General features: G+C 40.1%; 2 protein-coding genes across 3 annotated transcripts; both read left to right on the forward strand.

Moving 5' to 3' along the window:
- The first annotated feature begins 13,321 nt into the window (after nt 1-13,321).
- Nucleotides 13,322-43,772, forward strand: FZD6 (frizzled class receptor 6). 2 transcript variants are annotated; one of them, XM_080646761.1, is made up of 7 exons: nt 13,322-13,464; nt 14,428-14,734; nt 33,123-33,319; nt 35,277-36,294; nt 39,153-39,301; nt 40,496-40,921; nt 42,259-43,772. In XM_080646761.1, exons 2-7 carry the CDS (start codon nt 14,558-14,560, stop codon nt 42,398-42,400), a joined length of 2,109 nt encoding a protein of 702 aa, XP_080502887.1. In that variant the 5' UTR covers nt 13,322-13,464; nt 14,428-14,557; the 3' UTR covers nt 42,401-43,772. The 2 variants fall into 2 exon arrangements, with proteins under 2 accessions (XP_080502887.1, XP_080502888.1); XM_080646762.1 differs by lacking the exon at nt 13,322-13,464 and adding an exon at nt 13,899-14,273 and having other exon boundaries at nt 33,184-33,319.
- On the forward strand, nt 21,800-23,300 carry LOC308236578 (histone-binding protein RBBP4-like). The gene has a single exon (XM_080646409.1). It carries the CDS (start codon nt 21,896-21,898, stop codon nt 23,174-23,176), a length of 1,281 nt encoding a protein of 426 aa, XP_080502535.1. The 5' UTR covers nt 21,800-21,895; the 3' UTR covers nt 23,177-23,300.
- Nucleotides 43,773-58,468: the final 14,696 nt, after the last annotated feature.

Below are 58,468 nucleotides of genomic sequence, written 5' to 3' on the forward strand. Positions count from 1 at the left end.
CAACCATAACAGATTGCACTGTATGTGTTTGCCTGACTGTTCCTTATCATATTCTTAAAGGTAAGAAAGATTTATAAATGTTTTACAATAGTTCTAATACATTGCAAGGGTTATTGCAAAATTATGAAGTATTTTGTGCACAAACTAGCTCTCTGTCTCACAATCTCTTCTGCTCTTCAGGTGGGTTAGGGGGGCAGACTAGCATCTGGATACTCATTTATTTTACACAAATAACATTGATATGGCCTACATATTGTCAGCTACTTAGAGAATAACATTCCAATTGAGGATGACAGGACTTGCACAAGACAGAACTATCCTTGCAATGGCGTTGAAGGAGCATTATAGCTTGGTTCAAGTCAGAAACTGCTCATGAGACACACCTGGGAGTAACGTAATTCTATCATGAGGGTAAAACTTTTTTTTCATTGCTCCACTACATTGTTAAATACGGTACATTTCTTAGATAACATACAAGGGAGCCTTTTGAGGAAAGGGTAAATATAAAAGGAACTAGAGGCCCGGTGCATGAAATTCATGCATGGAGGCGGGGGGTGTCCCTCAGCCCAGCCTGCACACTCTCCAATCTGGGACCCCTCGAGGGATGTCAGACTGCCCGTTTAGACCCAATCCCAGTGGGTCTAAACTCTTCTGCCTGCCAGCCTGATCACTCCCTAACCACTCCCCTGCCAGCCTGGTCCACGTCTAACTACTCCCCTGCCGACCCAATTGCCCCTAACCACCCTCCCCTGCTGGCCTGGTCACCCCTAACTGCCCTCCCCTGCCAGCCTGGTTGCCCCTAACTGTCCTCCCCTGCAGGCCTGGTCATCCCCAACTGCCCTCCCCTGCTGGCCCGGTCACCCCTAACTGCCCTCCCTTGCCAGCCTGGTCACCCCTAACTGCCCTCCCCTGCCGGCCTGGTTGCCCCAACTGCCCTCCCCTGCAGGCCTGGTTACCCCTAACTTCCCTCCCCCGCTGGCCCAGTCACCCCTAACTTCCCTCCCTTGCCAGCCTGGTTGCCCCTAACTGTCCTCCCCGGCAGGCCTGGTCGCCCCCAATGCCCTCCTCTGCTGGCTAGGTCTCCCCTAACTGTCCTCCCCTGCAGGCCTGGTCCCTCCCAACTGCCCTTCCCTGCTGGCCTGATTGCCCACAACTGCCGCCACCTGCTGGCCATCTTGTGGCGGCCATCTTGTGTCCACATGGGAGCTGCCATCTTTGACCACATGGGGCAGCCATCTTGTGTGTTGGAGTGATGGTCAATTTGCATATTACCTCTTTATTATATAGGATGTTGAGCCCTTCATGGAACCTCACCCGACAATGACTAAGTTAACCTGCACGCTGCTGCAGTGGCTACTGTTAGCATTACATGATGGCATAGCCACAGGCACATCAGGCCTTTCACCTAATGAGACAAAGTCATGCGCTGCCGTGAATTTTTCCTGTGGGTGTGCTATTAACACTAGTGGGAGCTCTTTACATTAACTTAAAAAAAATCACAGGCCCACTGTTGTTCTGCCATCCTCTCCCTTTCATGTTAGATCTAGACCTTGTGTCTTGGGAGGGTAATCTTGAAGGACATCATTTGCCAAGACTAAGATTAATATTTTTAATGCATTCGAAGGTACTAGTCAATGGAAGTAAGTAATGTGTTACAGTCTTCTTTCTACCTCTGCACTATATTTAAGCCAGGGACTGGTCATTAGTGCTGTCTTTCAACTTTAAGTGATTTCACACTGGCTATCCTACGAGACTGGAACAAAGGAAATCACAAGAAAGCCCATGAGAAGATGCAGATGAAGAGGTTGTCAAACTGTTTTCCTGAGGACACAGAAAGGGAAATGGAAGAAAAGCAGGGAAGCTTGTTACGCATTTCCCTGTAACATTCGACAGTACTATTACTGCTTTCCAAAACAGTCTCTACCTGGTTGCCGGCCCCCTGAGTTACAGCTGCTGTGACGCCCTTATTCTAAGCACCATAAGGAACTGCTGGCATGATGCCTGGACAAAAGAGGGCAGTTTCTCTCTAACTTTGGCTTTCTATGCCATCATCCTTGATTGTCAGGGAGAGGGTGGCCTGGCACATCCTTGGGGACCTGAGACTCTCACAATATAGGATCATTTAATCTTGGAAGGGCTTTGAATTTCCTTTTTCTTGCACTCTCTACAGTCACTCCAATACTCCTACAAAATTCTACTTCTGGTAAAAGGAGTAAGAGAATCATGGGCTATGGAGCTATCCGGGGGAACATAGAATCCACCCCCTCTTTCACACTGATTGAAGACTGGAAGAACTGGAGTGACTTGACCCAAGTTTTCTTCCGATTCTTTCCATGACGCCATGCTACATATCATGAAAGGTGTTAAATAATATTCGCAGCTTCCGTTTGGTTGAGAGTGGGCAGCGGAGGGACTTACTAAGCATCAGGCCCCACACTTAGGGTTTTGTGTACATTCTCTCATATAATCCTCATACCAAACCTATGAATTATTATTATTCTCATGTTGCAGATTTCTGAACTGAGACTTTAAGTCACAGAGTTAGTAAATGGCTGAGCCAGGATTCAAACCCAGCTATGTCTGACTACGAAGGCCAGTAATTCAAACTGATACACTACACTTTATAGTCTACACTGAGTGGCCAGATTATTATGATCTCTGAATGCATAATAATCTGGCCACTCAGTGTATATCCTATATAATAGAAGGATAATATGCAAATTGTCCCCTCGACCAGGAGTTTGACCAACAGGCAGGCTGGCCAACCGCCCATGTCCCCTCCCCTGGCCAGGCTGGCCGGACCCCACCCATGCATGAATTCATGCACCAGGCCTCTAATATATATATATATATATATATATATATATATATATATATATACACACACACACACACTGAGTAGCCAGATTATTATGCGTTCAGAGATCATAATAATCTGGCCACTCAGTGTATGTAGAATATTACTCATTCTAAAGAAGGAAGCATTAAAAAACCAAGATGGCAGCATAAGGTATACACCTGTATGTGCTGCCTCTCACAACCACACCAAAACTACAACTAAAAGACAAAACATCTATCACCCAGAACCACGGGAAAGCTGGCTGAATAGAAGTTCTACAACTAGAAGGAAAGAGAAAAGAGCATTGAGACGTGCACAAACGCTGAAAAGCTGAGGTACGCAGGCGCCCAAATTGGGCTGGCGGATGGCAGCCGGGTGCGCTGTTTTTTTTCAACCTGAAGGGAGACAAACTCCCGATTACTCTGAACTCCAGTTTCTGGTGAGACTCTGGGGACCAAGACTCCTATGGGGAGAAGCTGGACAGTCTGCAATCGGGTTGGAAAGTGAGGGTGGCTTTCTTGCAGAGGTGCGCGCAGCAATCATTGTTTACTGCGCTGGGGCACGGGATACGGGGACACGTAAACTCGGGGATGTGGAAACTCGGAGACGCAGAGACGGCTAACTGGCAGCCTTCGCTGTTTGCCACTCCCTAGCCTAGTGACTCCCTGAGACCCTGCCCCGCACAATCTACAAACCCACCCAAGATCCACGCAGCGGCTTTAGCATACGAATGGCCTGCCCTATTGCAGCTTAACCTAACAAACTACAGCTCTGGTCAGACAGCTCCAAAACCTCCAAACCCCAAGCAAAGAGGAGAAATCTGCAGTTCTCGCTGTAGCTCCTGCTGGGTGGCCTCAGACAGTAGCTGACCTGCACCCCATTGGAGATCCAGAAGCCAGTGTACCTAGTGGTCAGTGTGAGACGACACCAGATTTCAACTCCTTACATCCATAAGTGACACATTCAAGAGGCAGACTCAATGAGCACCAAAGCCCTACTGAAACAAGTCCTGCCCCATAAGGGTGTCTCCAGTGCAGCAGTTCTTCCATTATAGACACAGCGGGTCCTCACAGCCAATTGGCCTGGAGGTCAATTGCTCCCAGTGTACCAACAGCAATCAAGGCTTAACTACACCAAGTCTTTGCACTCAGCCCACAAAAGGGTGCACCAAGAGTATCCACCTCAGGTGATTGGGGAGGCTGAACCACTGGGCCCTATAGGTCACCTACCACAGAAAACCACCCCATCAACACAGGGAAGCAGCAAAATGCGGAGACAAAGAAACATGTCACGAATGAAAGAAATGGAGGAAAGCAAACTACTGGACATAGAGTTCAAAACCACATTTATAAGGTTACTCAAGAATCTTCTAAAAAACTCTGAGGAACTTAGTGAGACCTTTAAGGATCTTAATGAGAATGCCAAAAAAATGGAAAAGGACCAGTCCGAAATTAAGCATACACTGTCTGAAATAAAGAATATACAGAAAGTCAACAGTAGATCAAAGGACCCCAAGAATCAAACCAAAGATCTGAAATATGAGGAAACATAAAACACCCAACCAGAAAAACAAAACGAAAAAAGAATCCAAAAATATGAAGATAGTGTAAGGAGCCTCTGGGACAACTTTAAGCATACCAACATCCAAATTATTGGGGTGCCAGAAGAAGAGAGAGAGCAAAATATTGAAAACCTATTAGAAGAAATAATGACAGAAAACTTTCCCTACCTGGTGAAAGAAATAGACTTACAAGCCCAGGAAGCACAGAGAACCCCAAACAAGAGGAATCCAAAGAGGACCACACCAAGACACATCATAATTAAAATGCCAAGGGCAAAAGACAAAAAGAGAATCTTGAAAGCAGCAAGAGAAAAACAGTTAGTTACCTACAAGGGAGTACCCATACGACTGCCAGCTGATTTCTCAACAGAAACTATGCAGGCCAGAAGGGAGTGGCAAGAAATATTCAAAGTGATGAACAGCAAGAACCTACAACCAAGATTACTCTACCCAGCAAAGCTATCATTTAGAATTGAAGGTCAGATAAAGAGCTTCACAGACAAGAAAAAGCTAAAGGAGTTCATCATCACCAAACCAGGATTATATGAAATGCTGAAGGGTATTCTTTAAGAAGAGGAAGAAGAAGAAAAAGGTAAAGATAAAAATTATGAACAACAAAATGACATCAAATACATACCTACCAACAAGTGAATCTAAAAATCAAGTGAATAAAAAATCTGATGAACAGAATGGACTGATGAATGTAATAGAATCAGGGACATAGAAAGGGAGTGGACTGACAATTCTCGGGGGGAAGGTGGTGTGAGGGGTGCGGGAAGAGATTGTACAAAAATCTTACACCTATGGATGAAGACAGTGGCTGGGGTATGGGCATGGGGTGGGGTGGGGAATCAGGTGGAGGGGAGCTATGGGGGGAAAAAGAGAAACATCTGTAATAATCTGAACAATAAAGATTTATTTAAAAAAATAAAAAAATAAAGAAGAAAGCATTGCCAAGACATGAAGAGTAATTTAAGACCCCAAGGAATTGTGAGATTCCAGGAAACATATCCAGGGCGGGAATTGTCCCTTGATAATATTAATAATAGTCACAGCTACCATGAACTGGGTGACTGCTAAAGGCCAGACACTTTACATTTGTTATTTCATTTAATTATCACAACCACTCTGTGGAGTAATTATATACCCATTTTTGGTCTGGTTATATAATGGGGATAATTTTATACCCATTTTTTCTGATGAGGACACTGAGAAGTTAAATCACTTTCCAAACTCACACAGTTGGCAGATGGTAAAAAAGAAACTTAGAGTTAAATCTAAGTGACTTGAAACACCATGTTCTTACTCATCTTAGATGACTGGCCCATGGAATCTACTTAATGGACATAGAATGCATGAATAAACAAAGGGAAAAATTAATGAATGGGGGCTAGAATGGAGTATGTACCTATTATGTAATGCCCAAGTAGGCCTTGCTTAGAATCTCTTAAAAGCATAACGTGTTGTTTTGCTCCAAAAGGTAGAACTGGGACAAATCGGTGGAAATTGCAGACTTCCTGTGGCTTCCTGTACAGGAATCTGGCTTCAAAAAGTTTATTGGCTGGATGACCTTCAATTCTATGAATCAAAGGTTCTTTGAGAGTCAATGTCTTTTGGAGGCATGACAATAAAGAACACTCCAACCGTGAGCGCTGTCTTATAAAACAGTGACCTGTCCATCTTCAAAGGGGTCCCAGCTCCAGGACCCCCTGCTGGAAATGCTGTCAAAGAAACTATTAAATTGGGTAGTATAGAAGATTGTTTACAAAAATGGCTGCAGTTCTTCTCTTCCCTTCATTTCCCTTTGTAAGATGACCTTGAAGCTCCTCCCATTGAGAGCTGACATTTTCCCTCTCCTTGAATCTGGGTTAGCCTTGTGACTACTTTATCCAAAATAATGCAACAGAAGCAATATTATGCCAGTGCTGAGTCTAGGTCTGAAAATGCCTTGCGTAATTTCACCCTTCTAGAAACACTGATATCCTTGTGAAGAAACCCTAGCTAGACACGCCTGCTGGAGAATGCCAGACAATATGGAGAAGAGAAGCGCCACAGCCCACAGCCAGCCAACCTCTGGAAGCACGGCCACCTGGCTGACCTGCAGCTGAGCACAGAGGCAGAAGAAAACACATAGCTGAGACCAGAAAAACCACCCAGTTAACCTGTAAATTCAGGGGCAATAGTAAATGTTGCTGTGTGAATCTCAAAAACACTGCCTGAATTGAAGGGAAGACACAGGGAGTGTCTGATGTCCAATCAGGTCATGCTACCATGTCCCCAACCCCGTATTCCAGAAGGCCTCCAGGGACTTTCTCAGAGCTTAGTAGCCAACATGAATTTGGCATCTTACTACTTGCCAGGCAATAGTTTTAATGTTTGTGTAAATTAATTCTTAAGCCTCACAGCAACCTGTACGAAATGTATTATTATTATTGAACTGATTTGACAGCCAGAGAAACCCTGGCAGAGAACTGAAGGAACTGACCCAAGGTAAAGAGTTTAATAAATGTCCAGCCCCGATTTTGAACACAGGAAGTCTAAAGCCACAGCCCTTGTTTGTCACACTACACTGCCTCTTGCTGTCTGACATAATGGGGAAGATTGTCTGTAGAGACTATACTTATCTTCACAAAACCTGGTAGTTGTAAGTTTTCCCACAATGCCTTTCACCAGGCTCTCTTTACAAAGGCCCGGTATGTCACCAGATACCCAGATAACGCATTCATTTTCCAGCCTTCTCTCACTTCAGAGAGGGCTTTCCTACGTCCTGTTTCTAAGGAATTTCACTACTGTACTTGAAGCTTAAAGCCATGATCAATAGAAATGTTTTAGAAGGCTCTTTACCAAAAAAACATGGAAGCAATTAAAAAAACACTTCCAAAAGAGAATCCATTTTCCAGGATGAGAGTTTCTATCCTGTCTGGAAAAAAAAAAAAATGTACTTAAATTAGGTTTAGAAAAACAGATGAGATGGGCTTATGCAAAAGGGTTGAGCAGGGAATCAAATGCTGATAAGATTATAAAAGCAGATCCGATCATCACGCCTAACGTCTAGGATGTGTTGGTTTCTTTCCTGCCTGATACAGCTTCCCTGCTGCTTTTCTTGTTGAGGACAATGAACTGCCAACCAGAGTTAAACCAGTCCAACAGGAAAAAAGCCAAGAGATGTATCCATTCCAGCATTTTCTGCAGTCTGGCAGTATACAGGGTGGGGCGAAAAGAAGTTTGCAATTTTAAGTATGTGAACCAGAATGTATTTTTGTATTTTTATTCATTATTGTATTATTTTCCATACCCACCCCTGCAAATCTACTTTTGTCCCACTCTGTACTAGTCTAGTATAGCTCTCTGCTAAAAGAGCTCTTAAATGGGAACTCCAAATGCCAAACTGGGTTAAACATGACCAAGACGTACACGCTTTTCTAGAATTTAGTCTGCCTTGCCTAATTTCTCCACAGAGCAGGCAGCATCATTTATTTCTCTACTATTGTGGTTTTTTCCCCGACACCTCTTGGGGCCCTGGCACAGCACTCCTCACTCCCCTTCCCGCCCCCCTCCCCGCCCCGTGCCCCCTCAGCATAGTAGGAATTAGTGGGTACCCCTATTGCCCAAACCCTATCTCATGGCTCAGGACTTGACTACTGACTCTAGGCAGAGTAGTATAAATACCTGTGTACCTGCTTACAGACTTTCCTTTTATTTCACCCATTTGTCTAATTATTTTACAGCAATCTCAACTCCTTTTTACCTATAGCTTTTCAAGGGTCCTGATAGGGACCCCTAACTTCTCCCACTTCTTTAAGTTTCCCATCAGGCTCTCAAAGGCAAAATGTCAGTCTTGTTCTGGGCAGTTCTGATGGAGCACTTTCTTTTATTTTTTAAGTGGACTTTATATTTCATAGCAGTTTTTGATTCACAGCAAAATTGAGTGAAAGACACACAGCCTTCCTCACTATTGCCATCCCGTTCCAGTGTGGTTTATTTGTTACCACTGATCGACCTAATTGAGTTATTATAAAAAACCACTAAATTTGAGGCCAGAAGCCTTTTTCTAGTTGCTAAAAGCTTTATGGTGCTGGGGGAGCATTAGGGAAAATACATTTCTAATATTTGACTTAATAGGGCTGCTCTGCTAGAAAAAAAGGAAAAGATATTAAATATTAAAGATGACCAGATGGTAGATACTGAAGCCACTAAAAACAAAAACCAAGAAGGGTAAACTCATAAGCACAAAATGTAACTGAAAGCATGAGTAAAGCTGGACCCTGCTGGTTTTTTTAGCATTATGAATCTGCTTGCAGATGACAATACCAGAGCTCCAAAGAGGCCATCTTATACATCAAGCTGTCATTAAAATATGTGGCTCTTTCCTGCAGTGTCATGTTACTAATGAAACTTTTATTTTCCAGTAATACTGGAGGTAGTAATTAGAAGGTGTATTATTTTTGGCCAACCATAATGGATACAACCACAGCCAAAGTTTAATTGCTATGCTACTAACACAGCAGCAATTAGCATTCAGAGCAGGCTTTGGAGCGACAGGTAATGTACTTCCAGTGAAAGTTTTAAAATAAAGGATATCCTCTCTATGTTGCATTCAGAGACTCCCCTAAATTAAGTAAATAAGCCATAAAATTCACACATGTCACTTGGAGGGACTGGAATTATGGGTAGAGCTTTCAAGGGCTAGGCAAAGAAGAGTTTGGGAGAGAATGTCAGGAGGGGAGGAGCCCATACACCCCAAGTTGCTCTCTCTCCCTCGTTCTTTTCTGTGCCTCTGCTGAGCTCAGCTTCCTCCCGCTGTGTGCTTCCACAGCCACTAATGCCTGGCCCTCAGGTCAGTGCTCACAAGGTCTACTACCCACATATATCTGCAGACTCCAGGCAAGCATACGAAGGAGGGCCCCATACCATTTGTCTACATAGTTAAAAGTAATAAATCAAGCTATTAAACTGTTAAGTAAAATACGTTCTGTCCTCCTACCTTTATTCTAAAATGAAATTTTTAAATGCACAAGGTTATATTTTAGTGATTATGGCCCAACGATCAAAGATAAAAAAATAATTATTATTTTAAATTAATTAGCCTGTTGATAAGCTGGAGATTTTTCGATAAGCAATAAAATAAAAACTTACACAATTTAAAAATTATATATTTATAAGATGTTGTTATAAACAAGGTTTTAATGCAATCAGTGCTTTATTGAGAATAATGCCAAATTATATAACTTTCCTTGAGTTATTAAAATTTTTAAACTTAATTTTAGCTTGGAGAAACTTTGCTCTGCTAAGACAGTAGCAACTGCAATTGTCAATCAAATTCTTAAAGTAACATTTATTTTAGAAAATGGAGAACTGGGGTTTCTGGTCTGACAGAGCTTAGAAGCCATCATTCTATCCTAACAAGTAAAAAGTGGAATAAACTAAAAAGTAAAAGTTCTAGATCTGTCAGAGATTTAAGTAGCAAATTACTGCTCACAAAACTGGAGATACAGACAGGAAGATAAAAGAATTACAACTTGCTGGAACAGAAACCCCTGAGTAGAAACCTCCAGAGGAACCAAGAGGGGGTAAGAAAATCTGAATTGCTGGGGCTGTGTGGACAAGTCTGACAGTTAAAAACTCCATGGGAACTCAGTCTTCAGGGACCCCCACACTTTTGAAAGACCAGGAAGGAAGTCCTAGCTAATGCAGTAAGACAAGAAAAGGAAATAAAAGGTATACAGCTTGGGAAGGAAGCAATAAAATTGTTTGTTTGCAGATGACATGATTATCTATGTAGAAAATCTGAAAGAATAAACTAAAAAAACTCCTAGAACTTATGTGATTATAGCAAGGTTGCAGAATACAAGGTTAACATAAAAGTCAATCACTTTCCTATGTACCAGTAATGAACAAGTGGAATTTGAAATTAAAAACATAATACCAATTGGGGGGAAAAAAACACCGAACAACCCCCGCACAGTACCATTTATATTACCACCCTCCAAAATGAAATACTTAAGTATAAATCTAACAAAATGTATATAAGATCTACATGAAGAAAACTAAGAAAGAAATCAAAGAGGAACTAAATAAATGGTGAGATATTCATTTTTTGTGGCTAGGAAGACTCAATATTGTCAGGATGTCAGTGCTTTCCAACTTGATGTATAAACTCAATCAAAATCCCAGTTATTTTGTGGATATCGACAAATTGAGTCTGATGTTTATCTAGAGAAGGAAAAAACCCAGAATATCCAACACACTATTGAAAAACAAAGTTAGAGACTGATACTACCTGATTTCAAACTCACTATAAAACTGCAGTAATTAAGTCACTCTATTATTGGGAAAAGAATAGACAGATCAATGGAACAGAGTAGAGAGCCCAGAAATAGACCCATATAAAAAAGTCAACTCATCTTTGACAAAGGAGGAAAGGGAACATTGTCTTTTCAACAAACAGTGCTGAAGCAACTGGACACCCCACGCAAAAAAGGAATCTGGTTACAAATCTTACTAATTAACTCAAATAAAAATTAACTCAAAATTGATCACAGACATGAATGTAAAACATAAAACTCTTAGGAGGTAAAATAGGAGAAAATCTAGAATTTTGGGACTTGGTGATGGCTTTTTTGATACTGTACCTAAGGTACAATCAACAAAAGAAATAATTGGCCAAAACCGGTTTGGCTCAGTGGATAGAGCGTCGGCCTGCGGACTGAAGGGTCCCGGGTTCAATTCCAGTCAAGGGCATGTAACTTGGTTGCGGGCACATCCCCAGTAGGAGGTGTGCAAGAGGCAGCTGATCGATGTTTCTCTCTCATCGATGTTTCTGACTATCTATCCCTCTTCCTTCCTCTCTGTAAAAAATCAATAAAATATATTAAAAAAAAAAGAAATAATTGATAAGCTGGGCTTCATTAAAATTTAAAACTTCTGCTCTGCAAAAGATAATGTCAAGAAAATTAGGAGATAAGCCACAGACTGAGAGGAAAATATTTGCAAAAGATATATCTGATAAAAGATTCCTATTCAAAATATACAAAGGACTCTTAAAATGCAACCATAAGAAAATAAACAATGTGACTAACAAATAAGCCAAAGACCTTAACAGACACCTCATCAAAGAAGACATACAGATGGTAAATAAGCACATGAAAGGATGCTCACATCATATGTCATCGGGGCAATACAAATTAAAACGAGATACCACTACATGCCTATTAGAATGGCCAAAATCTGGAACACAGCCAACACTAAAAGCTGGTGAGGATATGAAGCAGAACTCTCAAGCATGGCTGGTGGGAATGCAAAATGGCATAGCCACTTCGGATGACAGTTTGGCAGTTTCTTATAGAACTAAACATACGGTTACCATAGGATCCAACCAGTGTACTCCTTGGTATTTACTCCAAACAAGTTGAAAACTTATGCCCACATGAAACCTGCACACAGATGTTTATAGTAGTTTTATTCATAATTGCCAAAACTTGGAATCAACTCAGATGTCCTTCAGTGGGTGAATGGATAAATAAACAGTGGTGCATCCAGACAACGGAATAGTTTTCACCCCTAAAGAGAGATGAGCTATCAAGCCATGAGAAGACGGGGAAGAATATCACTAAGTGGAAAAAGACAAGTCTATGCGATTGGCTACATCTGTATGATTCCAACTATGTGACATTCTGGAAAAGACAAAACTACGGGAATAGTAACAAGTCCTGGTTAGGGAGGACTAGGTTGAGCACATGAGATTGTGTGTCTGATAGTTGGTACTAAAAACTAGGTTAACTTCTAAAGCAGTTCATCTTTCTATTATGATTTTGAATCAATAAAACTGTAGCACCTGCCAGGGTTGGAATCCCATTGCCACCTGTGCCTTAAGTTGATGCCCAGACTCCCTGAACTAATAAAAGCTTTTTTTTTCTTTCTTTTTTTTTTTAAGTATAGTTATCCAGGAAATTACTGATTCCAACTAAACTCACTTGGGCAATTGCCTTTATAGAGCAAATTGGCCCTGTTTAAAAATCTTGGCTCCTGAGATATAGAAGCAACCCAAGTGCCCAAAAATAGAAGAGTGGATAAAAAAAAGTGATGGTATGTATGTTGAATGGAATATTACTCACTATTTGTGACAGCATGGATGGACCTAAAGGGTGTTAGGCTAAGGGATTAATAAGTCAGTCAAAGTCAGATACCACATGGTTTCATTTATATGTGGAATCTAAAGAACAAACTAAACTAACAAACTGAACAGACACAGGCACAGAGAACAAAGAGATGGTTTGCCAGAGGGGAGGAGGGCTGGGGGACTGACTGGGTGAACAAAGTGAAGGGGTTAAGATGTACAAATTAGTAATTACAAAATAGTCATGGGGATGTAAAGTACAGCATAGGGAATACAGTCAATAATATTGTAATAACTATGTATAATGCCAGGTGGATACTGGAAGTATTGGGGGAATGAATCACTTTGTAAAGTATACGATTGCCTACCCACTAGGTTGTACACCTGAAATTAATATAAAATAATATTGAATGTCAACTGTAATTGAAAGATAAAAAATTTTTTTAAAAAGTCTTGGCTCCTGAAATTCAAACGTAGTGGGTTCTTTTTAAAGGAAGCTTTATTTGGGGGATCACCCAGAGTTTCAACAAGCCCTTCTTAGGCAGAACCGCCCGGGACAGGGCAGCGAGATAAGCACAGCCCTGTGATAGCATCATAGACCACAAGGCGGAGGGGACTTCCCTGCCCCTGAGCCCCGCCGGCCTCCGAGCTCCCCGACGCCACCCCGACACCGTTCGCCCCCGCCCAGCCCGGCCCGCCCCGAGCCCGGCCCGGCGGGCGCCTCCAGGGCGGAGCGCGGGCGGAGGGCCAGCCCGCACCCCGCCGCCGCCGCGAGCCCGGACCTGCCCGCGGACCCGGCGGCACAGTCTCGCGGGATCGCTCAGCTCTCGCTCCCCGTGCGGCTCCCGGGCGGCTGGAGTCGCCGACACCCCGGGCCGCCTCAGGTCGCGGCTGCAGGGCGGGCAGCACGGGGACGGGAGGGAGAGCCGCCTTTGATCGTTGCCCGAGGTGAGGCGCCGCGGGCTCCCGACGATCGGGCGGCCTCGAGGGTGCGGGGCGGGCTGGGGCGCGCGGAGCCGCAGGTGCGGGGACGCGCGCGGTGGGGCCGCCCCGGCCGAAGTTCCCGCGGAAGCTGGGCCAGCTCCTGGAAGGCGGTGCGGGGACCCCGCGGGCCGGGACGCTGTGGCCCGCGGCAGGCCCGGGCAGGTGCCGGGTGCGGGGCGGGACCCCGCCCGCGCTGGAAGCCTGGGCCGGGCGTGTGTTCGGGGTGGGGGCGCGGCCACCGGTGATTCAGGGCCCAGAGCCGCCCTCCCACGGAGGCTCGGTCGCCCTCCAGGGACAGATCGGCCCACTTCCCCTGCGGGGGGAACCCTCCTCCCCCCGCTCCCGAAAACTACTTGGGCTGCTCCGCAGGTGGGAACTCTGGAAGTCTCCCCTTTCACAAACAGGAAAGTATCAGATCCCCAGAAGACTGCCCCCAAACGGGCTCTTCGGAGCCTTTGAAGAATTTAAAACCTCCTTAGGTCTTCAAGAATGTCCCTGGGACCCAGTTTTCTTGTAGTCAGATGACCAGCAGGGTCCCTCGGATTTCATTATTCCTCTATTCATCCTTTGTAAAGTATTAGCGTTACTGTTTTCTCCACCGCACTCACCCACCGCCCCCTGTGCACCCCGTGTTCCACGCAGCACAGACCTCCTGCCGTCGCGATTCCCTGGAGAGGCCATTTCCTCCGCAAATGCCGGGGCAGGTGGGAGAGTATCTCTAAAGGGTGGAATTTTCCGTCGTTTTCCCAGTGGTAGCTGCCTTCCTACCCTCGGTGAGAACCTTAGCTCCGCACTTGGACGTCGGCATTTGAGTTTATGACAAATGTCCCTGATACTCCCTCTTAAAAAATTGTTTTTATTATTATTATTATTATTATTATTATTATTATTATTATTTATAGTAATTGCCTCGGAATTCATTTTCAGGAGAAGAGCTGCTTTCAACATGGTCAAATAATGAAGTGAGAAATTTGAACGCTTTCTCTTTGGACGGAAATCTGAGCATGAGAAGAGCGATTCACCCAAGCCATGTGGTAAAAGCAGGAATCTGAAGAGGATGGAAATGTGTACAATGCTGTGGATATGTGTTTTTCTGCCCCTCGTAAGAGGGCACAGTCTTTTCACCTGTGAGCCAATCACTGTCCCCAGATGTACGAAAATGGCCTACAACATGACGTTCTTCCCCAATCTGATGGGTCATTACGATCAGAGTACGGCTGCTGTGAAAATGGAGGTGAGTCGTTCTTTATACCTTTCTAGAAAAGCAGTTTATTGCTCTGTCCTGGAATAAACTATGACGGTGACTCTTTTATTTTTTTTTTTAAAGACACTAAGGGATTCTTTCAGTTGTGTACAAGTCATATTTGGAAGAAATCCTTTTGGAGATTAAATTACGCTACAAATGTATGTTTTGTGTACATTTGTGGCCCTGTTTGGGGGGCTTGCTTAATATGGGGTTCGTTTTATATAAAGAAGAGTTATGAATGATTTAGAAATGTTTTGCGCCCGGCAAATATTTCGCTTTCCTGAATCACTTATGGTAGTTCCTCTAATAATGTGAATTCTGAGTTTTTCCTAATTCATCGAACATACAATCTATATTGTCTGGACTACATGTATTTCCTTTTTTACAAAATTTCTTTGTTATTTTTAATTTATTGATTTTAGAAAGAGAGAGAAACGGGGAGAGAGAGAGGTGGATTTGTTGTTCTACTTCCTTATGCATTCATTGGTTGATTCTTGTATGTGCCCTAACTGCACCCTTGGCGTATCAGGGCTTAGAGTACATATATTTTCATAAGTAGTTGTAATGTTCACTTGGCACCGTTTTCTGAAGCAGATAGATAATTGGAAGATTTTGGGGCTGTAGATAGTGTTTTGCTAAAAAAAAAAAAAAAAAAAGTGGCTTTTTTTAGGCACTGGAATATTCTTTGTAAGATATTTTTTAAAAGAAACCACGTGTCGGGGCGGAGCAGGTGATACTAAAGATTGCCTTAGGTGCCTTAGGTGGCTTAGAGATATGCAGATTGCTACGGAGGTGTGGGAAGAAAGAGTTACCTATCCAGACAGGGACCTACCCTCCTGTACAGATCTGTTAGGTTGATAAGTCTCATGAAGGAAAGACGACAAATGTTCTGTAGTTTTTCTCCAGAAAAAACTTTCCAAGGATGGTAAGCGCTTCTTTTCCCATCACGTTGTTGGTAAGGGATGAAACCCCTGTAATTTTAATGTAGACACTACTTTAAAAACTGACCAAACTTGATTTTACAGCTTCAAACGTCTTTCATTGTTGGTTAGTTGAATAGTTGTTGGACTACCTCATTGTAGACTCGTGTCTAAAATAGGAGGGCTTTTAAATACTAAAGTCGATGTACTTTAAATGGGCATTACACATTGTATTATTGCAACCTTTCAGTGGTCTTTCACACCAGTGTGAGATGTGATTTTAAACACTGAACAAATGATGCAGTGAGACTTTCATTGATTAATCCGAACTATTTTGATGGTTTAATCTGATTAAAGTAAAGTATATAGTGGGGAATAGTTATGTCATTCATTTCTCTGATGATAGTACTAGTATATGTTTTATAACACGTATCTTATAAAGTTCTTAAACTTTTTAAAACTATGGTTCTCTTTCTGTGTAGTAGCTACATATATTTTAAGTTTGAATGCTAACATCAGCCTTATAAATATAGACCACTTAGAATTCCTAGGGGAGAGAAGCATCCTGCCAATAAGTGCCTGTAATCTATAATAATAAAAGCATAATATGCAAATCTACCGAATGGGCTGAACAGCGGGATCGACTGTCCAGATGACCTTCTGGACGACTGCGGCTGTGAGGTCGCGCATCAGGCCTCTAGTTCTAAGATAATAAGAATTAGCTTCTGTTCTACACATCCTTTTAAAATCAATTATTTTTTGCGGTAAGAAAAAGAAAAGTGTTTTGTGGGTTTTTTTACTGACCTAGTTTGTTTTCCAGGTAATTTTGTGTCACGACATTATCAAGAAGGCATTTTTTTGTTACTGACTCCTTCATTTGAGGATATCTTCATTATAAAGTCTTCCTTGTGCACTAAGCTTCCTTATAGTCTTTGCTATTAAATTTTATTACACAAATCATACTTCAGTAGGTTTAGGATATAAAAGAAGAAAACCATACAGCATTAACTTAAGCCTACAAAGAAGAAAGGGAAACGGGAAGGCAAACTATCAGCCTGAGTCTGACTTTAAATCCCTATATATATGATTTTTTCAGTCCATGGTACTGTACCTTTCCTATTGCCCATCCTTATTTGTCCTCAGCCAGTGGCATTCTCTTTTAGTTCCTGTATTGAATTTCCAAAATTCTATAATTTGAGAGTTGTAAGTTACCGTAAATATGCAGAGCTTCTTAACCTCTTTTGTGCCATTGACCCCCTCTCAGAATAAGAGAATGTTTTAAAATTTAAATAAAATGAGTAGGATTACAAAGGGAACCAATTATGTTGAAATATACTTCTAGTTATAGGCCAGGTTAAGAACGCCTGAATTCTTCATTGTATAGGAGAAGAAACTGAAGCCCAAAGGAGTTATAGTGTTCAAGGTCTGAGCACTATATGACACTGTCTTCTCTGTCAACATGGACCATAATAGCATCTTTAACTTTTTTTTTAACCCTTGATCATAATAAAAAAGAAAATATTTTATAAGGTTCAGAATATGATATGTTAATTATTCTTTGCTGCTGCTTTGCAAATTTCATTTAAATAAACGTTAAACTGGGAGGCATTTTTTTTTAAACCTTTGTTTGGCTCTACCTTTTTCCCCCCTCTCATGTGTGTGTTACATACAAAGTCTTATTAGAATTTTTACCGTAAACCAATTTTTAAAAATTGATTTTAGAGAGAGGAAGAGAGAGAGAGAGAGAGAGAGAGAGAGAGAGAAACATCAGTTAGTTGCCTCCTGCATGAGCTCCTACCACGGATCCAACCCACAACCTGGGCGTATGGCCTGATTGGAAACTGAACCCACCACCTCTTGGTGTATGGGGTGATGCTCCAATCAACTGAGTCACACCAATCAGGGCTCGTTAGAATTTTTAGATCAAAAATAAAATCTTTAGCCTTCAGTCACTCCTCTCTGTGGTACTAAGGTTATTTTACTAAAATGTAAATTCATGCAATCTACTTTGGGGTTAAATTCCTCACTGTTTTCCTGAAGCTGGAGAAATACAGACCTGACTCTAGTGTGGCTCGTCTTCTCTCCCATCTCGTCCCTTCCAGTGTATACACTCTACTTCAGCCAAGCCATCCTGTTTATAGAACTCCAATCCATATTGTTCTCGCTCACTTCTGTGCCTTTGTGCATCGTGTTGTATCCACTGCCTCTCCACCTGCTCTGTTTCCGCAGATCTGAATTAAAGCAATAGCTGTGCTTAGTGAAGCCTTCTTTCACCTTTCTCCAAGCTTATTTAATCAGCTCACTCTTCACACTCTAATCGTGTTTAATACAGGTTGGGAGAAGGTAAGGTTGCAGTTGTTCATAGAGAAAATAATACAATAATTAGTAAATAATAATACAAGAATAAACTGTTTTGCATATTCACAACTGTAAAACTAATTTTGCCCTACCCCGTATATACGACTGTTCTCATACTTACCATGCAGTGGTGCTATTATTTAAAGGGCTGTCTCACTAGATTGAAGCTTGTTGAGAGTAGAGATATTTATTCATTTCTATCCCTAATGCCCAATACAGTGCCTCTGAGCATGGTAGGTGCTCAATAAAGCCCGAATAAAGAAAAAGGTGGTGTTTCCTGTCCTAATAAATCAGCAAAGAGAGTTTCCCCCCAAATCTTTACCTTCCACTTTTATCTTCTGCAATGTCTAAGTAAAACACATTCTGATATTTTTTTTTAATATATTTTATTGATTTTTTACAGAGAGGAAGGGAGAGATATAGAGAGCTAGAAACATCGATGAGAGAGAAACATCGATCAGCTGCCTCCTGCACACCTCCCACTGGAGATGTGCCCGCAACCAAGGTACATGCCCTTGACCAGAATCGAACCCGGGACCCTTCAGTCCGCAGGCCGACGCTCTATCCACTGAGCCAAACCGGTTTCGGCACATTCTGATATTTTTAAGTGGTTTATGTATCATCCACTTTCAGCCTGAGCCTAGTTCTAATAAAATATATCAGTTGACATCTTCTGTATTCTTTCCCATATTAGCTTAACACATATGTTATTTATTTTAATTCTATTTTTAACCATTTGCATTTATATGGAGTGAAGAAATTCATCTTTTGATTGGATCATTGTATTATAAACTATATGTGTCATATTTTCCCCCAAACATTGTATTTTAATACTTATTTGTAGTCCAGACAACTACTAAATTATTAACTGCATGTATCTTGACTTTTAAAGTGTTTTGTAGCTTTTCTAAAGAATAGGTGGGTTTTACACCTCCAGCCCAACTGCCTTTGGTTGCTCCTGGTTCCTGCTGCATTTCCAATGTTCACTAGGAATCAATATTAGGATGAGGGGCTGAAGAAATATCTGATGTTGGGCTTTCTTAGCTTTCAAGAATTTCACGTAATTCTAGAGATCTATCTCACTCCTCTTTTATGCCTCAGTTTTCATTTTGTATGATGGCTATCCTGTTTTATAGATCTTATAGTAGTTATGGTCATTGCAAGTCTGTAATTACATTGAGTGGCCAGATTATTATGATCTCTGAATGCATAATAACCTGGCCACTCAGTGTATATACAGTATATATATAGTAGAGGCCCGGTGCATGAATTCATGCATGGGTGGGGTCTGGCCAGCCTGGCCAAGGGGAGGGACATGGGCAGTTGGCCGGCCTGCCTGCTGGTCGAACTCCTGGTCGAGGGGACAATTTACATATTATCCTTTTATTATATAGGATATATACTGAGTGGCCAGATTACTATGCGTTCAGAGATCATAATAATCTGGCCACTCAGTGTATATGAGATGGTTTAGAACAGTGGTTCTCAAAGTTTAGTTCATAGACTAGCAACTTGTGAACTTGTTAGAAATGCAAGTTCATGGACCCCATCCCAACCTACTGAATCATGATCTATGAAGATAGAGCCCAAGAAACTGTATTTTAACAAGCTGTGTAGGTGTTTCTTATGGATGTTAAATTTTGAGATCTATTGGTTTGGAGCAGGGAATGCAAACTTTTTCCATAAAGACGCAAATAATAAATATTTTGGCTTTGCCGAAACCGGTTTGGCTCAGTGGATAGAGCGTCGGCCTGCGGACTGAAAGGTCCCGGGTTCGATTCCGGTCAAGGGCACGTAACTTGGTTGCGGGCACATCCAGGTGTGCAGGAGGCAGCTGATCGGTGTTTCTCTCTCATCGATGTTTCTAACTCTCTATCCCTCTCCTTTCCTCTCTGCAAAAAATCAATAAAATATATTTTAAAAAATATATATTTTGGCTTTGCAAACCATACAGTCTCTGTCACAACTATTCAACTCTGCAACTGTAGTAGAAAGCAGCCATAGACAATATGTAAACAAATGAGTGTAGATGTGTTTCAGTAAAATTTTATTTACAAAAACAGGCATTTTTTTTTTTGGCCCACAGGCTATGGCTTGCTGAACCCTGTTTTAAAGTACTTAAAAGTACTATAAAGTACCATAAGGATTAAAGTACTATAAGGATTATACATGTATAGCATGTATAAATAAACATTATTATGCATTCTTGTTAATATGTTACCTGAGTTATGTGTTATTTACTTTACACAGAAATTTTACGTCAAATTTATCATAAACGAAAGGATCTGACTGGGATATCCTGGTTTTTTAGTTTTATTTCAGAGATTGCTTGAAATCAAGGACTTCGTTTTTTCCTCCTTATTTTGTTTACTGAAGCTAAATTCATTTGTATTACAAAGAGTTAATTTATAATTCTGAATAGTAACTTGGCTTCTTAAAAAGGATGTTGTACAGTCTAATTCTCCCAGGTGGAAAAACAAATGGCTGCTGGTTTCCCATTGTGTTCCTCTTTGTTTCATATCTAGAACATTGTTTCTGAAATTGTTAGGTTGATGTCCCTTGAGAGACTGATTTCATCCGAAGAGAGCTGAGGCTGAGCTAGGGAAAATGGAAACAGGAACATTTATTTTTCTTTTTGAATTGCCTTCATTGAGGTCTAGGCAAAAGCAAAGTCATGTATTATGTTTGGAACAGCATGTGGTCATTCCACTTTTGAAAAGTCTAAAGGGAAGTGAGCCAAAGAGGGTAAAAAAAACAACCCCTTTCCTTGTCACCTGTTAATATGCACTACTAAAATGTCTCTATTCAATCTATGTAATAAAAGCGTAAGCGACCGTTATGGCAGAACAACCAGAATGACCGGTTGCTATGATGTGCACTGACCACCAGGGGGCAGACACTCAACATACCGGACTGCAAGAGGGTGCAGGCTGGGCTGAAGGACCCCCCCTCCCCCTACATGAATTTCATGCACAGGGCCTCTGGTTAAAAATAAAAGGAGAAAAACTGTGTACACAAACTTACGAAAAAAATCTATTTCCATGGGCAGTGGTTTTTAAGCATTTTCATTTTTCTGCTTGTAGAAGAGTCTAGTGGACCCGTTCCTTTCCTCCTTCTCTACTTTTATATCCCTGTACACAGGCAAGAAAATGTGACTAACCTATTTATTTTTCAGGGAAGGCTTTCTGAAAATAGCTGTAACTATTCTGAAAGTAAGCTATTGAGTTCTTTAAAATGAAATAGGTATTGAAAAGTCAGTTGTGTGTGTAGTGGCTACTGTTGTGTTTTAAGTGTAGAAACCACAAGCGTACTTGCCTCTGTGATATTGTGTTGCAGTAGTAGGGAAAGCACAATTGACTATTTCTGAGTCTGCAGAATCAGGGTTGGTCTGCATGTAAAGAGAGGACAGAATTTCTTCTGGGAGGCTCTGCTGATAGGCACCAGGTTCCTACAGAGCCATCCCTGATATTCTGGGTCTAGAGGACATTATTAGTTACACCCTCAGGAGAACCTGGCCACAAAGGGACGTGGTTCTTTCAGACCATGGGGCGGCTGTTGTGTTGTGACTCTTTCCTTTTCTTGAGTGGTGGCATGTACATAATGAAGCCTTATTACTCTAGTTTGTGTATTTTTCATGTATTCATTCATGAATGCTTATTGATTGTGTACCTGACTGTGTAGCTTCCCCAGGATTAGTTTTGCTAGATACAAGTTTTAAATGAAAAAAATTGGCGAAGGTCCGTGAAGCAGCCCTCACACAGGGACAGCAGGAAACAATAGAGTCTGCGCGCGGAGAGCGAGCATTCCGTAGCTTCCCCGACCCTCCCGCAAAACGGTAGACCTCGGGATCCCCCTGGCTTTCCTGCACGCCATGGCCGACAAGGAAGCAGCCTTTGATGACGCAGTAGAAGAACGCGTGATCAACGAAGAGTACAAAATATGGAAAAAGAACACCCCTTTTCTTTATGATTTGGTGATGACCCATGCTCTGGAGTGGTCCAGCTTAACTGCACAGTGGCTTCCAGATGTAACCAGACCAGAAGGGAAAGATTTCAGCATTCATCGACTTGTCCTGGGGACACACACATCGGATGAACAAAACCACCTTGTGATAGCCAGTGTGCAACTCCCTAATGATGATGCTCAGTTTGATGCTTCACACTACGACAGTGAGAAAGGAGAATTTGGAGGTTTTGGCTCTGTTAGTGGAAAAATTGAAATAGAAATCAAGATCAACCATGAAGGGGAAGTAAACAGGGCATGTTATATGCCACAGAACCCATGCATCATTGCAACAAAGACTCCATCCAGTGATGTTCTTGTTTTTGACTATACAAAACATCCTTCTAAACCAGATCCCTCTGGCGAGTGCAACCCAGACTTGCGTCTCCGTGGACATCAGAAGGAAGGCTATGGGCTTTCTTGGAACCCAAATCTGAGTGGGCATTTACTTAGTGCTTCAGATGACCATACCATCTGCCTATGGGACATCAGTGCTGTTCCAAAGGAAGGAAAAGTTGTGGATGTGAAGACTGTCTTTACAGGACATACAGCAGTAGTAGAGGATGTTTCCTGGCATCTGCTCCATGAGTCTCTGTGTGGGTCCGTTGCTGATGATCAGAAACTTATGATCTGGGATACTCGTTCAAACAATACTTCCAAACCAAGCCACTCAGTTGATGCTCACACTGCTGAAGTGAACTGCCTTTCTTTTAATCCTTATAGTGAATTCATTTTTGCCACAGGATCAGCTGATAAGACAGACTGTTGCCTGTGGGATCTGAGAAATCTGAAACTTAAGTTGCATTCCTTTGAATCATATAAGGATGAAATATTCCAGGTTCAGTGGTCACCTCACAACGAGACTATTTTGGCTTCCAGTGGTACTGACCGCAGACTGAATGTCTGGGATTTAAGTAAAATTGGAGAGGAACAATCCCCTGAAGATGCAGAAGATGGGCCACCAGAGTTGTTGTTTATTCATGGTGGTCACACTGCTAAGATAACTGATTTCTCTTGGAATCCCAATGAACCTTGGGTGATCTGTTCGGTGTCAGAAGACAATATCATGCAAGTGTGGCAGATGGCAGAGAATATTTATAATGATGAAGACCCTGAAGGAAGTGTGGATCCGGAAGGACAGGGGTCTTAGATTCATCTGCACTTGTAATTTTAGACTGCCCTTTTTTTCCTCTCAACCCTGATAGTGATTTAACACTGGTTTTGAGACACAGATTTTGTTCAGCTATCCCTCTATAATAGGTACCATCAACAATGCTATTGCCCTAACCGGTTTGGCTCAGTGGATAGAGCGTCGGCCTGCGGACTGAAGGGTCCCAGGTTCGATTCCGGTCAAGGGCATGTACCTGGGTTGCGGGCACATCCCCAGTAGGGGGCGTGCAGGAGGCAGCTGATCGATGTCTCTCTCTCATCGATGTTTCTAGCTCTCTGTCCCTCTCTCTTCCTCTCTGTAAAAAATCAATAAAATATATATGTAAAAAAAAACCAATGCTATTAACCCAAACCAAGGGGTTTTCTAAATATTAACTGAGGGGCTTGATTCAGCAAAGCCACAGACTTATATTTAATTTTTTTTCAGGAATTTTCTAGTATCAAAGATCTAAAGTAGCCACTGAAAGGGGAATATTGTGTGTGGTTATTTTTCTCTGTATGCCATATCCCCACGTTTTTCAGGCTCATTTAAGTAAAGGATAGAAGTAAATAAGGAATAGAGCCAAGAGTGGTAGGTGTGTGAGCCATGAAGTGTAAGTAGTGCAAGATGTTTTTATTCAGGAATTAGGGGAGATTCGAGTCATAAATTCCTACTCTAAAATCTTCACACCTGACTTTTCCAGGATGCACATTTCCTACATAGACTAGTCTTCTCTCAATTTCTTAAGTCAAAAGTACGTGTTCCTGTTTTCCATATATTTTTGCTTGTTAGTGTATTTCTTGAGCTGATTTCATATTATTTCTTTCCTTTCCATGAAATGTTTTTTTAAAAAAACTTGGGACCACCAAGTTGTAAAGATGTATATTTTTACCTGACAGTTATACCACAGGTAGACTGTCCAGCTAAGTTGAGAAGAGTGAATCTATAGCTTGTATTTGTTTTTAAAATTAAATTAATCCTGGATAAGAGTTGCTTTTTTTTTTAGGAGTTAGTCCTTGACCACTAGTTTGATACCATCTCTGTTTTGGGTGACCTGTTTCACTAACAGGCCTGTTACTCTCTATGACTAACTGTGTAAGTGCTTATAATGAAATAAATTGCTTTTCTACATAAAAAAAAATAAAATAAATGAAAAAAATTGACACTTCATTGGACAGATATTTTTTTTGTAGTGCCAACCAGTTACTGTGTATATTTGTCTAATTTCCAAAGAAAATTACAGCTCTTTTGGATAATAATTAAAAATTTGTAATGCTCTCTGCTAAGAAATATTTTAAAAATAGGAACTTTTCCAATATGGAAATAATGCAAATTTTTGTTTTTATTCTCTTGTATTGCAGGCTCCGCTTTGCATTCATTAAAGAAGCTGACTTGCCTGAGATTGGTCACATTCGTGAAAATAAGTGGCAGAGTTTTTACCATTTTATTATACAGTAGCCCATTAATATTCTCAAAGGGTTTACTATCCTTGTAACCACTTCAACAGTATTTGTTCTGTGAGGTGTAAACCTTTAAGGACCCCTTTAGATCCTTAATGAGTCTGTTGTCTAGCTAAGGCAAATCAATTACTTTTTCCCCAGTCACTTTCTCTCTATTTTATTTCCATCACTAGAAATGATCTTTCTTTTTGGTGCCATTTTAAAGTAAGAATTAAGCTTTTAATATTTCTTGCGAGTTACTGTGTATGTCACCATGAGTAGAAAGCATGAAACCTGAAGTGAGAATCAGATGCTTGTAATAGGTTGGCCTTGTTCCCTGGTAAAGTGGCTGCTTCCATGTGCCCGTGAGGTTCTCATTCATGCTTCAGAGAAGGGAGGAATGTTTACATATCTCGTGCCTTTAGCCATAACGGAGGCAAGGCACAGCCAAGACACCACTGCAGAACCACTCTGTTTAGCCTTAGCTTTGTATATTTTTAAAACATCAAAATATCTTCCTTTTTTTTTTTTAAATCTCTATTAGAATTCTAACCCAGATTTTCTTTCAGGATCTTACATTGCCACAAACCCCAGGCCCATATTATGGTTCCTTCGTTACCATGTTATCACAGTATGGGGGAACTAGTTGGTGTGTTTTAAGGAAAAGGTGGTAGTATGGCAGAGGTAGTCATTCTGAGAGCATGAGGAATGTGCTTGCACTGCTCTAATTCCGAGCAGGCCACTTGAAGATGGAATGCTATCAGAGTACACCTGATGTCATGAGTAGGTGAGTTAGGTAACACGCCACTCATGAAAGGTAGTTTGGGTTAAATGCTCTAAGGGTCCCATAGTTGTGTCCAGTCTGTACCAGGAAGAATTAGCAAAAGCAAGGTGGAAGGTCCCTTTTATTTATGTGGGGTTAATCTCCTCATTGGCACATGTCTATGGCCTCATCAGCTTTATGTCTTAAATACAGTGGAATCTCAGTTCTTGAACTTAATTTGTTCCAAATGGCTGTTCGAGAAGCGATATGTTAAAAAACGGGGTAATTTTTCCCCATTAGAAATAATATTGAATTAATCTGCTCCAGACCCCCAAATGATTCCCTGTTTTAACCTTTCTCAATTGCTTGTGGTTATTGTTTCACACCCTTAGCAACATCAACACTCTTGATGACGTCTTTATGTTTTAAAATTGTGCTGATTGTCAGTTTTGCTATACTTGATAGCCAGATCAGACACATGAACAGCTCTGTCATACTTTGCAATTATTTCTTTTTTGAGTTTATCATTGTCCTCACAACTTTTCTTTTAACTTTGCTGCTATCACTAACCTTTGTAGGACCCATAGGGACTTACTGTGCGTATCCTATCTAATAAAAGGGCTATATGCAAACTGACCATCGCTCCATCACACAAGATGGCTGCCCCCATGTGGTCAAAGATGGCCGCCACAAGATGGCCTGCAGGGGAGGGCAGTTGGGAGGGACCCAGGCCTGCAGGGGAGGGCAGTTGGGTGGGACCAGGCCTGCAGGGGAGGGCAACTGGGGGCAACCAGGCCTGCAGGGGAGGGCAGTTGGGAGAGACCAAGCCTGAAGAGGAGGGCAGTGGGGGGGACCAGGCCTGCAGGAGAGGGCAGTTGGGGGGGACCAGGCCTGCAGGGGAGGGCAGTTGGGGGGACCAGGCCTGCAGGGGAGGGCAGTTGGGGGTACCAGGCCAGCAGGGGAGGGCAATTAGGGGCGACCAGGCTGGCAAGGGCGGGCATTTAGGGGTGACCAGGCTGGTAAGGGAGGGCAATTAGGGGCAATCAGGCCGGCAGGGGAGCAGTTAGGTGTCAATCAGGCTGGCAGGGGAGTGGTTAGGGGTGATCAGGCTGGCAGACAGAAGTGGTTAGGGGCAATCAGGCAGGCAGGCAAGTGGTTGAGAGCCAGCAGTCCTGGGTTGTGAGAGGGATGTCCCAGATTGGAGAGGGTGCAGGCTGGGCTGAGGGACACATACCCCCTCCCCCCCCCCCCGTGCACGAATTTCATGCACCAGGCCTCTAGTTTAGTAATAATAAGCAGCAACAAAAGCAAAAAAAAACAATGTGAGGTTTAGCAGTAAACTGATTCATACTTTCCTGAGAGATGTGGGACTGATCTTATATCAACATGAAAGGCTTGTTGGGTAGAGAATTGAAGTGTTGTTTGTCAGCCAAGACATTTTTTCAGTGAACAACTTGATTGAGAACCAAATTATTCAAGATGAGAGATGGTTAAGAATTGAGGTTTGACTGTATAATGGGCCAGTTAAATGTCCTTTCAAACAGTGATATGGTTAGAGCCTCTGACAATGAAATTGAGGCACAGAGCAGGAGAGCTGATGTTCTTCTAAGGCATTGCTTCTCAAGCTCTGATGTGCATCAGAATCATCTGAAGGATTTGTTAAAACAGATCCCTGACCCCACCCCCAGAATCCAGAATCTGGGTGGGATTGTGCATTTGCATTTCTAACAAGTTCCCCGGATATGCTGCTGCTGCTGCTGCTTGTGCTGCTGTCCCTCCTGGATGAAAGGAAATTGCTTTTGGAGAAAATAGCAGTGGTCAGTTTAGAGCCGCATATGAGTTGCCAGGATTGTACTGATATGTTACAGTAAAGAGACCAATCTGGAAAAGCACTTTAGCCATTTGATTAAGGTGGCTTAAGACCATCTATTAATAACGTATCCAGTTGTACTAGAGAATTAAAATGGGCAGGTGCTAAGAACTGCTGCCCCTGAATATGTTGTTGATAGTGTCACCAACCCGTGAAAGTCCCTGGTCTGCAGTATTGCTCTTGATTTTCTGTCGTGATAGCAGGACTCCTCTGATTGTTTTCGCTTGGCCCCTTCTACCATCATAATATTTATCCAGATAGCAGTTGTGCTGTTGCTAAACACAGTATCTGAAGTATACACTCATGTATTTAGGAGATTACAATGGGTTGGTTTTGGGGTCCCAACAAGCCCCTGTCAAAAGCCTATTTATCATCTAACGTCCAAAAAACTCAGTTTCTAAAGCTAGCACATTGGATCTAGAATTAACATACCCTTAGCAGTGTATCTTAGCCCCATCTTAACCCATCACATTCAGAAACAACACAAATGAATAATAGTGTCTTGTTAAGTAATATATAATTCTTTTTTCCAAATTTAATTTTGATTTGACCCTTCCAGGACAATCTGGGGTAGAACTGTACTGTACTTATAAGTTGAGACATTGAAGCGTGGTGGAGATGGGGTATGAGGCTGTTTATTTTCTTATTACAAAGTAAATCTTTCAGATGCCTCAGCAGACATGGGATAAGGGTCTGCTTTGATGGCTTTGGGTTCAGAGCACTGCGAGTATTCTGAACCTTGTCCTGTATCCCCACTTCAGATCTCAGGGCCCTAGTTTCCTTATCACAGTATCACTAGATTTATGTGAAAAGGAAGTACATTTAACTGATACAGTTTGGCAACCTGCAGGATCAAACTCCAATTGTTTTTCAACTTCTTAAGCATTAAGTCCTTTTAATCCTTGTGTTTCACTCCACACCTCCAGTCAAGATTTCAGATTGCAGTTTGTCACTCTCTTCCTCAGCCAAGCAGTGCCGCTAGAGCACTCACCTCAGGCTATAGTCCTTGAGAGCTCATGCTCTTCACTCAGCCTTGCCTTCCCTGGCACAGCATTCTTAGACATTGTTGGAAGCTATAGGATTACAAGGATACCTCAGTCACCTGTTTTTCTACTATATACCATGGGCTGTCAGATTTCCATCTCTAAATACTGACTGAATATTCACTGCTTTTTGTCTCGGTTTAAGTTAGAAAACCACTTCCAGAATTCCTCTTACTGAGGTCACATATATAATTGCTGTACCAGTCTGTCTTGGTTGCAAACAATAAAAACCAACTTTGACTAACATAAGCAGAAAATGAACGAATATTGGATAGCTTGTCAAATCAATGGGGAGGCTGAAGAACCAGGTTCAGAATATAGGGAGGAGCAAAGGGAACCAGGACACAGGTAGGATCATGTCCCAGGACCAGTCTGTCCCAATGTCAATGCCGTTACTTTGACATTGTGGGCATTATTGCCTCCCCACAAATAATCTGTTCTTTTGTACAACCCACTCCCAAAATATCCACAATACCGGGAGCATCCAAATGGCCAAGCTGTTTCTGTTATCAGATTGCTCCCTACATCATCCCTCCTTAAGCTTCTGTAGCATCCCACCTACTTTGGAATTCCCAGAAACAGGATTGCTGGGCAGGCAGAAGTGATAGATGTTCCCTCTAGAGCTCAGTACAAGACAGAGTTACCTACCAAGGAGAAAATTTCTTTGTAGTACAGTTGTTTTGAAATTTAAGTCCAGCCCTGTTACTCAATGTTTTGTTACCCTCTTCGTAAACTTTTTGAGCCACGAAGTGTCCTTAGAGATCATCTAGTAGTTCATCGCTCTCATGTCACTAATGGATGCTCAGAGACTCAAAGAACGAAAATTATCTTCCAAAGATGGCACTGGAAATTAATGGCAGAGCTGTAACCAGAATGACAATGCTGGCATTATTTCCAGTCAAGGGTTATATAAAATGCTCCACTTCTTTTGGTTCTCATTGTCTATCATAGTTTGGCTCTGGCTATTTTTCAGAGTGGAGGTATTAGTGGCCTTCTTAATTGCCCTCTTCTTCTTTGTCCCTGCTGGTACTAATAGTTAACTACCACAGGATTTCTTCCAGGGACTCACCATTTCCTTAAAGGAGCCTATAATTTATTTCTCTAAGCATTAAAACTATAATCAACAGGACTATTTTAGTTATTATTGAATGTAGAATCTCAAGAGCATTGTTGATATTTTACGTTGTTGTAAAAAGGATTGGTATATGAAAAAGCATAGTGCCTAGCTTATGGTAAGTGTTGACTACATCAAAGCTCTGATTTATTATCAGTAGCTATATAGTATTGTTAAAAGTAACCTTAGATCAGGGCACTTAAATTCTAACAGATAAGATTTGAGGATTTCAGTAAGAGATTGGATTACCTTTTTCTCACTGTAATTTGAGGGTTTAGCGAGGTCATTGGTTTCAAACTGTGATTTCTGGAGGTGCTTTGAGGTCACTGGTGGGGGAAGAAGAGCAGTGGGAGGTATCTTAAAGGGAGGGCTTTCTCTTCAGCCAGCAGCTGTGCTTTTATTTATTTAATATATCAGGCTCTTCGTTTTGGACATGGGTTGAGATGCCTGGTGTCAGCAAGTGGGACTGTCCAGGAGGTGGATGGTCTTTCAAGTCTAGGGTTCACAGGAGAGTTGGGGGCCAGAGATAAATGTGGGAATCTTTTATGTATAGTTGGTATTTAATGCCATGGTTCTGGATGAGTTTTTCCTAAGCAGTGAGCATAAATTGGGAAGAGGTCTGAGGATTGACCTCTGGGGCACTTCATTATTTAATATTGGGAAATGGAAAAGGATCAGAAAAGAAACAGCCTGCAAAATAGGTACAAATCCAGGAGAACTGGTGTCCTAGAAGCCAAGTAAAAAAAAAAAGGTATCTCAGAAGGAGGGCAGTCCATTCTGTCAAACGTTGTTAAGATCTGAGTAGGATGAGGACTCAGAATTGACCATTGAATCTGACAATGAGGAGGTTATGGTGACTTTGAAAGTAGTTTTCTCTGGAGTATGGGGAAAAAACCTGATTGGAGAGTGGGCTTACAAAGGAATGGGAAGAGTAGAATTGGAGAAAGTGAGCATACACAACTATTTTGAGGAATTTTCTATAAAGGGAAGCGGGAAAATGGAACAAATGGATAGGGATTGGGATATGGAATCAAGGGAAGATAATGTTTTGTGGTGCTTTTTTATGGTGGGAGATAATAAAGCAAATTTGTCTGATGGAGGAATCCCTGTAGCATAGATGGGAGGAATTATTGCCAGAATAGGAGACAATAGCAGAAACAAAATCCTTGGCTAGTCAAGTGGGGAGAATCCAGTGTACAAATGAAGGTTGTGGTTCAAGTTGTTCATCCATTGCAATACTAAGGGCAGAGAGTGCGGATAAGCTGCAGATATGTTGGTACATTTATTTAGAAGATGAGGAAATTGCCTGGTTGTTTCTGTCTTCTCAGTGAACTAGGAACAAAATCATCAACTGAGAGCATGGGGTGTGGAATTGGGGGTTTGAAAAGAGAGGAGAATGTGAGAGAGATCTTTTAAAAAGAGTTAATTGACTGAAGTTTTAGCCCAGACATGTTTTAGTGTAGGATTGCAAAGTGTGATGCCAGCATTTTCATTTTGAAGACTAGTATCTTTCTATTTTGAGAACTGTTCTTATATTCTTTGATTATCACCCCCATTCCCATTTTTTCTGCCATTTCTTCCTGAAGCCCATTTAGTCAGATGTTAGGCACTTAGACTGATGCTCTGATTGGGAGGATTTTCTTTCTTTTTTAAAAAAAAATATATTTTATTGATTTTTTACAGAGAGGAAGGGAGAGGGATAGAGTCAGAAACATCGATGAGAGAGAGACATCAATCAGCTGCCTCCTGCACAACCCCCACTGGAGATGTGCCCGCAACCAAGGTACATGCCCTTGTCCGGAATCGAACCTGGGACCCTTCAGTCCGCAGGCCTCTGCTCCATCCACTGAGCCAAACCGGTCAGGGAGGATTTTCTAATTGTCCATCTCTTTCCTCAGCTTTGTCTTCTAATCCTTCCATAGAGTTCTTTATTTCAGCTATCTTATTATTTTAATTTTCTGTAGTATCCTATTCTTTTTAATGAATGCAAAAGCTTCCCATTTAACATTAACATTTTTGTTTATTTTGTGATTTATTTTGTTTTGTTTTGTTTTCTTCTGTCCCCCGCATAATCTGTTCCCTCCAAATTTCCCTTTATCTGCTTGCTTGTTTTGGTATCTGTCTCTCATAAGGCTTTATTCAAATGCCTGACGATTCTTGGCTGTCCATTTAAATTTGTGTGCATTGAAACCTCCATGTGCAATAATGGGGCTTGTTACTGGCTTCATACTAAGTGAAGTCAAGCTGTTTCATGGTCAATATCTAGAGGTTTTTACCTCTTGTCCAAGACTGTTGAGTTTTTTTCAAAGATCGGTTGCTTGTCTGCCAGCCTTTTGGAAACAGGGAAGGGAAAGGATGAGGGCTTCGTGTTTCCCTAGTCTTTTAGTCAGTTCAACCTCTTTTCACCCTGTGCTGTATCTCTGCCCAGATCTGTGCCAGGTAGCTCAAGTGTAAGAACATCTGTAGTTCATTTCTCCTGGAAATAACCCTGATAGATTTTAGTGGGCATCTGACTGTTGGGGTGGGTGTAGGGGATAACAGAGAGAGGAACTGATTTGTAAACAGCCCTCAGTTTTTACCTTTTATGCTACTTGGTGCCTGGAAGAACTGAGACCCTCCGTTTCTTAAGGGCAAAATCAGTTCATTCTCATGTGAGTTCTTCCACTCATACTTTGTGATCCACCCCCATGTCTGATTAAGTCACCCCACACTCCTCTAATAGCTTTCTGTCACTCAAAGTTTTGGGGTTTTCTTTTTAGATCTTTCTGTTCTCTGGAAAATTCAAATACATTAATGTAGTATCTCCTGTTCACTTAATAGTGGATTCATATCTTTATTTCCTTTATTGTCATTTTACTGAGGGAACAAGGGAAGAAAGATAAACACGTGGTCAGTGTACCACGTTTATCCAGGACCCATCCCTATGCTCTAAAGTGCAGTCATCACAATAACTAACATTGGTTGAATGCCTGTGTTTATTAATGTAGGAGTCACACAATCTTATGAGTCGGTTACTATTATTATTGCCATTTTACAAATGAAGAAACTAAAACATAGAAGTTAAGTAACTTGCCAAAGATACACAGCCAGTAAGTGTGGACCTAGGATTCACACTCAGCTGTGAGACTCCAGAGTTACTTCCTGCTTCAAATTCTCTAATAATATTTCATCCCTTTACTTTGAAATCCAAACAACTTAGCATGTCATTCGTGCTCCCTATGATAGCATACTTCTCCAGTCTCATCTCTCTCTTTAGTCTGCCCTTGATTCCACCTCTTTGACCTTCTTCTGTTATAGTCACCCTGAACTTCTTGTCCGGAATGTTCTCGTGATCCTCACATCTTTTTCCTGCTGTTCCCTCTGTCCCCAAATTGCTTTATTCTCCAGAATACTCAGTCAGTGTTAGGGTATTTCTGTGTATACTTATAAATTGAACGTTTGTATAATTTATTTCACCTACAAGCTTTTGATTTGCTTTGATTTAGCACATCTTAAAAATGTACTAATTGAACAAAATAATATTGCATTGTGTTTGAAGGTTCCTAAGTCTAACAGATTAAACAAAATGATCTCAAAACTTGATTGTATTGAGAGTGATAATTAAATATTCTTCGGGGGTATAACTGAAAATGTATATACTTTAAACAGTAAATAAACTAATTTCTCCATTTGTTATTAGAAAGTTTTCTAACCTTATCTTGCTGTTTTTCTTAATAGCACTTTCTTCCTCTTGCAAATCTGAATTGTTCACCAAATGTTGAAACTTTCCTTTGCAAAGCTTTTGTACCATCCTGCACAGAGCAAATTCATGTGGATCCACCTTGTCGTAAATTTTGTGAAAAAGTATATTCTGATTGCAAAAACTTAATTGACACTTTTGGGATCCAGTGGCCTGAGGAACTTAAATGTGACAGGTAAATTGTGTTTTCAACCGAAAACTAATGATAGTGATATTTTAATATTGGTGTTAGCTTTCCAGAATGTTAATGACAGGTTTTCGTTATTTGATTCAACAAATGTTTATTACACCTTAACATATCCCGGGCACTGTGGTGATAAGTGTCATGGACACAATGGTGAGAAAAAACAGACTTGGTTCTTATTCTCAGGGAACTTACAATGGGGTGGAAGGAATGGAAGTAATCAAATAATTATACAAGAAATGCAAATTTATAACTGTGCTTAGATATAACAAAGGCGAGGTACATAGTTCTATGAGAACATGTAATAGTGCCTTTGACCTTACCTGGGGGAAATGAACCTTATTATCAAGTCACTGACCTTTTTGCACATTAGTCTTTATTAATTATTTTTGTTTTCTTTTCTCTGGACAATGGTAGCTTGTAATTTGAAATATTGTACTGATACAATGAGAACTCATATAATAAATCTGGGAAGGAAGCTAGCTTCCTTTTTGTTCATCTGTGAACTGAAGAAACTTTATGGAACTCATACATTTCTGCTAAATTCATAATTATTTTCAAGAACAATTGAGTAATACAGTTGCCCTTAAACAACTCAGGGGTTGGATTGCTGATCTCCCATGCAGTCGAAAATCTGTGTATAACTTTTGACTCCCCAAAAACTTAACTACTAATAGCCTACTGTTGACCAGAAGACTTACCAATAACATAAACTGTTAACGGAGGTTTTGTATGTTATATGTATTATATACTATATTCTTAAAATAAAGCAAGCTAGACAAAAGATGTTAAGAAAATCATAAGGAAGAGAAAATATACTTAAACTATTTATTTAAAAAAAACCTGCATGTAAGTGGATCCATGCAGTTCAAATCCGTATTGTTCAAGGGTCAACTGTACATAGTAAAGTTGAAGATGCTCATACCCTACATCTAGGAAATCTCCGTTCACAGAGACTTTTACACCAACAAGAAATCATGTACGAAAATACTCCCTTGTGTCACTCAGGTATGCCTGTACAAGGGAGGCAAACAGCCAGACCAAAAAAAAAGTGGCAACGTGAGTTACGCTGGTCCTCAGCCTGCCTCTTGGGGATCTTCTTGCCCTCCTTTAATAACTTAAAGGTCACTTGAACTTTAACACGGGTCCAGGAAAGGATCTTATTTCAGCGATCACCTTACTTAGGTGGTTTATTTACTTTGCTTGTGAGCATCTACCTGATAAAAGAGTAATATGCTAATTGACCGTACCTTCGCAACGCCCACCCGCCAATCAGGAGTGAGTATGCAAATTAACACAACAAAGATGGCGGGTTAGTTTGCATACACAGGCGTTGAGCGGCTGGGGGCGGGGCGGGATGCTTGCGTTGTCACCATGGTGATGACACAGTTGTTCCAAACCACCCCAGCTGCTCCGAGCCTCTGGGCAGCATGGGAAGGCGGAAAGGTGGCTCTAGCCAGAGCGAAGGCGCTGCCGGCAGCCAGGGGAAGGAAAGCCTATTCTTGCATGAATCTTCGTGCATCGGGCCTCTAGTTAGATAATAAAAAATTCATTTTTCCAAGACTTATATTTTATATGCTTATAAACAGACAAGCCTGTACTTTTTATTTTTTCTGGAGTGTACCAAGCAAGATAATTTTTTCTTAAATATTTAGTCTTGAGAGCAGACATTATTTTTAAATTATTAATTGATTTCCAGGTAAGGGAATTTGTATGTTCATTTGCCTTGTATTTAATATGTGTTAGTTTGTTAGGGCCTCATTAACAACACAAAATTTCAGTCAACTTCAAAACTTTCTACCCAACTAACATGTAATGCTATAGGTTTGTGTGTCTTCCCATCAATTATGAATGCATAAGGAACTATTTTATAATTGGAAAGCATAGCATTAAAATAGTGACTCAATAAAAATTTTGACTATATATTTAATTTTTGTAATTTTTACAGATTACAGTATTGTGATGAGACTTTTCCTGTAACACTTGATCCACACACAGAGTTTCTTGGTCCTCAGAAGAAAACAGAACAAGTCCAAAGAGACATTGGAATATGGTGTCCAAGGCATCTTAAGACTTCTGGGGGACAAGGCTATAAATTCCTGGGAATTGACCAGTGTGCACCTCCATGCCCCAACATGTATTTTAAAAGCGATGAGCTGGAGTTTGCAAAAAGCTTTATCGGAATAGTTTCAATATTTTGTCTGTGTGCAACTCTGTTCACATTCCTTACTTTTTTAATTGATGTTAAAAGATTCAGATACCCAGAGAGACCAATTATATATTACTCTGTCTGTTACAGCATTGTATCTCTTATGTATTTTATTGGATTCTTGTTAGGCAATCGCACAGCCTGCAATAAAGCAGACGAGAAGCTAGAAGTTGGTGAGACGGTAGTTCTAGGCTCTCAAAATAAGGCTTGCACCATTTTGTTTATGTTTTTGTATTTTTTCACAATGGCCGGCACTGTGTGGTGGGTGATTCTTACCATTACTTGGTTCCTAGCTGCAGGAAGAAAATGGAGTTGTGAAGCCATTGAACAAAAAGCAGTGTGGTTTCATGCTGTTGCCTGGGGAACACCAGGTTTTCTCACGATTATGCTTCTTGCAATGAATAAGGTTGAGGGAGACAACATTAGCGGAGTTTGCTTTGTTGGCCTTTATGACCTGGATGCTTCTCGCTACTTTGTACTCTTGCCCCTGTGCCTTTGTGTGTTTGTCGGGCTGTCTCTTCTTTTAGCCGGTATCGTTTCCTTAAATCACGTTCGGCAAGTGATACAGCATGATGGCCGTAACCAAGAAAAACTAAAGAAATTTATGATTCGAATTGGAGTCTTCAGTGGCCTGTATCTCGTGCCATTAGTGACACTTCTTGGATGTTACGTCTATGAGCAAGTGAACAGGATTACCTGGGAGATAACATGGGTCTCTGACCATTGTCGTCAGTACCATATCCCATGTCCTTATCAGGTAAAAGCTATCATTTGTATTGTTTCATGATTTAATTTTAGCATAGAAATGTTTCCTGGAAATATACTTGAATTAATTATGAGCATAAATTAAAATTTCAGGTGAGAAATCCAGCAGACATAGGATAGATTTCCTCTACATCAGTTGAAACTGGGATAAGTGTCTTAAGGTTTTTCAGTTTGTTAGGATAATAAATGTCTCCTTTCACTGTTCTTTTAAAAATTACATAGGGTTGTGAAGGTAGATTAATGAAATGAAGAAAAGACTCAGAAGAACAGGTCTTGGGGGAAAAAAGAGAAGTAACTTCTGAATTGGGAGTTTTAAATTCTTCAGTTAATAGGGGAAAATTTTATTTGGGTATATTTAATTTGATTGGGTTATCCTATAATTTTTTTGCAGACTATTTGCTTATAAAAACAGAACTTGATTTTTGCCTAAACCATACTGTCATTTCTTAACTGAAAAAAAGTACGGTTGAAATAAAATGTGTTTCATATGCTCTTGATGTTTCTCAGTATAAAGGTGGTGTTAAGATTAAAGAAGTAAATTTCTGAAAATAGAAAAAAAAATTAAATTATTTTAATTGAGGTTTTTAATGAAAAACTTTTGTTTTAAATAGATTTTATACATTTTTCTTGAATATTTATATATGGTATTATATGTTATATTGATTATGAGTACTATCATCATAGTGTATTAAATCAAGCAATGTGTGGGCTGATTATTTTACATAATAATTTATATTCTAGAAAGTTACTACATTTTAACATGGTGGAACCTATTTAAATACTGATGGGGAGGAATAATAGTTTTACTTACCTTACATACTGTCCACAGCCTGTTATCAGTAGGCTGTTTTTACTATATATTTAATAAGGGAGCTATGTCTTAAAGTTATCCTGATACAGTAAATGTTTTCTATATTTTCAGAATTTTTGGCAAACTAGGAGGAAAATACAATTATTAAATACTGCCAAAAAAGTTTAAAATCTATAATTTTTAAAAATTACATTTCAGCCGAAACCGGTTTGGCTCAGTGGATAGAGCGTCAGCCTGTGGACTGAAAGGTTCCAGGTTCGATTCCGGTCAGGGGCATGTACCTTGGTTGTGGGCACATCCCCAGTAGGAGGTGTGCAGGAGGCAGCTGATTGATGTTTCTCACTCATCGATGTTTCTAACTCTCTATCTCTCTCCCTTCCTCTCTGTAAAAAATCAATAAAATATATTTTTTTAAAAAAATTACATTTCATGTAAGGAAAGAAACTATAAAGTACTAGAAGATACAATGAGAAAATTCTAAACTTAAAGTGGAGGACTTAATAAATATGATATAAAATTCAGGAACTTTAAAAGAAATAATTGCTAAATTTGACTACATTAAAAAAATGTTTGTGTATGGCAAAAATCCCCACCATAATCAAAGTCAGAAAATCAACTGGGAAAATTTATTCACCACAGTTTAAGGGCTAATTTCCTTAATTTATAAAGAGTTTCTATAGATCAATAAGAAAACAAGAATCTGGTATAAAAATGAAGTAGAGGATTCACAGAAAATGAATCCTCTGACATGTGCAAAATGTTGTAAGAGAATTGCAAATTAAAATTATAATAAACCCTGGCCTGTGTTTCTCAATAGTTAGAGCATTGGCCCAAGGACTGAAGGGATGCTGGTCCAATTCCCAGTCAAGGGCTGTACCTAGGTTACAGGTTCAATCTCTGGCCTGCTGGGGCGCATGCAAAAGACAACCAATTGATCTCTCTCTCTCTCTCTCTCTTTCTCTACTTCCCTCCTTTCCACTCTCTAAAAATCAGTGGGAAAAACCCTTGAGTGAGGATTAACAACAACAAAAAAATTTATAATGACATTATGTGCCTACTTATGACATGGCAAACATCTGAAGGTTTTATAGCCACTATGTTGGTGAAACTGGCAAAATGCACATTCTCAGACTTGGTTATTTAATCAGTTCAACCTTCTATGAAAAGCATTTTGACAGTATCTATCATTTAAAATGAACATATTCTTTGATCATGCCCTTATGGGAATTTATTGACGAATCTGCTCACAAATGTGAGTGATTGCCTCCATACAAAGATAATCACTGCAACAATATTTACAATGGAAATAGGTTGAAAATAACCTAAATATCCATTAATAAGAGTACTTGAATAAATTATGTTCACACAATGGAACAGCCTTTAAAAATGAATGAGAAGCTCTGTTTCTACTGATATAGAATGGTCTCCAAGAAATATTAGTAAGTGAAAAGAGCAAGATATAATATGGGATGTATAGTATTTTGATACTTGTGTAACATTTTAAAAATAATATTAAAGTTTATACTTAGAAAAAAGTATGGATTAATTTTTATGGAATTTTCACTTTAATGATATTTATTTTGCTCTAATTAAGATTTTATAACATAAACACCAACAATGTGTAAAGATTCTAAAATAATATGTTATAAGGAGTTTAAATGTGTGTTTTTTTGTGGTAGATTAAAGTGAAGGAAAAATAAAAATATTTAGAGGCAAATATTTGGCAGTTATACTTCTAAGAGGAAGAAAAAGTTCAGGAAATCAAGCCAAGATTAGGAAGGACATCCTTCCTAAATATATTTAAGTATTTTTCCCTTTCTAGCTATATATTTTGACATATATATAAGGTTATTTGCTCAGAACTTAGGTAAAGAATGTATTATACTTAAAACACTATTTATTATGTAAATTATTTATAAAATATTAAATATTTTATAAAAAACAGACAAGATTTATTTTTTTGTTCGTTTTACATTGTCTATATAGACTTCACTTAAAATGTACCACTGAAATTTTTATTATCCACCTTTTTTTTACAGGCAAAAGCAGAAAATCGACCAGAATTGGCTTTATTTATGATAAAATATCTGATGACATTAATTGTTGGCATCTCTGCCGTCTTCTGGGTTGGAAGCAAAAAGACATGCACAGAATGGGCTGGGTTTTTTAAACGCAATCGCAAGAGAGAGTAAGAACCTATTGAATTATCTGACACTGTCTTAAAAATAAATAGCTCAAGTACGAGGGAACTATTTAAATCATCATTGTACTGGAACTTTATTATATTAGTTGTTTCAAGCTTGGCAATCTTCATGGAGAGAGATGCTTTCTTCTGGCATTCTTTATAATAGTCAGACATGTGCTAGTCTATTGAAATATGAATGAAAGATTTTTAAAATGTGCATTTTCTTTCCATGGTTTATAATATATTATTACTGCTCTCATTGGATTCATTATTTTGGGGATAGCACTTTTAATAATTTTATCCTTTTTTATCAATGATAAAATATTAAATGGGATCAAGTATATGTAAGGAAATCTATAAAGTATGATTCAGATGTGATGTGTTATGGTCATTATTTACCTTTAAATTTTATTACACATAATGTTGACTTAAAATTTCACTTATTTACCTTGCCTAAGATGGTAAAAATTCAAACTTAAGGAATATTCTATAACAATATAGTAGATTTACATTTTGAGTGAATAGTTCACTTCAGTTATTTATGTACATTGTATACTATGTACTATCAATAGTGTACAAGAGAGTTTTTTAAACCATTCCCTCTTTGTTTGATTAATGAACTTTTTTGTGGTAAAAATTTAAGAACTGTAGACTCTTTCACAAATAAGTTGTTGAAATCTGAAGAATTGCATTTAACTGGACTTAAATTTTTTGCACTATTATTATATGTCTTTTCTATATTTATATACCCACACTAACTTCAGTATAACTTGCTAACTTTAATATTAGAAAGAAAACAGTTGAATTTAAGCAGACCACTAATCATATTCTGTGTCCTCTCTCTTCTGGTTTATTTTAACATTTGATATACTTACATACGATACACATACAGTTAGGCCTCTACTTTAGGCTGGTTTGTATTTCCTTGACCTCATTCTTTGATGTTGCCTATTTAATTCCTTACCAGTCTACTATTTATACTAACAAAAGCAACCAACAGTGTATTCATGAAAGATTTCGCATCATGGCAATCCACATATCTCATAGTAGTTATGATCCCATATTTTGTAAGTAATATAAATCTTATATAATTTTTAACTGTACTGAATAAGGTCTTTTAGCACAGCTATGTGATATGCTTTATGGCTTCTATTATAACACTTACCATTTTTAAGTAAATCCTCTCCTTTCTTACAGTCCAATCAGTGAAAGTCGAAGAGTACTACAGGAGTCATGTGAGTTTTTCTTAAAGCACAATTCTAAAGTTAAACACAAAAAGCACTACAAACCAAGTTCCCATAAGCTGAAGGTCATTTCCAAATCCATGGGCACCAGCACAGGAACTTCAGCAAATCATGGCACTTCTGCAGTAGCAATCGCTAACCACGATTACTTAGGGCAAGAAACTTTGACAGAAATTCAAACTTCTCCAGAAACATCAGTGAGGGAAGTGAGAGAAGACGGAGTGAACACCCCCAAACCCAGAGAACAGGACTGTGGGGAACCTGCCTCCCCAGCAGTATCCAGCTCCAAACTCTGTGGGGAACAGGCTGACGGGCAAGGCCGGGCAGGCAACGTGAACGATAAGAGCAGTGTGTCTGAAAGTGCACAGAGTGAAGGAAGGTGAGCTTTGCTTCTGTTACCTTAGGTCATGACTATTTTAAATACTGCATTATACATTTTTTATTAAAGCATAACATGTTTGGAAAGAAAGCATTCTACGAGATGACATGTTTATACACTAATCCAAGAAAGTTTGGATTTAAGAAGTTGCAGTTCAGCCTGTGAATATTCTGTTTTGTAGTTTAATTCTTAGCTTGGAGAAGACCCTTCATGAATGTTGTTCAAGTAGAACAGTCATGTTCATTTCTCTGGTAATTGTTAAGAGGTACATGTATATTTAGGTAAATGATTAAGATTTATCAGAAATATAGGCTAAATTTTACTAAGGTTGATCTATATTTTAGTTGAAATTCCAGTTTGGTCTTGGGAAGAGGCGAGTGTAACTTCCACGTACTCCGTCACACCACCTTCAGGCTAAGTTTTATTAGGATTGCTTTCAGTAGTGTCTAAAAGGTACTTGTCAGTTTAGAGTCGCCAGGGGTGGGGAACCTTTTTTCTGCCAAGGGCCATTTGGATATTTATAACATCATTCAGGGGCCATACAAAATTATCCACTTAAAAATGAGCCTCCTATATTGGGTCAAACATTTAATTAACTCACCCCTAATGCCTTGGCAGGGTCAGACCAAATGATTTTGCGGTCCTTTATATGGCTCTCGGGCCGGATGTTCCCTATCCCTGGTAGACAAAGATGATTATAAAATGTTTTTATTTTCTGAGCATGAAAGGATATTGACATTATCTTTAATGAAATTTTCCATATAGTCATAGGGGATCCAAACACAGCTATACATGAAGTTAGCCAGAATGCTGACAACTACTTGAAGGTCTCAAGGTTGTCTTACCTCACCCTTCCAAGCCAGGCCAAGGCACCTTCTCTGTGTTGCTGTAACAGCTTTTGCACCCCTGGATTGTAATTCGATACATGCTTTCATCCTCCACTAGATTTGTAAACTCCTTAAAGGCAGAACTGAGGTCTTACCGTTGTATTCCCAACCGCTTACCTAGTCTGATCCATGGTGGAAAATCAATAAAATGTTTGCTAATAGAGGGCAGGAAGCCTGTCTTATTAATTGTATTCCTCAGGAGACACCATGCTCAGTCCATGCATGGGTGGTGCTTGACAGTTTCCAAAGTTAGCAAAAATTATTTAAAAATAAAGTATTTGTGTTTTGAGCTGTTAGAGTAGACATACAGTTTTAGTAAATTATCCTGTGATAAAGTGGACACTGGCTGGAAGTAAAACTCAGGAAAGTGAGTAGCAGTTAGTTATAAGGACATCTGGCATGACATTTGTGCTTGGTATGTATGTATGTCAGTTTCTGTTCTTTACCTAGGGTGGCTCCAAAGACTGACATTACTGAAACCGGCCTGGTGCAGAGCAACAACTTGCAGGTCCCCTGTCCTTCAGAACCAAGCAGCCTGAAAGGCTCCACATCACTGCTCAGTCACTTGGCTTCAGGAATTAGAAAAGAGTAGGGCGCTGGCAGTCACTCGGATACTTGAAAACCAGGTTATCTCATTACTTAGAAGTGTAATTGTGTTACACTGGAGGCGGCCAGTGCACTGTCTTATAAGAACCACTATTATATTCTTCTTTTGTACTTAAAGTTGCACTGCCTGCTGTTACACTGGAAACAAGAAATGCTGAGAATAATGTGATTCATTTCACATAGAGGTTAATGACAACAATATACCCGAAAAACAGAAATGTGCAGGTTAATAATATTTTTTAAATTGTGTGGGAAGAGGGAGTTAGAGGAATCTTCCTTTTTTTATTTATGAAGATTCTACTCTTGTTAAAAAAGTATTTTAAGGTGTACAATGCTATTTTACTTTTATGATATAAAATCGAGATTTTTCTTTGCTGAAGTATTTAAAACTTATCCTTACATCTTTTTTATATATTTGAAAGTAAGTTTATATGTATTTGAACTTTTTTTAGATATCCTGGAAAATGTACTCAAATATTTTATTATGTTACTTGATACCTTATTTTCACACTACTTGGTAGCTTTTACACTGAATTGCTAAGAAAATTGAAAAATAGTATTCTTTTGTAGTATAAAAAGAGTTGGCACACCAGAGGTGTCATAATGGGAATTCAACTAAAAAATCCACTTACTGTACCTTACCGTCTTCAGTATGTAAATTTTATAAGTCTCATTGTTTTAGAAGTTTCACAGCTCTGTTACACAACTGAAATAAGGTGCTCTTTGAAAGAGTGTCTAATGTTGTTTATATTATGTTGCTTGCTGATCCTTCTGCATTTTAAAAATAAAATGTCCTGCAGGATTAGTAGATGGACTGTTACTTTTCTATAAATTAAGCCAAGTGCAATCGATTTTTTTTTTAATGTTTCTTACCCACCCAGGATTATGTTGTTATGATCACTACAGTTGCTTATACTTTTGTTTTAACTTTTGTCTTTTAACATTTAGAATACTACAGATGGCTTGTATTTGTGCAGTATCTTTTCCAAATATTGTGTAGAATTCATTTCTGCAGCTAAATAGGATTTTACTGAACATGAAAAAGTGTGTTAGCAATATTAGTGCCAATCAAATGGAAAAAATGTAGTCCTGATAAAATAAATTAAATTTCATATAATATACTTTAAAATACTAAAGAATATTCTTAATTTTATTTTTAATTAAGTATTATTCCTCAAACAGGTTTTCTGATGCTTTTGGTTTTTTCTCTATTACCATTCTATTAAAGCATACAAAGAAAATTATCATGTACTGTATGGAAAATGTTGTAAATATTAACTTTTCCACATTTGTTAACTTTGTATACAAAAACTTTGTTTATGTGATCTTTTCAGTAATAAAATTTTCTTTATATAAGAGATTGTGGAGTGTTTCATGTTATGTAGTGTGGTCCTGGCCCAGGAAGTGGCATAATCTTTCAGATCAGTGGCTCAATGACTAATAAGCCAGAATTTTCTTTTTATTTTATTATTTTCTTTTTAAATAATTTTTTTATTTTTTAATTACAGTTCACATACAATATTATATTAGTTTCAGGTGTAGTGATCAGACATTTATATATCTTATGAAGTGATCACCCCGATATATATGGTACCCATCTGACACCATACATAGTTATTACATTATTATTTACTATATTCCCTCTGCTATGCTTTACATCCCCATGACTATTTTGTAACTATCTTAATCCCTTAACCTTTTCCACCCACCCTCCGAACCCTCCTCCCCTTTAGCAACCATCAATTTGTTCTATCTGTGAGTTTGTTTTTGTTTTCTTTGTTCATTTGTTTTGTTTTATAGCTTACATATATAAGTGGAATCATGTGACATTTGTCTTTTTCTGTCTGACTTATTTCAGTCAGCACAGTATCTTCTATGTTATTGCAGATGGCAAGATTTCCTTTTTGTTATGACTGAGTCATATTGCATTGTATATATACACTATTTCTTTTGATGGGCACTTAGTTTGCTTCCATACGTTGGCTATTGTAAATAACGATGCAATGAACAAATGAATGCATATGCCTTTTCAAATTAGTGTTTTGGGTTTCTTTGGATATATATCTATCAATAATCACATTACGTGTAAGTGGATTAAAAGTTTCAATCAAAAGATATTTGGTGGTTGAAAGGATAAGAAAACAAGACCCTTACATATGTTGTCTGCAAGAGACTCACTTCAGATCAAAAGGCACACAAAGGGATGGAAAATGATATTTCAGGAAAATGGAAACAAGCAAAGCAGGGTTAGCAATACTTATACCAGGCAGGATAGACTTTAAAACAAAGGCTATAACAAGAAACAAAGAAGGACCCAGCAATTCCACTTCTGGTTATTTATTCAAAGTATTGTTAACCCAGCTTTATTTGTTTCCATTTTCCTGAAATACCAAAGGCAGTTCCATTTTTAATTTTTTGAGGAAACTCCATACTGTTTTCCACAATGGCTGCACCAATCTGCATTCCCACTAACAGTGCATGAGGGTTCACTTTCCATATCCTTGCCAACACTTGTTGTTTGTTGATTCATTGATGACAGCCATTCTGAGAAGTGTGAAGTGATATTTCATTGTGGTTTTAATTTGCATTTATCTGCTAATTAGTGCCATTGAGCATCTTTTCAGATGTCTATTTGACATATGTATATCCTCTTTGAAAAAGTATCTATTCAGATCCTTTGCCCATTTTTTAATTGGATTGTTTGGTTTTTGGTGTTGAGTTATACAAGTTCTTTATAAATGTTGGATAACAACCCCTTATCAGATGTATCATTGGTGACTAATTCTCCCATTCAGTGAGAGAATTGTCTTTTCCTTTTCTTAGTTTCCTTTGCTGTACAAAACTGTTTGGTTTGATGTAGTCCAATTTGTTTATTTTTGCTTTTATTTCCTATGCCCAAGGTGATATAGAAGAAAAAATATTGTTACAAGAAATATCCAAGATTTTACTGCCCATGTTTTTTTTCTAGGATTTGTATGGTTTTGAGTCTTACATGTAGGTCTTTAATCCATATTGAGTTTATTCTTGTGTATGGTGTAAAAAGGTGATTCATTTTTTTGCGTGTATCCATCCAATTTCCCCAACACCATTTATTAAATACATTATCTTTACCCCATTGTATGTTCTTGCCTCCTTTGTCAAATATTAATTGGCCATAAATGCATGGGTTTCTTTTTGGACTCTCTGTTCTGTTCCATTGATTTATACGTCTGTTTTTATGCCAGTACCAAGCTGTTTTGATTACTATGGCCTTGTAGTATAGTTTGATATCAGGTAGCAAGATTCCTCCAACTTGGTTCTTCTTTCTCAAGATGGCTGTGGCTCTTTGGGGTCTTTCTGAGGATCCATATAAACTTTTGGAATATTTGTTCTAGTTTTGCAAAATATTCCATTGGTCTCTTGATAGGAATTGTGTTGCATCTATAGCTTACGTTGGGTAGTATGAACATTTTAATGATGTTAATTCTTCCTATCCATGAACACACGATATGCTTCCATTTATTTCTATCTTCCTTTTGATTTCTTCCTTGTTCTCATTGTTAACCAATTTATTGTTTAGTAACATGTTATTTACCCTCCAGGTGTTTGTGTTTTTTCTTGCGATTGGTTTCTAGTTTCATAACATTAAGGCAGAGAAGATAACTGATATGATTTCAATCTCTTTAAATTTTATATTGAGGTTTGTTTTGTGTCCTAACATGTGGTCTATCCTAGAAAATGTTTCATGTGCACTTGAAAAGAATGTGTATTCTGCTGCTTTGGGGTGAAATGCTCTGAAGATATCAATTAAATCCATCTGCTCTAGTGTGTCATTTAACGCTGTCATTTTCTTGTTGATTTTCTATCTGGAAGACCTACCCATTGAGGTCAATGGGGTGTTAGGTGGGTTCTCAGTGAGATAACAGGTAGGGGTAAGTCGTGTTCACCTGATTAATAAAGATTCAAGCTCAGTGCCAGTGCTGGGTCTGAGGCCACTCAGCAAATATCCCAGGGATACCAAGTCCAACCGCCACCTACTGGGTGCCTGGGAGGGAAGAGAAATGGGCTTAGTGAGCAATTGGCCAGCAATGTTTTAATCTACTAAAGTAAATGTTTTAATCTAATGCCATTCTTTAATTCTTGGAATAACTCAAATTGATCATGGTGTATCATTTAATACATTGCTTGATTTGATTTGTTGTCTATTTAGAATAAAAATTTGCATCTATACCCACCTATATTCTAAATGATTTCTCAACCATAGGCATAATATTTGTAATCAGTAAGCTTGGATTTAAAAGTGTTGAGTTTTAGTATCGAACTTCAAAAATACCATTTAATTCAAAAGAACAGTTTTTCTTTTGCATGGGACCAGAACCTTTGATGCAAAAAGAATCAGCTATTTCAGAGGTGGTGACATTAATTTTTATATGGATTTTACAGCATTTTTATCCAAGAAATTTGACCTAAATTACATAATATATTGACATTTATTTATTTATTTATTTATTTATTTATTTATTTATTTATTTATTTATGTTAATCCTCACCTGAGGATACTTCCCCCTTTGCTTTTCAGAGAGTGGAAAGGAGGGGAGGGAGAAGAGAGAGAGAGAGAGAGAGAGAGAGAGAAACATCGGTGTTAGAGAGACACATCAACTGGTGGCCTCCTGCACGCACCCTACTGAGGGCAGGAGTGAACCTGCAACCCATGTACATGCCCTTGACCAGGAATCGAACTGAGACCCTTTGGTGTGCGAGCTGACACTTCAACCACTGAGCCACACTGTCCAGGACAACATATTTACATTTATAATAACAAGCCTGGCATCAGCATTGTGCAGCTACTCTCAACAGCAGTAAAGATGTGACAAAGCACCATTTCAGCTTGGAAGGTGGCCACACACCCTCAATAGAATTATATGAAATGCCATCTTTCAAAAGGACTCAGTACACCCATTGGGATCCATTACTGCTATGCTCTTCATGGTACTGAAGAAATCTCCCCTAGACTTTCCTAAAAAAACTAGGCCAAAAACACCTTGTAAGTGCCACCCATCATCAAAATCACAGTTTTAGTGCTTCCTTACTCTCATCATCTCAGAAATGAACCCCTGGTGTGTGTTTCCAGTTACCACTACTGGAAAGTTTTAACATTGCCAAGGCAGGCACTGCTACTCTCAGGAAATGAAAGACATAATTTTTAACCACAAGAAGGCCTGCTGTTCCTTTTCTGCATGGAGAGCATAATTGTTAATACCTCCCTCCCCATAGCATAGATGAAAGACTTAAAATTACAGATGCTGAAGGTTTTCGCAGAAGCCACTGTGATCCATCATGTGCAAAAGAATCAAATTTCATTAACTCACAATGGCAGTGTGTCAACAAGGAGGAAAGAGAAGAAAACATGGAAAGGCTAATCCAAAATTATCCAAAGACATTGGGACCCAGAGCTAAACAGTAGTGCGAAGTGACAGTCAAGTGTGCTGTGGGCATTGCTGAAGGAGCAGAAACAAAAGGGAGTGGGAAGTAAAGTACGAGAAAATGAAAAGAAGGAGGGACTGAGGTAGTAAATCCTAACTGGACTGAAAATAAATGAGAAAATGATTGCTGAAATGAACAAATTACAGCAGGCAAATCTGTGGCTTTTATTTTCCAGCTTCAGAAGGGAAAACTTCTAAGAATAGGTTTTCGAATTTTCCACCACAAAAGGAGGGGATGAGAGAGGGTGAACCTACTTAAGTTTCAATAGAAACATCTTAGAGAAAGTTTTCCAAATAAATCATTTCCAAATGCACGATATCATTCATCTTCCTTTATACCTTTATTTTCTACTTACTTGGTTTTACTTATACTGGTTTTAACATACCAAAGTGCAAAGACTCTGTTCAACCTGTTGATAAACATATAATTACACTTGGAATATATTGAGAAGAGAAGCACAAATCAACATGGATTTAAAAAATGATTTTCCTACCCTGGCCCGGGTAGCTCAGTTCGTTAGATTGCCATCCTGATATGCCAAGTTTTGGGTTTGATCTCCCATCAGGGCACATACAAGAAGCAACCAATGCATGCATAAACGGGTGAAACAACAAATCGATGTTTCTCTCTTTTTCCCTTCCCCTTTCTCTAAAATCAACAAATCTAAAAAAAATATTTTCCTAAACTCAAAATAAAATATCTTAATTTTATATCTTCTCCCTCTTATTTTCCAGAGTGCTGATTTAAAACTGTCTAGTTTGTGGGTTTAGTTCCTTAAGGGCCTGTGCTGGCATCTAATTAATTTCACTATCAAGAAAGATATAAATCTGAATATGTAGTCTCCAGACCTTACCTGGAAAAATTCACCAGCAAAGTATGAGCCCCTGGTGGTGTTAGTCTTTCCAAATGGCCAGTCCAGTGGCCCCCGGAAAGCTCATTTAAAAAAACCTCCGCAGCCTGTAAACAAAGTCGACCACTGGCAGACCCTGGCTCTGGCCCTTTCAGCGTCTTCACTGCCACCTCCATTCACACGGACTCCAAGGGAAGAAGAATGGCCCGCTGTTTCCAGAGCTGACCTGTTGGCAGGCTGTGGGCGAAGAAAAAGTGCAGTAAAACAAAACAGGAGGACTGTTTTCCCCACTGATAGGCATCACTGCCTCTTTGTTGGGACTCCGGCAGGGCTTTCCAGGCCTGCCCCAAAGACACAGAGAGGCCCAGACGTTTTCTTGATGAAATCGAAGACCAGGAAAGGGGTGGACAAGCCCCCAGAACAAGGAGGAGGCTGCTCGGGCGCTGTGGAGGCAGGGCAGAGCCTGGCTACTCCGGACACCCTGAAGAGACCAAGAACAAGATAAAAACCTGTTTGGGAACAGCGCCATTTTCTAGTTACAAAGTTCTTAAGGCACACTGAAGAGTGTACTTGGCATCCTAAGTTTTTTTTTATGAGAGAGAGAGAGAGAGAGAGGAGAGAGAGGAGAGAGAGCGCGCTCTTTTGGGACACCACTTAAAACTTCTTTATTTTCCCCACTTAGAACTTCTAAGAAAATCCCACATGAAGCCTCCGTCGTGCACATTCAGGTAACTGGCTTTGTTCAGCAAAACCAAGTTTGCCCTTGGGTGACTTTTCTAAGGTCTAAATCTGGGAGGATTCAGAGAAAGAGAGCACAGCAAGCCTATGTGGCTCTCACCGTAAAGCCACATTCTCCAGCACCAGGTTCAACATAAACAAAAGTGGGAGTTTTATCTTCAGCTACCTGACTCTTTGTCAACCTCTCAATTGCTGTTAGACGTAGGTATCAGATAGTAGAGACTCTCAAACACACAGAAAAGAAGTTAGCATACAGTCTCAAAAATTAGGGGAGGTAAAACAAAACAAGGAATTACTCAGGCAAGCCACCACGATTTTTGGTAAATTTATTTATTTTTTTAATATATTTTATTGATTTCTTACAGAGAGGAAAGGGAGAGGATAGAGAGTTAGAAACATCGATGAGAGAGAAACATCGATCAGCTGCCTCCTGCACACCTCCCACTGGGGATGTGACTGCAACCCACGTACATGCCCTTGACCGGAATCGAACCCGGGACCCTTCAGTCCACAGGCCGACGCTCTATCCACTGAGCCAAACCGGTCAGGGCAGATTTTTGGTAAATTTATTGATAAATCAAATGGAAAAGGACAGGCTGTACTTTGTTCTCAACCCTGTGTTACTAATCACAGTTGATTGGGTAAAAGTAAAGATGGAAAAAACTCTCAGACTTCAACAAGTGGTGCTGGAACAACTGGACATTCACATGCAAAAAAAGGAATCCAGACACAGACATTACACCCTTCACAAAAATTAACTCAAAATTGATCATACACCTGAATGTGGAATACAAAACTGTTAAACTCCTAGGAGATAATGTGGAATACAAAACTGTTAAACTCCTAGGAGATAACATGGGAGAAAACCTAGATGTCCTTGAGTTTGGTGGTGTGTTTTTAGATAAAACACCAAAGGCGCGATCCATGAAGGAAATAATTGATAAACTATACTTCATTAAAGTTAAACACTCCTGCACTGCGAAAGACAACATCAAAAGAATGAGAAGACAAGCCACAGTCTTGGAGAAAATATTTTGAAATGACACATCTGGTATAGGATTGTTAGGCAAAATATATGAAGAACTCTTAAAAGGCAACCCCAAGAAAACAATCAACCTGATTGAAAAAACGAGACAAAGACCTTAACAGCCACCTCACCACAGAAGATAGACAGATGGCAAATCAGCCATCGGATTCTACTACGAGCAAAGGGGTCAAGGGATGTGAGAGCCCAGCTGTGTCCTGGTTCCCCACCCACCCCGGCAGCCCAAGAAGATGCAAAGAGGAAGGAAGCAGGGGTGGGGCTGGAATTCCTGAGACCCAAACTGGTTCCAAATTTTGAAGGTTTCACGGTTTTAGAGAAACAGAATCCCCAAAAGGGCACATCTTAGGTCGGAAGAAGTTCTAAGTGGCTAAGCCAGGGTACAAGGCAGGAAGAGGGCCATACGTAGCCACCTCACCCGATTTACCCTTGGGTCGTGGAAAGGACCTAGAAATATCTAAGACATCTTTATTGCTGTCCTCACTTTTGAAATTCAAAGAGTTTTAGGAGCTCTGTGCCAGAAATGGGGCAAAGACCAAGTACATATTTCTTATAAGTCACAACATCACGTATGCATGCAATAATCCTGTTTAATGTCTGTAGAGAGCCATCTGGGAAGGCACATGGATACTTTTTTAATTCTTATCAGCTGAGCCCAAGGGCACTGGCAGAATCCTGTTATCAGTACCCATGTACTTGGAATGAGGAACAAAAAGGACCTTGACCCACCCAAAATAAGGAGCTTACTCAGATCCTGATGAATAGGATTTTGGGCAAACTCCTTTTGATCATAAAATCCCTTTTGGAAACCAATAAATGTGCTGTGTTGTCTGAGGTGAGTGTGACTGTCTCTCTATCAGAGCACAGGAAGCCACCCGGCACCCAGCTTGAATCTATTTCTGTCTCTTGTCTCTTTCTTTCTCTAATTTCTTAATCCCCAGCTCCTCCCCTCAGGAACCTGTCTTTCTCCCTTTCCGTGCGGGACGCGGAAAAGGAAGAAACAGCGCACCACAAATGTCTATTCAACTACTGCCATTTGTGTATCTTTAATGACTAACAACGTATGTACAAAACTATGGACAATAATTATTTTAGAGGCGTGAGATGCAGTCAGGTTTAATAACAGGAAAATCTTGTACTTTCTGCTTTATGAATTTCTATATTGTTTAATTTCAAAATGAGCATGTTATTTCCCAACCACTTCCAAAACTTTGTGTGTATGTGTGTGTGTGGGCGGGGGGCGGGGGGGGGGGGTTGCGGGCACTGCTCAAAGTGGTAAGACAGACCAGCGTGTTTTGCAAACTTCTGTTACTTGCTTAATTTGACATTTCAAGTAAATGAAGGCATATTACAGTTTAAGGTATACATCAATATGAAGATAAGCAGCTTTATGAATCTCAGTATCTTCAATGTTATCCTAGAATTTTAAAAATCATTACCCACCAGATAAGTTTTTTTTTCACTTTTGCAAAAGACACACTACACTTGTTCCTGTATGCATCAAAATGTCCTACATGAATGAATGTAAAATTTCATTCATTCCATATATAACATGAATGTATAAAATACATAGTTGGTTTTACCTCCTACTATAACTTGGCTTGGAACTTAACTTTGATGAGTGATCTGTGTCTCTGGATAGAGATCTTAGAAATATTTGCCATTTTAGTCCTATACCGAATTCTAAGTTAAATATTTCAAGATGGCTCTGGTCAGCCAAGCCTGATGGCTGGTATGCAGACATGAGCAAATCACTAAGCAAAACAATTAAAACCCTTACTTTGGACATGCAGCTTGGAAGCCAGCATATCTGTTGAACATATTAAAAATGACTCATAACCACATGAGTTAAATATACTGGGGAATTCAATGTTTAGCTCATAGTTCTGGATGTGCTGAGGTCTAGGATTACTATAATTCCAACAGAAAATTGGAATTGAATTAGATACACTGGACTTGACTCCTAACTTCAAGGCCAAGAGTTTGCTAACAATGCACCCTGTGGGGCTCAACAGAAGGGGAACCTCCCTGTCTCCTCTGCCTTCTGATTTCCAGGACGCTGTCTGGTAGAAGGGGAAAATATCTTTGCAGCAGCCCGTGGTGTAACTTGGATTCTTGCTTCTGATGCAAAGTCCAAGAAATGCAGAACAAAAGAAGTCTGGTCGTAAGCTATAAAGGGTGGGAATTCTGCACTTCCTCGGCTTCATAGGGAACCCCCGAGGAGCCCCCAGGAAAACTCTGTGTGAACCTGGGCCTCCTCCACCCGTGGACACATCAGGGGGCTCACTGGCGCCTTCTCTCAGCACATTCCTGGCTTGGGGGCTTATCACAAATCTCCAGCCTCTGAGGTCAAACCCTGCTCTCTAGAAGAGAGCTGATACACTCCCTCACCCTAAACTGCAAATGTTAATAAGGGTGTGATCTTCTCAGATAAATATAAACAAACTATGGAATGTGCTCGGTGATCAAAGGAAACAAACTAATGGCAATAATAAATGGATCTCAAAAACATGCTCAGCAAAGGACACCAGAAATCAATGAGTACGCAAAGGTTACATACCCTAAGTGAGTGAGTGATGGCTAGACCTGGGAGGGGTCAGAAGCTTGTATGGGCACGTCTAGCGTGTCTCTGCAGAATGTGTGGATATGGTCTGGGTTCACCCAAAGTTCTGGGAGAAAGAAACAGTTATTTTTAACCTCCTGTTATATATAACTGTATCCTCAACCAGAAGTGGTTACCGACGCAGCATTCATGCTCCAATTCTTTTGCATTCCAGAACCCCACTTTATTAAAGTAGCAATTCTATTCTGCTTGGAGTTTCTTATGGATTTGCTTACATCTATGGTGGTCATCTCCTTTCCCTGGTTAAGGATTATTTTAGGCTTGAGTATGGGACCCCCTTTTGGCCAATGAGATATGAAATGGGGGAGAGGGGGCTGCTGGGAAAGATTCTCTTCCTTTTAACATGAAGATACCACAAGAGAGTCCTCTTCTTTTCTAGACATTGTTGCATCCAGCAGGGACACTCTTGCGGGGGGGGGGGGGGGGGTGATGACATGAGGACAATGACAAAACTCTAAGAGTGGCAGAACATAAAGATAGAAAAACATTGAATCCTTGATGATGTGACTGGGTCACTACCTCCCTCTGAACTTCATGCTAAGAGAAAAAAAGAAATTTCCTTATTGTCTAGCCACATCTAGCTGACTTTTAAAAGAACGCAATAAATGTTTGTTGGAATATTGTAAGAATGTATATCTCTGACCCTCTGATGACCTCAAGTAGAGTTGCATCATCCCATCCAAGTAAGCCTGAATTTCAGCTTGTTTATGCTGCAAAATGAGTGGCAAAAGTCAAAGGACAGGGTAGGATTCGTGGGGAGTGAGTACATCTGGGAATCACTGATGTTGAAAGTCAGCAGGGAATGCAACAGTAACCATCTGGCTGGGGAATGTGATTTATGCCTACAGGGGCTTCAACCTTCAGTATGGAATCCTTGAAAATGCTGCTATCAACGTGGAGGAATGATGGCACAGCAGGATAATAAGTGATAAGCTGAAAGCTTTCCCCAGTCGGAGGCCTGGTGATGACAAATGAAACAGATATTGAGCCTCCAGAACAAAAGGTTTAAAGCTTTCCATACTGAGAGAAATGCCACTCCATATGGGTTTCTCTCTCTCTCTCTCTTTCTCCTTTCCTTCTTTTTCCTTTCTTTTTTTGCATATTGCCACAGCCAAAGTGATTTTTGCAATGGGGAAAGTGGTAATTCTAGAAAGCCTTTGTTCAAACGATGACCCAGAGTCATTACTTTTTGGGGACCTTAGTCAACACTGTTCTATTTCACCCAATCATACTTGATTCTTTTAAAAAACAGACTTTATTTGTTAAAGCAGTTTTAAATTCACAGCAAAAATGAATGGAAAGTACAGAGATTTCCCATATACCCAATGGCCCATCATCACCATCACTCACCAGAGTGGTACATTTGTTACAATTGATGAACCTACATTGACATGTCATTATCACCCAAAGCCTATACATTAGGGTTCGCTTTTGGTGTTCATAATAAATGTTAAACAATGTGTGTTGCATTGAACTGAAATTCTAGCCTTGCCTTCACGTGAGTTTCATTTTTACTGATGCACTGAACTACAGAAGGCAAAGAAGAAGGAATGGAACAAACACACCTCTTTCGAATAGAGAAATTGGTAGAGAATTCTGTTAGTGGAGAAAAATGATGACGAGAACTCATACTTTTTTTTTTGATGTAGAAATAAAGACCGCCTTCGTGAAGTGTTAACCAGTGTAGAAACATCCAACCAGTGAGCTAAAGTGTAATAGTGATTGTTACAGGAGAGATATGGTAGCAATCGTTAATAGCAACTTGGAAACAAACGCCTAATACTTGAGTTTCTGCCAACGGACCAGTCCTTCAGGACCCTGAAGACTGCACTGAGTCTGGGAAAGAACACAAGCATTATGAAAGAGCCTATGTTTCGCCTGAGGAATTATCTAGTGATAAAATGCCTGTGGAAAAATGGCCAGAAAACCCAGCTTCTCAGTGACACTTCCCAGATTTACACAAGACTCCTCAGCAAGGGGGACCCCACAAATGATCACCCAAGGGGGGGGGAAAAGCACATTCCATTGAGATTAGTATTCCTGGGAAGGCAGGAAGCAAACATTACAGACAAGAGACGGATGAAGCAGAGAAATTTGTGTAAGCTTTGCATAAAACACTCATGAAAATGGGTCTTCTCGGGACCACTCCATTGTAGCCACACTGGGGCCACTTGCCTGAAAACAGACTGGGTTCTCTGACTAGCCTTTGTGTACTTAGAAAAACTGCTGCTACAAGGAGAGAGTAGGTCTTATGGGTTAATATCTATGAATGGGACTTGGTGATACATCCTTTGAACCTAGGGTTTACTTCCCCCGATGCTTTATCTCCTGGAGGTCTCTGCTTTCCAAAAGACACCCAGAACTGAAATAACTGATGGTAGGTTGGATAAACAAACCAAGGGCTTTCCAGGAAGGGGGAAATGGTAAAATTGGCACTCTGAGGGTTTTATTTTATTTACTTCTTTTCTTTTTATTTATTTTGTGGCAGGCACTCTCGGTTGTCTACCCAATAATTACCCAACTATGCCTGCCGCTCATCCGCCCTACGAACAGAACTCAGCTATCGTTCACTGTTCTCCCGGGAGCCCTGGCCTTCAGGGGAGGCACAGTTTCCTTCTGGTCCCAGGGGGCTACTGTCTCTTGCCAGGTGATTTGTTTTAGGCAACAGGCACGTGCTCCAACCCTGCCCAATCGGACAGGGGGGAAGCGTGCAGGGAGAACGCTGGGAAGAATTTTCTCAGTCCTGAAAGGGGACACACCACAGGGCCACTGCATGTTTCTGCCTCCGGAAGAGTGGTAGTTTATATTTTATTTATTCCTTTAATAAATATTTACTGCCCAGCAGTGTCCTGAAATCCAAAGTCTACCTATTCTTGAACAGGAAAGGAATGGCTTTGAAATAGAGGTAGGTTTCAAAGGCACATTCTAACAAAGTCTGACACTTTAAAAATAGAGTGGGGATCTAAGGGAAATAGCAGACCAGGAGTAAGGACTGGGTCTCCAGCTGAACAGTTCTGAAGGCCTCATTTGGTGGGGAGGTCAGGAGGAGGACATGCATGCTGTGGACAAAAGTTAAAGGCATGGAGAGAGGAAGAAAAACAGCCCCCAGTTCCAAGAAAATCACCAACTGCAAAGCCCAGGAGGTCACCAAAGATTCACGGGAGGATGGAGTGTCAGACTCCCAGGCTGAGGAGCAGAGCGAAGGGTCTAAGAATCTGGAAAGCCTCACGCTTGAACAGGGTGAGACTTCTCGTCTCGTCCTAAGGATAGATGTTTGCTCTCTCCCGGCTGTGCTTTTAACGTCTCCACTGCACTGGCATGTGCATGCTCATGTGCGTGTGGTAAGAGAGAAACTGAGTGTGAACCAGCTGGGTGGATCCTGATGCTAGCACCGACCAAGGTTCTTCTGGATTTCCTCCTCCTCCTCTGCCTCTTTCTTTGGGGCTCTCTTCTTCCGCCCATCCCATAAATTACCTGTTCTCAAAGTGTGGACTAGGGACGCTAAGGGGTGCCTGAGACACGTTCAGGAAAAATGTGACATTAATGCTATGTTCATAATGATAATGATGCTATTTGCCTATTTCACTCTCATTCTTCCACAGGTGCACAGTGGAGTTTCCCAGAGGCTGCCTGATGGGTGAGATGCCAGCAGATTGAAGACAGAAGCAAATATGAGATTCAAGCTGTAAAAAGATTTGCAAGAAGGCAAAAAAATGCCACTCTCCTTAACTTTTTTGTTTTACAAAATATAGCTATTTTCATTAAAATAGGTTCTTTATTCTAACATAGGATGAGGCTACGGTAGTTGTTGCTATTTTAAAAATGAATTAATTAAAAATGGTTTTTAAATGTCTCAATTTCAGCTTCTAAGATGTGGTGCCTGGACCAGCAGCCCCAGAGGGTGTGAGGAATGCTGATGCCCAGGCCCCTCCCCAGACCTATTGACTGAGAAGCTCTGCAGGTGGGGCCAGCAGTCAGAGTTGGAGATGCCCTTCAGGGGATGCTCATGCTCACAGAAGCTTGAGAGCCATCCCTCATCATTTCTCCAAGGTGAGCGGAAACACGTGGCCATCCCGAGCCCTCTGAATGCAAGTCTGTCTCAAGAGGTCGCGGCTTCAGTACTGGGTTGTGGACCTGTCTTAGTCTGCTTGGGCGGCCATAACAAAACACTATAGGCTGGGTGGCTTGCACAGCAGACATTTATTTTCCCACAGTACTCAAGGAGAGACGCCTGAGATCGAGGTGTCGGCAGGTTTGTTTTTTCTGAGGTCTCTCTCCTTGGCTTGCAGATGGCCACCTTCTTGCTGTGTCACGTGGTCTTTCCTCTGTGCGTCCTGAAAACAATTTTTTTGTTTTCATTTAGCAAGTGACTAATTCAGTAATCCCCCTGTTCTCCCCCTTCCCACTTACCCACCCCCACCCCGACACACACACCCAAGACCTATCCACCCTGATCTGTTTCTCAGAAATTGCCGCCAAGTAGATCTTCCCCACCTGGCTTTGGTGCAAACAGCTTGAGCTGTATCTCTGAGCTTTTGGTCATCTATAAGTTGCAAAGCATGCATTCTATAGACTCCATAAATAAATTAGGGGGTCAACAGTGTCCGAAAAAATAGGAATAATTAATCTAGCCAAGAGCTAGAAGGTAAAGGTGGTGAGAGGGTGTTTCTGATAATACTGCCAATGTATCTAATGATATTCTCAAAGGGATATTTTCTAATCATGGCAAGGAACATGGGAAGGGAGTTTGCCTAGACGTAATTTTAATTTTATGCCATAATTACAATGAATTATTCCATTAGCTCTTGCATTTTTTTTTTTGGACAGTTACTCATTTCTTGTTTTGTATCCAAACGTCTTGATCTTTTTCTCCCTCCTGTCACCAGTCAAGTCCCATTTTGTCACTGTTTAGCATTCTCTATTGGACAGTTTGGGAAGAGGTGGAATTGCATTCAGCTTGCTTTGTCACTTAATAAAAACTCTGATAGGTGAGGGAGGAGATTAATATCATTGATCTGTTTCAACTTCTATTGCAATGGCCTGGCTTTATATCAACAAAATAATCACATCTAAAACTGAGGAGGAGCTGTCAGGAGAAACATAACCAGAAACCCTGGTTTAGGGAGACAGGAGAGCTGGATATATTTCGTAAACCTAAATGTTTTTAAGATGTAATCCAAATATCCTGCTTACTTTGGCTTTCTTTTATCATAAAACAGGCCATTCTTTGTGCCTTGGAAGAGACATGCAGACTGCAAAAAGCCATCTGAACTGCCCAGAAATGTCTTTAATCTTGACCATTTTCAAAATAGATCGCCATGGTGAACAATTTTCTGAG

This window comes from Plecotus auritus, assembly GCF_963455305.1.
Source record: "Plecotus auritus genome assembly, chromosome: 11".
NCBI classification, from domain to species: domain Eukaryota; kingdom Metazoa; phylum Chordata; class Mammalia; order Chiroptera; family Vespertilionidae; genus Plecotus; species Plecotus auritus.

Coding starts and splice junctions, on each gene's coding strand:
- LOC308236578 (XM_080646409.1), top strand. CDS start 21,896: ATGGCCGACAAGGAAGCAGCCTTTGATGACGCAGTAGAAGAACGCGTG.
- FZD6 (XM_080646761.1), top strand. CDS start 14,558: ATGGAAATGTGTACAATGCTGTGGATATGTGTTTTTCTGCCCCTCGTA. Junction 14,735..33,122: donor CGGCTGCTGTGAAAATGGAG/GTGAGTCGTTCT, acceptor TTTTCTTAATAG/CACTTTCTTCCTCTTGCAAA. Junction 40,922..42,258: donor AGTGCACAGAGTGAAGGAAG/GTGAGCTTTGCT, acceptor TTCTTTACCTAG/GGTGGCTCCAAAGACTGACA.